General features: G+C 46.7%; 2 protein-coding genes across 2 annotated transcripts; one reads left to right on the plus strand and one right to left on the minus strand.

The window, feature by feature from the left end:
- Positions 1 to 12,161: 12,161 nt before the first annotated feature.
- LOC141101506 (uncharacterized) lies at positions 12,162 to 13,257 on the minus strand. Its single transcript, XM_073590636.1, has 2 exons — positions 13,176 to 13,257; positions 12,162 to 13,060 (listed from the first exon to the last, which is right to left on the minus strand). The coding sequence occupies exon 2, from the start codon at positions 12,948 to 12,950 to the stop codon at positions 12,288 to 12,290; it is 663 nt and encodes a 220-aa protein (XP_073446737.1). The 5' UTR covers positions 12,951 to 13,060; positions 13,176 to 13,257; the 3' UTR covers positions 12,162 to 12,287.
- Positions 13,258 to 25,633: 12,376 nt separating this feature from the next.
- On the plus strand, positions 25,634 to 43,192 carry LOC141101539 (uncharacterized). The gene is made up of 3 exons (XM_073590664.1): positions 25,634 to 25,663; positions 35,755 to 35,845; positions 42,029 to 43,192. The coding sequence occupies exons 1-3, from the start codon at positions 25,634 to 25,636 to the stop codon at positions 43,132 to 43,134; spliced, it is 1,227 nt and encodes a 408-aa protein (XP_073446765.1). The 3' UTR covers positions 43,135 to 43,192.
- The last annotated feature ends 28,897 nt before the right edge of the window (positions 43,193 to 72,089 follow it).

Here is a 72,089-nt window from a genome sequence, read left to right on the forward strand (position 1 = left end):
ATGATTGAGTGACCGTAGGAGGCAGACACAAAAATAGAAGCTACGTCCAGAAAACCAGAGGAGCTGGCAACTATCCGATTGCAGACCCCTGAACCTAACAACACAACTAGCAGTAGCCGTGGGGGGTACCTACGGTGCCCTAGACCCCTCGAACACAGCCGGAAGACTATATAGCCTAAAGATAGAAAGGGAAATCTAAACTGCCCCAGAGCAGACCCCAAAGTAAAAGGCAGCCCCCAACATATAATGACGGTGAAGCAAGATGAAAAAACACTGACACAGATAGAAAGAGAGGCTGAGCAAACGTTGGGGCCCTATCTAATCTAAACAGGAAAGGAAAGGAAAGCTGCTGTCTGCAATCGGCAAAAAACCCTATCAAAAACATAGGCCAGCAAGCTGAAATGGAAAAAGACCCTGAAGCAACTAAGCTTCAAAACTAAAACAGCACTCTGGTATTTTCAGGAGACAGCGCTAAGGAGTTCAGCTCACCCCAGCAGGGGATGGCTGAAATCCAGAAAAAACAAAGCAAAGCAAAAAGCAAGGAAGAAAACTTAGCTTTAGCAGAGCAGGAATTCAGACTGGACTCCAAGGATACCACAGAGAAATCACCCGCAGGGAGAATGGGCGTATGCAGCCTTATATCCAGTCTGTGACTCCACTCAGCCAGTCATCATCATTAATCTCAGGTGTCTGATAATCAGACTCACTACCTCTCCTTACCAGAAGAGGGAGTTCCTCGGGCCTCAGTGATGAAGAGGAAAATGAACTCACAACAGTACATCCCCCTTGAGGAGGGGTCACCGAACCCTCAACCACGCCACCAGGGCGATCAGGGTGTGCCTGATGTAAGGCACGCACCAGTCTTTTAGCATGAACATCAGAGGCAGAGACCCAGGAATTATCCTCCTGACCATAACCCTTCCACTTAACCAAATACTGGAGTCTCCGTCTAGCCAGACGAAAATCCAGTACTTTCTCTACCTCATATTCAATGTTACCTTCAACCAATACAGGGTCTGGAGGTGCCACTCCCGGAACAACAGGTTCAACAAATCTCTTCAACAAGGACTTATGAAACACATTATGGATTTTAAATGTGACAGGAAGAGCCAAATGAAAAGAGACCGGATTAATAATCTCCAAAATCTTGTAAGGTCCAATAAATCTAGGCTTAAACTTAGGAGAAGCCACCTTCATAGCAATATTTTTTGATGATAACCACACCAAATCACCAACCTTAAACTGGGGACCAATGGTCCTATGTCGGTTGGAAAACCGCTGGGCCTTTTCCTGGGAGAGAGATAACTTATCCACCACTTGGTCCCAGATCTGGTGCATTCTCTCCACCACAGTGTCAACCCCTGGGCAGGCAGATGGCTCCACCTGCCCTGAAGAAAATCGAGGATGAAACCCAAAGTTACAAAAAAAAGTGACATCAAAGTGGCAGAACTAGCTCTGTTATTTAAAGCAAATTCGGCCAAGGGTAAAAATGAAACCCAATCATCCTGATCAGCGGAAATAAAACATCTCAAATATGACTCCAAGGTCTGGTTTGTTCTCTCTGTCTGCCCATTGGTCTGAGGGTGAAAGGCAGAGGAGAAGGACAACTGAATTCCCAGCTTGGAACAGAAAGAAAATCTAGACACAAACTGAACTCCTCTGTCAGACACAATGTTCTCAGGAATCCCGTGCAAGCGAAACACCTGTTGCAAAAACAGGGGCACCAACTCAGAGGAAGACGGCAACTTAGGGAGTGGTACAAGATGAACCATCTTAGAGAACCTATCACAAATCACCCAAATAACAGTCATCCTTTGAGAGACAGACATATCGGAGATGAAATCCATTGAAATATGGGTCCATGGCCTCTTGGGGACAGGCAAAGGCATCAACAACCCACTAGAGCGGGAGCATGATTTAGACCGGGAGCAAGTCCCACAGGACTGCACAAAATTCCTGACATCACGAGACAAGGAGGGCCACCAATAAGACCGACTCACAAGATCTCTAGTACCAAAAATACCTGGATGACCAGCCAAAGCAGAGCAAGGAACTTCAGACATCACTCTCTTCCTCCACTGGTCAGGAACATACAACTTTCCACTGGGACAACTCTCAGGCTTGTCTCTCTGGAATTCTTCCAGAGCACGTCTCAAATCGGGCGAGATGGCAGAAAGAACTACCCCTTCGCCTAAGATGGTAGCAGGCTTGGTCACCACAGGAGAATCAGCAAAGAAACTCCTAGAGAGTGCGTCTGCCTTGACATTCTTAGTTCCAGGAAGAAAAAAAACCACAAAATCAAAACGTGTAAAAAACAAGGCCCACCTAGCCTGTCTAGGGTTCAAGCGCTTAGCAGACTCTAGGTAAATCAAATTCTTGTGGTCGGTGAGGACCATGACTTGATGCTTGGCTCCCTCCAACCAATGTCTCCACTCCTCAAATGCCCATTTCATGGCCAACAGTTCCCGATTCCCCACGTCATAGTTATGTTCAGATGGAGAGAACTTTCGGGAAAAGAAAGAGCAGGGATTCATTTTAGATGTTACAGGATCCTTTTGGGACAAAACAGCTCCTGCACCAATCTCAGAAGCATCCACCTCTACCTGGAACGGAAGTGAGACATCAGGTTGCCGCAAAACCGGGGCGGAGGTGAATCTTCGCTTCAACTCCTGAAAGGAAGAAACAGCCTCCGGAGACCAATTTAACACATCAGCACCCTTCTTAGTCAAATCAGTCAATGGCTTGGCAATACTAGAAAATTTTGCTATAAATTTCCGATAAAAATTAGCAAAACCCAAAAACTTCTGGAGGGCCTTCAAAGAAGTGGGCTGAACCCAATCATAAATGGCCTGTACCTTGGCTGGATCCATTTCAATAGTTGACGGAGACAAATCCCAAAAATGAAATCCTCTGTACCCCAAAAAGGCATTTAGATCCCTTGACATACATGGAATTCTCCCTCAAGATCCGGAACACAGTCCGAACATGTTCCACATGAGAATCCCAATCCTTGGAGAAGATCAAAATATCATCCAGATAGATAATCAAAAATGTATCCACAAAATCTCGGAAAATATCGTTCATGAAGCACTGGAAGACAGAAGGGGCATTAGTGAGCCCAAAAGGCATCACCAGGTACTCAAAATGTCCCTCCGGAGTATTATACGCCGTCTTCCATTCATCCCCATGCTTAATGCGAATAAGATTATACGCCCCCCTGAGGTCAAGCTTGGTAAACCAGCAAGCACCTTTAACTCTGGAGAATAGATCCGAAATCAGGGGTAACGGATACTGATATTTAACAGTAATCTTGTTGAGGGCACGATAATCAATACAAGGTTTTAATGATCCATCCTTTTTGGCTACAAAAAAAAGCCCAGCACCTAAGGGTGAAGAGGATGGTCTAATATGACCCTTCTCCAACGCCTCCTTAATATAGGATCGCATAACCTCGTGCTCGGGTACAGATAAATTGAAAAGCCGACCCTTGGGGAATTTACACCCCGGGTTCAGCTCAATAGCACAGTCATAACTCCTATGAGGAGGCAAAGACGCAGACTCATTCTCACTAAATACATCATAAAAGTCAGCCAAATAGTCAGGAACATCATATGACTGGGGAGAGGTGGAGAAAACAGGAGCATCACTAAGGGCACACCGACAACCCCAACTCACCACAGACAAAGATTTCCAATCCAGAACTGGATTATGGATTTGTAACCAGGGAAACCCCAGAACAATGGTATCATGCAGATTATGCAACACCAAAAATCTGCAATTTTCCTGATGGTCTGGGGCGACCCGCATTACCACCTGGGTCCAAAACTGAGGTTTATCTTTTGCCAAAGGTGTAGCATCAATCCCCCTCAAAGGGATAGGCGTCCGCAGAGGTGTCATAGGAAATCCACAACGTTTAGCAAAATCCAAGTCCATTAGGTTTAGAGCGGCTCCCGAATCCACAAATGCCTTGGCGGAAAATGTGGACAGGGAGCAGATCAGAGTAATAGCCAGAAGAAACTTAGGTTGAACACCACCAACAGAAAACGTGTGTGCAAAGCGTTTCTCTCGTTTAGGACAGATAGAAATAATATGCGAGGTATCTCCACAGAAAAAGCACAACTTATTACGCCTTCTGAACTCCTGACGCTGCTCTCTGGAGAAAACTCTATCACATTGCATAGGTTCAGTCATTTATTCAACAGGTGGCAACACTTCTCGTGCAGTCTTGCGTTCACGCAAACGCCGATCAACCTGAATGGCTAATGACATAGAATCGTCAAGACCAGAGGGAACAGGAAATCCCACCATAGTATCTTTTACGGCTTCTGACAAACCCTTCCGAAAGAGAGCAGCCAAGGCATTATCATTCCAAGTAGTATGTACCGCCCACTTTCGGAATTTTTGACAGTACAATTCTGCAGCATCTCGACCCTGATTAAATGCCAGCAGGGTCTTTTCAGCCTGATCAATGGCATTAGGTTCATCATACAACAAGCCCAAGGCTTGAAAGAATGCGTTCACATTAGTCAGAATAGGATCATCTGGTTTCAAAGAAAACGCCCAATCCTGGGGATCGCCACGCAGCAAAGAGATGACAATTTTAACCTGCTGCGCGGAGCTCCCTGACGAGTTAGGCTTCAAGGCAAAAAATAATTTACAATTATTTTTGAAATTCAAAAATTTAGACCGATCACCACAAAATACATCAGGTGTAGGAATCTTTGGTTCAGCAGCATGTGAATGAGCAAGGTAGGCGGAAATTCCCCACACTTCCGCAGCGAGCTGCTCCACACGATCAGACAATTGCTTTATCTCCATTGAGAGAAAAAAAAAATTCCCCCTACGGCCTCAGAGATATAGAGTAAAAAATATACACACTTTTTTTTTTTTTTTTTTTGCAATTCTTTCCTGCTATTGAGTACCCTAGGATCTGCGGTCAGGCGGGTGATTCTGTTATGAATGAGTGACTGTAGGAGGCAGACACAAAAATAGAAGCTACGTCCAGAAAACCAGAGGATCTGGCAACTATCCGATTGCAGACCCCTGAACCTATCAACACAACTAGCAGTAGCCGTGGGGGGTTCCTACGGTGCCCTAGACCTCTCGAACACAGCCGGAAGACTATATAGCCTAAAGATAGAAAGGGAAATCTAAACTGCCCCAGAGCAGACCCCAAAGTAAAAGGCTGCCCCCCACATATAATGACGGTGAAGCAAGATGAAAAAACACTGACACAGATAGAAAGATAGGCTGAGCAAACGTTGGGGCCCAATCTAATCTAAACAGGAAAGGAAAGGAAAGCTGCTGTCTGCAATCGGCAAAAAACCCTATCAAAAACATAGGCCAGCAAGCTGAAATGGAAAAAGACCCTGAAGCAACTAAGCTTCAAAACTAAAACAGCACTCTGGTATTTTCAGGAGACAGCGCTAAGGAGTTCAGCTCACCCCAGCAGGGAATGGCTGAAATCCAGAAAAAAAAAAGCAAAGCACAAATGCAAAAAGCAAGGAAGAAAACTTAGCTTTAGCAGAGCAGGAATTCAGACTGGACTCCAAGGATACCACAGAGAAATCACCCGCAGGGAGAATGGGCGTATGCAGCCTTATATCCAGTCTGTGACTCCACTCAGCCAGTCATCATCATTAATCTCAGGTGTCTGATAATCAGATTCACTACCTCTCCTTACCAGAAGAGGGAGTTCCTCGGGCCTCAGTGATGAAGGGGAAAATGAACTCACAACAGCAGGTGGTCTTCTCTTCCATCCTCCCAGTGGATGGCCATGGAACAAGGAGGTGGAATAAGATTCTGCAGGTGAACAACTGGCTACGTCGATGGTGCCGTCAGCAACGATTTGGATTTCTGGATCACGGAGTGAATTACTTATACGATGGACTACTTGCTAGAGATGGGGTGCACCTTACGAAGACTGGAAAACATGTATTTGGAAGTCGCCTTGCTACACTTGTAAGGAGAGCTTTAAACTAGAACAAAATGGGAAGGGAAGCAAAAGACCAGAAAAAGCCATACACCTGACAAATATATATGTAAAAACTCAGGAGGGCACTACTGAGTAAGATATGCGGATCAACCAGCAGTCAGTATAAACACAAACTGAGAAAATGGAGAAAAAGCTACTGACCAAAATGCAGGGATCACTGCAAAATTACAAATTTTATTGGTAACAAAAAGACAACATCCATGTAAAAACATTTAAAAAGTCATACAATGACATGAAACTATCACAAAGGCTTATAATAAAGCCCAAAGAGCTCCCTCCAGTAAATGGACATATATAAAAAAGGCTCTAGAATATATCACATACAATAGCATACCTGCAATGAAGAAATGTTCAGAGATGTAATACTAAACATAATGATCCATTGAATAATCCATCCAAATAGACTATAGTACAATAATGAATGCAAGTGATAACAAATGTAAGCAACTGAGCCATGAAAATAAACACCATAGGGTACTAAGCATAGATGAAAAGTATAGCAATCATGGTGTAGCCAAGAGGCTAAAATGACCAAGATTAAATCCTGCCTGCATAGTCCCTATATAATGCCACTTACAAGGGGGAGCTTGTGGAGTGCCCTACGCGTGTCGCACAACAAAAGGTGGCTTCATCAGGGGCTAAACTAGAACAACATGGGAAGGGAAGCAAAAGACCAGAAAAAGCCATACACCTGACAAATGCTATTGAGAACTCTGCTATTAGAAGTGGAAAGGAAGAACAAAGACAAAAGAATCTAATTAATAAAAATATTGGAGAAAGAGAAACCAATCACAAACTAAAATGTTTCTATACTAATGCACAAAGCATGGGCAACAAACAAGGAGAATTGGAACTACTAACACAGGAAAAGAAATATGATGTCATTGGAATCACTGAAACTTGGTGGGACAATACACATGATTGGAATACAAGACTAGAAGGATACAACTTATTTGCAAGAAACAGACTTGATAAACGAGGAGGAGGTGTCGCATTGTATGTTAGAAATGCGTATATGCACAGAGATTGAAGCTTCAGAGACTGGGAGTTCTGTGGAAACTGTTTGGGTAAGAATACAAGGACAAAACAATGGAAAGGACACCATTGTAGGCATTTACTACAGGCCGCCTGTGCAAGCTGAAGATATGGATGAACTCTCTATGCATCAAATGGCCAAGTTCTCCAAAAAATATGACATAGTTGTCATGGGAGATTTCAACTATCCAGACATTTGTTGGGATTCTCTCTCAGGCAAAACTAACAGGTCAAGGAAATTCTTATCCTCTCTTGCTGACAACTTTATCTTCCAAAAGGTAGGGGAGAAAACAAGGGGAACTGCTACCTTGGATCTAATCCTTATAAACAGGAAGGAAATGGTTGAGGAGGTAAAAGTGGCTGGGACCCTAGGAGGTAGCGACCATGCTATTTTAGAATTTTGGATAACTAGAGGAGGAAGACCTGTGAAGACTCAGACGTCAAGGTTAGTTTTCAGAAAGGCAGATTTTAACGGATTCAGAAAGAGAATTGGAGGGATCCAATGGCTGGATAATCCTTAAAGACAAAAATGTCCAGGAAGGATGGGAAATCTTGAAAAATGAAATTCTCAAAGCACAATCGTTAACAATTCCGAAAAGAGGGAAGAATAGGAAGCATTTAAGGAAACCAGGATGGATGAACACAGAACTTAAGCACATGCTAAAAAGGAAGAAAGAAATGTTTATAAAATGGAAAGAGGGAGGCATATCTAAAGAAGAATATAATGCTGTCTGCAGGGCACAAATCAGATTAACTAAAGCTGACAATGAATTGAGGCTTGCAAGAGATGTCAAAAGCAATAATAAAGGATTTTGGGGATATGTCAAAAGTAAAAGAAAAGTCAAAGATGCTATAGGATTTTTACAGGATGAAAATGATGAAATGGTAAGACAGGATGTTGAGAAGGCCGAACTTTTAAATTCCTATTTTGCATCTGTTTTCTCTCAGAAAGGAAATGTAACCTCAGCTGTTCTTCACTGTACTATTAAGGGAATAGAAGAATCCAGGATATCTATAAACAGAAAGATAGTGAGGAAACACTTAGCTAATCTAAATGAATTCAAGTCTCCATGTCCAGATGAATTACACCCGAGTACTGAAGGAGATAGCAGAAGAAATTTTTGAACCCCTCTCCATAATCTTTGAAAATTCTTGGAGAACAGGAGAAGTCCCAGAAGACTGGAGAAGAGCAAATGTTGTTCCTATCTTCAAAAAGGGGAAGAAGGTGGACCCAGGCAACTATAGGCCGGTGAGTCTGACTTCTATACCAGGAAAGATCTTTGAACAAATTATTAAACAACATGTATGTCAGTACCTGGATAAGAATGAAGTGATTAAACAGAGTCAGCATGGGTTTGTAACTAATAAGTCATGTCAGACTAACTTAATTTCCGTCTATGACGGAATCACTGATTGGGTGCATCAAGGAAATGCTGTAGATATAGTATATCTTGACTTCAGCAAAGCATTTGACAAAGTATCTCATACAATCCTTATTGCAAAAATGACTAAGTATGGAATGGACAAGGCAACTGTTAGGTGGATTCATAACTGGCTTAGTGATCGGACCCAAAGAGTGGTCGTAAATGGCTGCACATCCAGTTGGAAGAATGTCTCAAGTGGGGTACCACAGGGCTCTGTCCTGGGCCCTGTATTGTTCAACATCTTTATCAACGATTTAGATTAAGGAATTGAGGGTAAACTGATTAAATTTGCTGATGACACAAAGCTAGGAGGGATAGCTAATACTAGAGAAGAGAGAGAGGATTCAAAAAGATATAAATAAGCTGAAGCAGTGGGCAGCAACTAACAGAATGGTTTTTAACAGGGAAAAATGCAAAGTACTACATCTGGGCAATAAAAATGAAAAAAGCATATACAGAATGGGAGGAATAGGGCTAAGCAACAGCACATGTAAAAAAGACTTGGGTATACTAATAGATCACAGACTGAATATGAGTCAACAGTGTGATGCAGCAGCAAAAAAGGCAAATGCAATTCTAGGATGTATTAACAGAAGCATACAGTCTAGATCACGTGAAGTCATTATTTCCCTCTACTCCTCTTTGGTCAGACCTCATCTGGAATATTGTGTCCAGTTTTGGGCACCACATTTTAAAAAAGACATCAACAAACTGGTGCACGTTCAGAAAAGAGCGACCAGAATGGTGACCGGTCTGCAAACCCTGTCTTATGAGGAAAGGTTGCAGGATTTGAGAATGTTTAGCTTGCAGAAGAGAAGACTGAGAGGAGACTTAATAGCTGTCTACAAATATCTCAAGGGCTGTCACATTGTAGAAGGATCATCTTTATTCTCATTTGCACAAGGAAAGACTAGAAGCAATGGGATGAAACTGAATGGGAAGAGACACAGATTAGATATTAGAAAAAACTTTTTGACAGTTAGAGTGATCAATGAGCGGAACAGGCTGCCACGAGAAGTGGCGAGTTCTCCTTCAATGGAAGTCTTCAAACAGAGGCTGGACAGACATCTCACTGGGATGATTTAGCGAATCTTTGAGCAGGGGGTTGGACCAGATGGCCCAGGAGGTCCCTTCCAACTCTACGATTCTATGATTCTATGATTTTATGGGTTTTATAGAGAAAAATATCAATTACGCCATTTTGTTTCTCCCGTAACTTACCGATTCCTGTAAATAGTCTGATCGCTGTGTTCTGCAGGTCATTACAGTTATGTGCATTCTACAACTATGTGTAGAGAAAAGAACATATTCTCACTTTCTTAAGTAAGAGCACGGTGAGGATAGAAAGGAAAACAGTATTGAATTGTGTGGCTAAAATAAATCTTGTTTAACCCCTTAGTGACAGAGCCATTTTGCAGCTTAATGACCGGGCCAATTTTTACAATTCTGACCACTGTCCCTTTATGAGGTAATAACTCTGGAGCTTCCATGGATCCCGGTGATTCTGACATTGTTTTCTCGTGACATATTGTACTTCATGTTAGTGGTAAAATTTCTTCGATATGTCTTGTTTTTATTTATGAAAAAAACTTTAAATTGTTTATGCCCTTAAATCAGAGAGATGTATCACACAAATTTCTTAATAAATAACATTTCCCACATGTTTTCTTTACATCAGCACAATTTTGGAAACAAAATTTTATTTTGTTAGGACGTTATAAGGGTTAAAAGTTGACCAGCGATTTCTCATTTTTACAACAAAATTTACAAAACCATTTTTTTTAGGGACCACCTCACATTTGAAGTCACTTTGAGGGGTCTATATGGCATAAAACATCCCAAAGTGACACCATTCTAAAAACTGCACCCCTCAACCTACTCGAAACCACATTCAAGAAGTTTATTAACCCTTTACGTGCTTCACAGGACCTAAAGCAACGTGGAAGGAAAAAATTAACATTTAACTTTTTTGCAAAAAATTTACTTCAGAACCAATTTTTTTTTATTTTCACAAGTGTTAAAAAAGAAAATGAACCACAAAATTTGTTGTGCAATTTCTCCTGAATACGCCGATACCCCATATGTGGGGGTAAACCACTTTTTCAGTGCACGGCAGAGCTCGCAAGGGAAGGAGCGTCGTTTGACTTTTTCAACGCAGAATTGGCTAGAATTGAGACCGGATGCCATGTTGCGTTCGGAGAGTCCCTGATGTTCCTAAACAGTGGAAACCCCCAACAAGTGACCCTATTTTGGAAACTAGACCCCTTAAGGAGCTTATCTAGATATGTGGTGAGGACTTTGAACCTTCAAGTGCTTCACAGAAGTTTATAACGTAGAGCCGTGAAAATAAAAAATCATTTTTTTCCACAAAAATGATATTTTCGCCCCCAAATTTTTATTTTTACAAGGGTAACAGCAGAAATCATACCCCCACAGTTGTTGTGCGATTTGTCCTGAGTACGCTGATACCCCATATGTGGGGGTAAACCACTGTTTGGGCGCACGGCAGAGCTCAGAAGGGAAGGAGTACCGTTTGACTATTTCAATGCAGAATTGGCTGGAATTCAGATAGGATGCCATGTTGCTTTTGCAGAGCCCCTGATGTGCCCAAACAGTGAAAAAACCCCACAAGTGACACCAACAGCAGTGAAAATAAAAATCACTTTTTTTTCCTCAAAAATGATTTTTTTCAGCCCGCTATTTTTTATTTTCCTAAGCGTAACAAGAGAAATTGGACCACAAAAGTTGTTGTGCAATTTGTCCTGAGCAGGTTGATACCTAATATGTGGGGGGAACCACTGTTTGGGCGCATGGGAGAGCTTGGAATGGAAGGAGCGCCATATTGGAGAAAGTAAGTGGATAATGGGAAAATAATGTAAATAAAGCAAATGAAATGGGAATAAATGAATGTGAAAATAACGGAACAAAATCATTTTTGGGATGAAATTTATACAAAAGAATGGATGAATGAAAAAAATGGATGAATAAACTAAATGAAAAAATGTTGAAAAAAAGGGAAAAAAATTAAAATAAAAAGGGGGAAATTTTTTTTTAAGAAAAATGAAAAAAAAAAATGAAAAAAAAAATGAAAACAAATATATTATTATTTATCTTACCGCCAGGGAAGGTGTCAATATAGACTCATAGGGGCACCTGTTCAGTGGGTCTGAAGGGAAGAAAAAACCCTGACTGTTGTATCACCATCGCACCAAAACCACCTAGACTCCCTTTTGTTCATGGCCACCATCCTGCAGAGGGTCCATAATCTCATCCATAAACATTGGTTTCTACTTACCAAAGCCTGCCCCAAAATTGACATTTTCAAGAACCCACCATTGATGTGTTTAAGAAGACCTCAAAACATCAAAGACAAGTTGGTCAGGGCCGACCTAGGACATTGCAATCAGACTTCCACACGAACACTGTCAGGTCAAAAAAGGACGGGTACTTTCCCTTGCCTCAGTTGCATGAGTTGTTCCAACATCATTAAAGTTAATGAAGTCATTCACTCACGTACAGGCAAATCTTACCCCATTAGGGACTACTTCACATGCAACACCAATTTCGTAGTATACCGTATATGTTTTTTCTATTAGTCATCTATTGACTAACCTTCAGGGGCAAATTATGGGTATAGTTTTAGATTTGGAATTAATAAAGTTTAGTTTTATCCTTTTGCCAGCAAACATGAGGAATGACAAGAGACAACCCAATTAAGAAAATTCAATTTTGATTAAAACTATTCCAAGACTATGAACATAAAAAGGCTTCTCCCCTATGTGACATCTCTGATGTTTATTAACACTTGATTTCCAAGTATAATATTTCCCACATTAAGAAAATGAAAAAGGCTTCTCCTCTGTGTGACTGCTCTGATGGCGATCAAGAAGCACTTTCTGGTTAAAATATTTCCCACAATCTGAACAGGAAAAAGGCTTCTTCCCCGTGTGAGTTCTATGGTGATTAGCCAAATTTGATTTCCGGTTAAAACATTTCCTACATTCTGAACATGAAAAAGGTTTCTCCCCTGTGTGAATTCTCTGGTGATTAACCAATTGTGATTTCCGGATAAAACATTTCTTACATTCTGAACATGAAAAAGGTTTCTCCGCTCTGTGAGTTCTTTGGTGCCAAACCAATTCTGATTTGTTGACAAAACATTTCCCACATTCTGAACAGGAAAAAGACTTCTCCCCTGTGTGAATTCTCTGGTGCTTAACACAATCTGATTTACTGTTAAAACATTTCCCACATTCTGAACAGGAAAAAGGCTTCTCCCCTGTGTGAGTTCTTTGGTGCCTAACAAAATGTGATTTCCATGTAAAACATTTCCCACATTCTGAACATGAAAATGACTTCTTTGCTTTAGGAGCAGTTTGTTTTTTACTGCCTCTTTTGTGACTTTGATTTTCCTTAGTAGTCAGTAATGAATCAGAAGATGGGACCTGTTTCATAGGATCAGATGACAGATCTTTGCTGTGAATGGATGATGGCATATCTGGAGTAATGGCATTCACTTCAGTTGTATCTTGTAGGATCTCAAGATCATCAGATTTAAAAATTGAAGATGTCAGCTGTCCTTCTGATCTCCTGGTACAGTCATCTGCTAAGATAAAAAACAATTTTTTTAATAACATATCCTTGAGTTTTATATTTTTAAACATTTCTACTTAAACTGTCCATAAAAATGGCAAGCTATGTAAAAAACTTTAATTATTTACCAAGACAATAACTGTTCACAGTCTAATAGGAAACCTTGTTGGATGAGCCAGTAGTGTGCGGTGTCCAACTGTTTGTTCATTCTGCCTCCCAAATATCGAATAAAAAGGAACCAATCAATGTTATGTAGGCAAAAATAATACCAATTCTCATCTCACAAAAAACAAGTCCCCACTCAGGTCCATCATCTGTCAATAGAAAAACAGATAAGGCAGGTTACAGTTAGCGCTATAGTTAGGGTTAGTGTTGGGGTAAAGTTAGGGTTACTTTTAGGTTATAGTTAGGGTTAGTGTTATGCTAAAGTTAGTTACTGTTAGGCTAAAGAATTAGGCTTTTCTCAATTGTCTCCCCAATAATTTGGTCACGTCAGTCATGTCAGAGATTTCTATTTCCGGAAAAAGAAATAAAAACAAATAAAATGGCCCGTCAGTATTATAGTGCAGAGGAGGCTTATGCACTTTTTACGTTCTGACAGTGAAAAAAGCGCAGTGTCAGATGGTGATGTGGATTTCGAGGGTTTTAGTAGCAGTGAGAGTGATAGCTCAGAAATGAGCAGTGATTCTGGTCCATCCTCACACACAAGGACCAGTACAACAAGAAGGACAAATAGCGCTTCTGGAGAAATGTCTCCAACTCAGGGAACAATGCCCAGTACTAGTGCTGTCCCTAGTGCTCGTGAATTGGTGCACACCAATGTCCAAGGGGCTTTGCCTCTTGATGTAGCATTTCCCAGATGGGAGGCTTCGGATTCGGCTACTCCATTCATCCCTAATTTTAATGCCATTCCTGGTATATATGTGGAGGTGGAAAATTTTGGACCAATTATTTTTTTATGACAGATAGCTTGCTAGAGCATATTGTCCTACAAATTTATATGTGCCCCAATTCATCAGCCAGAATCCACGATCCGGTTATGCTAGGTCAAATTTATGGACACCAACTAATGTCCTAGAAATGAAAACATTTTTAGGACTTACATTCGCTATGGGGCTTGTTAAAGAAACGAGCATGACGTTGGTAGTGTCGAGTTGCCACCAGACAGGCGTGGGAACAAATCTCACCCTGTCACCAAACCTCCCCCCGCATCACCTCCAATAATCCCCACCACAGAACACGGAGACTCGGAATTTCTTTTGGAATGTTATGGCCACAGCAGCCTTTATTATAAACACCAAAAACACAAACAGTGAATCATAAATCACTTTAACAAAAACATGAACCTGAGAAGGAGTCCTTGAAGCCCCAAGATCTTGGTGAATAACCCCAAAAATTGCTGTGGACAAAAACCCCTCATGATTGCTCCCAGCCGATACCCCACTGGCTCGGGAGCACCAACACCGATATATCTTGTCCACTAAGCTACTCGGGGATCCGCCACTTCGGCCGGAAACTCCCCCCCACCTTTCACCAGATCATCCCCAAGATACCTGTTTAACCAAGGAGACCCTAGACACTGAGTTTCCACACCCAATTTTTACCGACTTCAAGGACTCCCCCCCCTTGAAACTGCCACAACAAGGGCCCATTGAACACCTCAATGGCCCGAGACCCCCCCGAACCCGCCATGCCATGGGCCGCTCAATACCCTCCTGGAATCCGAGAGCCCAAATGTCAGAACCAACCGAATTCAAATGAACCTCATCGGCCAGCCAGAAATCACCCTCACCTTTTTCCAAATCAAAGTGTCGCACCGCCACCCCTCCATTCCTGATAACAAAAGAAGACACAGCCCTGTTCACTTTTATCCGGGCCTTATTAACCTTAGCGAGAGACCTCATGGAACGCCATCACCTCTGAGGAACAATGTCGGACCAAACGATAGTGACCCCTCGGTACAATAACCACAAGCGCAGACAGTCCTGTTTGATGTCCCGTATCAACTCCTGAAAAGGTCGAACCGCCAAGTCACTACCCCCCAACATGCAACACCAGGATGTCCGGAGCGCGGTCCAACCGAACGCACTCGTGTATCTCCGGCAAGACATGTCTCCACTCCATCCCCCTAAAACCACACCAACGCACCAAGGCCGTGTTCCTGGAAAAACCGAGCTGTCTGCCTTCGTTCCGGACATCCACCCGCAACGCTCCCCAGTAAACGAAGGAATGACCAAAAATCCACACCAGCAACGGCTCGACACCTGGAATAAAAAAGGCGATGCCAATATCAAACACAAACACCATTAGCGTGAATGCCGCCCTCCGCCTCACCCATCACCACCCACCGACCTAACATAACTTCGGTAACGATTGGACGCCCAACCACCAATGCGCCGAATCGAAGCCACATCCAAACCCCGAACTGCTGCTTCTGATGCCACCCCAATCCTGAACGAATGAGAAGCGAAACGGGATTCATCCAAACCCAACGATCGGATGGACCTCTTGAGAACAGCACCAAATTGGTATCTCGACAAAGTAGAGCCATCCACGTGACACAAAAGGGGGCCGCTCAAACTAGGACCCAGCTCCCAAAACCCCCGCAAACACTGAACGGGACACATCAAAGACCCGGGCACATGGCCCAACACCACTCGGCGACCTTTACCCGCCTGATCCGTCTAAGACCGTCGCAACCAAAACTCAATGCCCCGCGCAGTAAGCACAACATCCCTGGCCAATATACCCCCGGCTGACTGCTTGTTCCCCGACACTAGTTCCCCTACCCTTAATGCGCCAAAAAATGCCAACGAAAAGGCTAGGCGAAATAACAAAACCTCATAGCGTGAACAACACACCTTCTCCAAAATGCCGCTCAACCGTTCAAGCACCTCAAAAGATATCGGACGCCTCAAGTCACCCCTGCTTTTTAACCGGCGAAACCCTTTCGCCGCTTGTTTCACCAAAAATGTTTTCGTCCAATCGCGGCAGCCGCGCAAGCGAAATCCAAAGGACAAACCCGCTAAAACACGCATGGCTTTTGCACCCGACCAACTCTCGGAGGCCCCCCACCCCAACCAAGACAACAAAACTCCCTCCTGATCCAAGCCGGGCCCGACTGCTACGTCGGCCGCTAACTGTTCCTCCCACTTGCACCATACAGCCCAGTAAGCCTCCCAGGTCTTTGGAGCCAAAGACGACTCAATCAGCGATGCCGCGGCCCATAGGCCACTATCCACAGCTCCTCCGGACAAGCTAAACCCATGACCTCCACCTCTGGCGCCAAAGAGCGAAACCGATCCCACTGTAAACGAGAGAGAGAGTCAGTGATATCGTTCTTAACACCTGGCACATGCGTCGCGGTCACTTGTGCATTCAGGTCCAAACAGAGGAGAACCAACCGCTGTAACACCCGAACGACTGGGGGAGACGATGCAGTAAGGCCATTAATCGTGCACACAGCGCCCATGTTATCGCAATTAAAACGCACCCGCCGATCCCGAAACTCACGTCCCCACAAATGGACGGCTACCAGAATCGGAAAGATCTCCAGCAAAGCGATATTGCGCACCAAGCCATCCGCAATCCATCCCTTAGACCACCGGGACGCACACCACTGCCCCCGAAAGTAAGCCCCAAAACCAACACCGCCAGCCGCATCTGTGAACAACTCCAACGCGTCACTGCTGACCACCTCTTCCATCACCAACGAACGGCCGTTGTACCCCTCCAAGAATGACTCCCAAATCGCCAAATCGGCCCTGAGTTCCGCTGACAACCTGATGAAATGATGAGGGGCTCGAACACCCGCGGTCGCACTGGCCAGACGACGTGAAAAAACATGCCCCATTGGCATGACTCGACATGCAAAATTGAGCTTTCCCAGCAACGACTGGAGATCACGCAGCGAGAACTTCTCGACCCTGCGCGCTCAGACCACCTCCGCCCGCAAATCAGCCAACTTATCCTCAGGCAGCCTGAACTCCCAATTCACCGTATCAATGACAATTCCCAAAAAACGCAAACACGTACAGGGGCCTTCGGTTTTTTCAGGCGCGAGAGGAACACCAAAACGCTCCGCCACCCACTCGATGGCCTGTAACAGTCTCTCGCAACAATCGGAATCCCCGGAGCCCACGCACAAAAAATCATCCAAGTCATGAATGACCGAATCAAAACCGGAAACATCGCGCATGACCCACTCCAAAAAAGAACTGAAGGCTTCAAAATACGCACAAGACAACGAACATCCCATGGGTAGACACCTGTCCACAAAAAACATGCCTTCCCAATAGCAACCTAACAACTTCATGCTGTCCGGATGAACCGGGAGCAAACGAAAAGCGGATTCCATGTCCGTTTTAGCCATAAGGGCACCCCGACCACATTTTCGCACCCACCCCGCTGCTTCATCAAAGGAGGAGTAAACCACCGAACAGCTTTCCGGATCGATACCATCGTTAACAGAACCCCCGCGAGGGTACAACAAATGTTGGATAAGCCGAAACTTATTCGGCTCTTTCTTCGGAACCACTCCTAGAGGAGAAACAACCAAATCCGAAAAAGGGGGGAAACAAAGGGGCCAGCCATACGGCCCAACGAAACCTCCTTTTCCAGCTTTTCTGAAACCACTGAACCATGTAACAACGCAAATTTTTTAAAACCCGCGGAATAGCAAAAGGGGGGTGAGGGATAACAAAACCGTCCTTGAAACCCGCGTACAGCAAAGCCGACTTCTCCCTGTCCCCATATCTATTTAGATAAGGGACCATCCTTTCCAGCCTCACTGGAGTCTCCCCCTTGGGAATTACCACCGCCGGTTCGGGGCTTCCCTTTCTTGAAACACTTGGCGGCTCCATGGGACGCGCTATTGCAGTTGGAGCAAAGATGTTTAAATTTGCAGTTCGCCCCGAATTTACATGGGCCGTCGTTGAACTGCCAGCACACCCCCAACTTATGATTTCCCGTTTGAACCTGCCCGCCCCCTCCTGAGATGCCAGAACTGCCGCTACTCTGGCTGGTACTCCCAGCCCCCCCATGAAAGGAGCTACCAAATTTATTTTGAGCTATGACCCGCATCCACAGCCCAATGTCCTTCTGGTCCCAACGGATAGCCGGACGGACGGCCTTCCTCTGCCGAAATTGCTCATCATAGCGCAAACAAGCCTGACCCCCATACACCCTATAGGCCTCCCCTATGGCGTCAAAATAACGCCGAGCAATTATCAGGGGACTTTTCTCCAATGACGCTCGCCAAAATAGCGAACGCCTGTTGCCAATTAACGAACGTTTGCGGGATCAGACGCCATCTACGCTTCTCTTCATCCTCCTTTTTGCTATCCTCCTTCAGGCCCTTATCCAAATTAAATTTCTCTAATGGCAAGAGGGAAAATATTTCCACATACTCGTCCTTCCAAATGCACTCCTTTACTTCTTTCTTTAAATGAGCCCCCAACTGACCCTCAAAACAAACATACCTCCCCATGCGCTCTATCGTCCAAGTGTATGCGACATTCTTTCTCTTTCTCAGTCTGCACCGACACCGACACCGGTTCACTTGCGCGCCCGGCCAAATCCGACCCACTCCGCCCCGCAGGACTCCCAGCTTGTGGCCAAGCTGCTACTGGTGACGGTGAAGCGAGACCCCGCTCCAGACGTGACACCAAATTCCGCATATCCGCAAGCACATCGCTAACCCCCCCGGCCGCGGCTACGCCACCAGATCCCAACCCCCCGCTGACCCCGAGGGATTCCGCCAACGGCCCCCCACCCAACCAGGATGATGTTGCAACTGGATGACAAACAGGGGACAGAGAGCCATATTCACCGGGCTGCGAGGGGGCTGTGTGCCCTCCAGCCGGAAAACCTGGGTCCTCGGATGTACCTTCGCCAGCTTGCTGTCGACCTCTGGGACTCCCCGCAGGAGGTGTCAAATGATGATGACTGGGCCCCCCGAGGGACCCCGATGACGGGACCCCAGCAATGGACGCTGACCGGGACACCGTGAGTTCTGCTCCTGCATCCATAGCAGGAATTTCCCACACAGCAATGGCATAAAGTGAGACTAGGGACTTTTTTTTTTTTTAAGTGGCGGAGGAATACAGTGCGGAAGGATACCTACCTTCCGTCATTGGATTCCTGCAGCCCGTAGAGAACGGCAGCAACAGCTGATGCTGCAGTTCTCTACCCAAGATCGTCGTGGGACACACTCGTGGACTGCTTCGGATCGTGGGTGAGTATTTTTGTGGTTTGTTATGTTAATATTTATTCCGGAAAAGACAATGGCTTCGGGAAACAATGTGACAAGTATTGGTAAGTATGTTACTCTATGTTATATGTACTGTATGTCTATGTATGTATTGTATGAATGTATTGTATGTAGTATGTATGTAGTATATATGTGGTATGTATGTAGCATGTAGTATGTATGTAGTATGTATGTAGCATGCATGTAGCATGCAGTATGTATGTAGCATGCATGTAGTATATATGTAGTATGTATGTAGCATGTAGTATGTATGTAGCATGCATGTAGTATATATGTAGTATGTATGTAGCATGTAGTATGTATGTAGTATGTATGTAGTATGTATGTGGTATGTATGTAGTATATATGTAGTATGTATGTAGCATGTAGTATGTATGTAGCATGCATGTAGTATATATGTAGTATGTATGTAGCATATATGTAGTATGTATGTAGCATGTAGTATATATGTAGTATGTATGTTGCATGTAGTATATATGTAGTATGCATGTTGCATGCATGTAGTATATATGTAGTATGTATGTTGCATGTAGTATGTATGTAGTATGTATGTTGCATGTAGTATATATGTAGTATGAATGTAGCATGTATGTAGTATGTAGTATGAATGTAGCATGTAATTAGTATGCATGTTGTATGTATGTAGCATGTAATTTTTTTTTTTTTTTTTTTTTTTACATTCAACACATTAGCCGGATGATGGGACTACTACTGTCCCATCATTGGCTAATGTGTCAATCACTGTCATGGTAGCAGGCATCGCCCGATGGGACTTGTAGTCCCATCGGACGATGCCTGCACAGACCCCCGAAGCCTGCACAGCCCCCGGGCAGGCCGGCACAGCCCCCCGGAGCCTGCACAGCCCCCCGGCAGGCCGGCACAGCCCCCGGCAGGCCGGCACAGCCCACCGGAGCCTGCACAGCCCCCCTGGCAGGCCGGCACAGCCCCCCGGCAGGCCGGCACAGCCCACCGGAGCCTGCACAGACCACCGGCAGGCCGGCACAGCCCCCCGAAAGGCCCATACAGACCCCAGAGAGGCTGTACAAGGGAAAAACAGGATTTTTCTTATTCCGATACCGGAAGTCCCATAGACTTGAATGGGACTTCCGGTATCGGAATCGGCGATACCGATACTTTTTTTTAAGATCGGCCGATCCATTCCGATCCGATACTTTGGATACTTAGTTGTGGACCTTGCAGATCAGGTTCTACAGCCATACCAGGCATCAAGAAAATCATATATCTGGTATAAAAAGTTAGTCATGTATTTGTTTCAGGTGGCCACATATAATTCTTTTGTGTTATACAAAAAAGTCAGAAATGCAGATACTTTCCTTGATTATCAGGAAAAGGTCACTGAAAATCTTGTTTTTGAAAATTTTGTCCCCACCAATCCTTTAGAATGTGAAGATGTCAGAAGACTCACTGAGCGACATTTTATTGCACTCATCCCAGTAACTGAAACAAGAAAGAACCCCCAGAGAAGATGTCGTGTATGTTCCTAGAGAGGAATGAGGCATGATCCCCGCTATTATTACCCACAATGCCCATCATTGCCAGCCTTATGCCTCCATGACGGCTTTACAATCTTCCACACAGAACCACGTTTTTGAACTGTTTTCACATTCAAGCATTTGGTTTATTTAGTGACAGACACATTTGAGTAGAGCGGACTTAACAATTTCCGGGGGTAGGTGGGGGAGGTCTCCAGAGACACAAGCTGGGCACAATATGTTATTGTGAGGCTTAGAAAAAAAATGACATTCAGCAAATTGCACCGGTCATGGCGGCTCCTGCGCCTTAGCATCTATAAGTAAGAGATAGATGATACTGCGCAGGCGCCGCTGGTGTCATTTTGCTGGATGTAATTTTTTTCTAAGCCTCACAATAGCCACAATATTATAGGAATTATCACCAATAATATCAATGCTATTATATGCATTAATGGGGGCAGGTCAGTGAGGGATCAGCGACCTGTCATAAGCCAATACAGATGAACATGTAATCAGAGCACCACATAAAGCCCCGCCCACAGCCCCACCCACAGCCCCGCCCCAGAGCACGAGAATCTCATTAACTGAAAACTACAAATACAGATTACACAACAGTAAACCAGAGTTGCCCTCATTTATGGTGGACCATTGGAGCTACTATGGATCCTGAGCAGAAGATTAGAGGAAATAATATTGCTCCCCATTTCAGGAGAGATTGTGCAGTAATCTGAATTCCTTAGGATCAGAAACAATGTAATTTATGACGTGGAGTGACTCCATGACACCAGGGCTGGAGCCAACACATCTCCTGCAGGCGTGAATAAATGTATATTACAGCCCTCAGCCGCGCACAGCTTAGAGATCTATCATGGCACAGGTGGAATGTTTGTCCTGTAGATTATCACAATCCTCCCTGAAGTTAGTTGGTTTTAATACAAATTGAAAAGTCAGGATAAAGGGAAACTCTGCTGTTATTGGACAGAAATTCACACTTGGCCTCACTGCACATTTACTGTTGTGGATCATAAAAGGGAAGTTTGGCCAGAAAGACTGGACCTGGTCTTGTAGGGACCATGAGACATTGAGCAGCACAGAAGGGAGAGAAGATTCATCCGATAAGATCTCAGGGATCTAGGAAACCAACAGCATCATTACCCTCCGCTTTCTCTTACAGGCCCAGCATAAGATTTTTCTCCAAGTGATTTTCTATCTTGTCAGCACATTATACGTACGCTGTCATTTAGCTTTATAGTTACAGATCTGGGCAGGTAACGGTCAGTGTCTTCTAATGTGAAGCAGAGAATGGCTGATGAAATCAATTATTAACCCTTATACAAGTCAGTTCACATATGGTGTACCAAGATGGCGTCTGTGCCTTCAGACAACACCCTGTAAGGAATCCTTGGAATGCAGAAGCTGAGATACTGGATACCATATATGGAAGTGAAGCTGAAATGGACCTATCATAGACTGACACTGGCTACTCAGGAGATTGTGTGACACCCATTTCCTGTCTCTTTGTCTTGAGAATAAACTTCAGTTCTGTGCAAGCCTTTGCTGAGAAAGGAGTAGACATCTAACTCTGTGTTCCGTGTGACTCCTTAAGCACGCACTCGGCCTATATTAGGTCAGGTACAAGCAATTATATAGATCTCGCTTTAAAGGTTCACCTTCACACTAATACCAGGGGGTAGGTGGATACTCCAGGTTGTAAGTTCTATAGAAAAGGGCTTTCAATGCCCAAAGTCGTTGAACAGTTTTGGGTGGAGGAGAATGTTGTGGTCTAGAGGCAAAATGGTGATCATGGTAATATGGCAGGACTACACCACCGATAAAGCAGCCACAGCCGGTGACTGAGAGGAATCTGTGACTTCTCTGCATTCAGTGGTTACTACTCACCTGGGTAGTCATATGTGGGAATCTCCTCTTTACACCGCTCATCACCCCTCACATGTCTCTGTAGTATTAATATGGGTCAGATCTTCACCCTGAAACAAATATTGTAAAAGTCACAGACAGATGGAGAAGTCCCATCTATGATCAGCTCTAATCCTGCCATCTCCACCGTTCTCATTACACAAGTATAAAACATATAATACTGGTGGATAAAACAAGACTGAGCACAAGACCTTCACAGCCGTCTACACATCATAGGGGAGATCTCCTGACACCTTCTCTCCATCTACCTGATGATCCTGAGGAGCACTGGGATCTACTTGGTTACAGTCCTGTGGAAGAAGAGGATGGGGACATCTCTCTGGTGTTGTCCTCTTACTGGATAGATCTGGAGGAAACACATACAGGGACTGAATTCATTCTCTACATACAGATAATTATAGGCCGTGTGTATTTAGTCCTGTCTATTACCTGGAGATGTGAGGGGCTGGGGAACCTCCATTATGACGTTCTTGTACAGATCTCTGTGTCCTTCTAAATACTCCCACTCCTCCATGGAGAAATAGACAGCGACATCCTGACACTTTATAGGAACCTGACACATACAATGATACCGTCATCCCCTGATCCCTTCATAGTGTTACTGTATAATGTCCCAGCATTCCCAGCAGTGTCACCTCTCTAGTCAGCAGCTCAATCATCTTGTAGATGAGTTCTAGGATCTTCTGGTCATTGATGTCCTCATGGATCAGGGGGTGAGGTGGAGGCTCCGTGATTGGGCTCAGGGGTCTTCCCCATCCCTCAGACACAGGGTCCTGACAGCGATCACTAGAGGTCTTCTTCACCACTGTGTAATCCTGGTTATGGAGAGACACATTAATAAATCTCACTCCAGACATTTCCAGAGTCCTCACCTCTCCAGTTCTGTCCATCTGTTATTCCCATAGATAAGAATGATGTAATGTGACGTCATCAGAATCTCTCACCTCTCCAGTGAGAAGGAAGAGGATCTCTAGGGTGAGGTGTAACATCCTCTCTGCCATCTTGTCTCTGTCAATATCCATCCTTGATGGGTAAATCAGGAAAACTCTCTTATGTAGATCTTCACTGAGAGGATCCGATATTGTAGAGACCTGAATGAGAAGAAGATGATCCGATGTAACACCATAAGAATCCTGTGTAATAATACAATTACTGGAGATAATAAGGGAAACATATGAGGAGATTTATTATCTTACAGGGTTTAGTTTTCTTCCCTGACATCTACTAATAAAACCTATATATTTAGGCCACAGACAACAAGCAGTTTCCTCCTCGGAGTCGGCAGCTGAACACGTTCCTCATAGACTCATCTTCCATAACGCTAATTCTCGTCTCATTACCGACACTGGAATCGGCATTAGCAATACTGCAGGAGATATTCATTACACGCGACATGAGAAATAACTCCTTCATGATGAGGACGACATCTTCATCTTCTACTGCGGCTCTAGAGACAGATGTGGCCAGAGTCGGTCACTGCCTCCATCCCCACCGGCCGTCTATATGAAGGTTTCCCGTCTTCCCCGCACTGGAATCTTCTATCACGTTAGATCTCAGCTCTGAGTCACACACAAAAGTTTGAGGCTTTTAGAAAAGATTTTTTGTTTCCACAAACACAACGGACAGAAATGATCTGATCCCAAAGTCTCCATGTACAGTGATTTATGGGGTTTATTTCTGGCCTTAGGCTTTCCTATATTACAAGAAAACTCCAGAAAAAGCCGATATTAAAATGTTTCTAAAGAAAATTGGCTCCAACAATTCTTGTAAGAAGAAAAAAATATGTAAAAAGCAGAAGACACATTTTATAATTTTTAACATGTTAAACATTTATTAAGAAGAAATTAATCTTTTTGGGCCCCAGAACATAGATGTACACCGCAGGGACGGCACAGATGAGGCTTCAACAAAAACCCTGAAAAGCAAACATGACATCTAAGAAGGTGTGACAGAGTTTGGCTGAATGCCCCCTGCCTCCAAGTACTCGATATTATGGGGCGGCCTAGATACTCTGATACTTAGGCCTGTTTCACACTTCAGTTTTTGTCCATCAGTCAAGATCCGCCGTTTTGCAAAAAAAACGGATCCGCTATTTTGTTTGGCGGATCTGTTTTTTTTCCCATTGAGTTGCATTACCAGTGGATCTTGACGGACGGCCAACCGTTGAATCCGTTTTTTTGCGGATCCGCCAAAATTTTGCCGTCTGCCGACATGCCCGAACGGAGCATGTAACGTTTTTTCGGGCGGAAGGATCCGCACTTCACACTGCGCATGCCCGAAAAACTTCACTCACCCTGAAATGTAACCCTAAAGTCTGTTCTGATGCCTGGAAAAAAAAAATCTCTCTCTCTTTCTTTCTCTCCCCCCTCCTCCCCCCCCCAGGCTGCAGTTCCTTTAAAATTCTTCAATCATCGGATCCATCAAAAAAACGGTCCGGTGGCATCCGTTCACATCAGTTAGCAACGGATCCGCTTTCCGCCATTTTGGCAGATTTTAACTGACACAAAAAAACTGAAGTGTGAAACAGGCCTTACATGCCTAATAATGGGGTCTGGGCTGCAATGTATGAAGGTCTATTAGGCCGGGCCAGAGGCAGCGTCCAATAAGTTACCTTATAACCCCCCATACACATTAGACTAAAGTTCCATGAAAGCACTGATTTCGGGGGGTTTGGCCGACCATATAATGTATTTGGGGGCCTCCCGACAGATGATGTCAGGGTAGAGAAGGATCTGGCATCCTGAATTTCAGAGGATAATCCGTTTGCTCTTCCTGTAGATAATCCTCCTCTAGAGGAGTCTGGAGGCGACTCTCTCATACAGACCACAGGAAAGCTGGAATATTTGTGTGTATGGGGGAGTCGGGAGAGATCGCCGTCTGCCAAATGACCGATCAGACAACTCTGATGTCATGTGTATGGGGCCGTTAGTATTACACTGACAGGCAGTGATGATACACGGCACTACAGTAGTACAGGGCATCACCGGAGCCATCAGAGGCTTGTATGTTGTGTGATCGCACTGATCAGAGGGGTTTAAAAAAGGTTTAAAGTGGAAAAAAAATCACAGTTTCAGCAACAAGAAATATCCATCACTATATGGAAAGCAGAGTCACTGCACAATGTTAGTTACGTCACGTCCATAACTACTTTATTATACTCTATTATCCTGTACACAGTGGATTAGATAGAAATCACAGATCACACAGCAATAGCTGGAATTGGACCCTCCAACGTAAAGAAAAAAAAATCTCTCTATCTATATACACTGTTCAAAAAAAATAAGGGGAACACTTAAACAACAGAATATAACTCCAAGTAAATCAAACTTCTGTGAAATCAAACTGTCCACTTAGGAAGCAACACTGACTGACAATCAATTTCACATGCTGTTGTGCAAATGGAATAGACAACAGATGGAAATTATTGGCAATTATCAACACACCCTCAATAAAGGAGTGGTTCTGCAGGTGGGGACCACAGACCACATCTCAGTACCAATGCTTTCTGGCTGATGTTTTGGTCACTTTTGAATGCTGGTTGTGCTTTCACACTTGTGGTAGCATGAGACGGACTCTACAACCCACACAAGTGGCTCAGGTAGTGCAGCTCATCCAGGATGGCACATCAATGCGAGCTGTGGCAAGAAGGTTTGCTGTGTCTGTCAGTGTGGCACCCCCAAGAGTATGGTCGCCACACTGGCTTTGCCTTCCTCCAGGGGAGGGTAATGCCAGGCTTGGAAGCAGTGATGGGTCTCTCCAGCAGTTAACCTAATGCATGCAACGCAGTTCCACTCCGGGCCAGCAGGGGGAACTCTGAACCAGGATTCTGTAGAGGAGTGTCCTCTGAGGGCCAGGAGGAAGAAGGGGCAGATAGCCTGCGGAGGGTGAAGTGTGCAGACGGGAGGAACGAAGCTGAGCTGCAGAAGGCGAGCTCCCTCAGCTTGAGAGCGCACAGAACTGGAGCCTGGTCTCCACGGTGGTACGGATACTAACAGTCCTGCCACAGATACCAGAGGAGTAGGAGGCTGTAAATGCCCTGCTCTCACCAAAGACTAGGGACACAACAGCAACTGAATAGAGCCAGGACTCAGGAGAGTAGTCCCCGAGAGAGGCTACAGCTGTCTGTCATACAAGTAAAGTTCTAGGAACATCTGCAGAGAGGCATTTCAGAGTAACTAAGTACTGGAGTGCTTCACACTACAAAGCGCTAGGAAGGAGACTGCACAGCCCTTCTGCAGAGAGAGAATCATGATCTGCTTCCAGGCTAACCTGCTAAATACCATCTGTAATCAGGACTCTGGACTGCATATACTCAGTAAAGGTACAGAAACTGCAACCGCTGTGTCTTGTCTGTTCCCTATGCTTTTGGCACTGCTACATCCCGTGCCAGCTACATCTACACTGCCCTGGTACTACAGCTCCACCTGTGGGGAGCTTTACCATCTAAGCTGCACATACCATCAGTCCCAGCGGATCTGTATGCAGCGTTGGCCTAACACCATATTTACCAAACACCACGGGTGGCGTCACGAACTATTCCACCATTAACTACATCTCCCCATTGCTTGGGCGCCCAGGGCCACGGACCGGGTCACCTCTGCTGTGACACATCCCCATGACAACGGCCCGATACCGAGTACCCCACAGCCCTGGGAGGGCAACCCATCAGCGTAGTGTCCAGAGGCTGGAGGCATGACCAGGAGACAGGACACTACACCAGGAGATGTGGAGGGAGCCGTATGAGGGCAACAACCCAGCAGCAGGACCGCTACCTACACCTTTGTGCAAGAAGGAACAGGAGGAGCACTGCCAGAGACCTGCAAAATAATCTTCAGCAGGCCACAAATGTTCATGTGTCTGCACAAACGGTTAGAAACCGACTCCATGAGGATGGTCTGAGGGCCCGAGGTCCACAGATGGGGGTTGTGCTCACAGCCCAACACTATACAGGACGCTTGGCATTTGCCACAGAACACCAGGATTGGCAAATTCACCCCTGGCGCCCTGTGCTCTTCACAGATGGAAGCAGGTTCACACTGAGCACATGTGACAGATGTGACAGAGTCTGGAGACGCCGTGGAGAGCGATCTGCTGCCTGCAACATCCTTCAGCATGACCGGTTTGGCAGTGGTCAGTAATGGTGCGGGGTGGCATTTCTTTGGAGGCCACACGATGTTGGGCTGTGAGCACAACCCCCATGGAGACACAATTGTGCCTTTACCTGGAGATAAATTCCCAGTGGGGGCAATTTCCAAAATGCAATAACTTAAGTGGGGAATTCAGCTCTTTTCTCACTTAAGGGATCTGTATATGGAGTCTACAAACTACAGTGGGGAAAATAAGGATTTGTTACGCTGCCAATTTTGGGGCTAAAGTCACATTTTTGTGAGGAAAAAAGAAAAATTGTCATTTTTTCCTTCCACATTGCTTAAATTCCTGTCACACTATCCGAATTCAGATATTGTCCTGTCAGAAAGGAGAATACAGGGAGCGAAAGGGTTAATAGGACTCACAGGAGGAACCGGCCCAGAAAGCAGAAGATCCAGGAGTGTCTGCCACATATATGACCGCTCTGTGTGCACAGGACCTGTGATGAGGTCACAGGAGGGGAGGAGTCAGGGGTCACATGATCAGGGCCTCAGTGTGTCCAGGACTCAGTGTGCTGGAGCGCTCCCGAGAATCAGCTGCATGTGTCGCGCTGTGTGATAGTCACAGCACCTGCATGGAGGGTGACACATGCAGCTGATTATCGGGAGCGCTCCAGGGATCCGGGGTCCCGATGCAGCTATTCGGTAAGCGATATTAGCCAATAACAACTTCTCTGACGATATTCGCTCATCTCTAGTAATAACAGCTCAAAGAAATTCACCGAACTTTTCATTAAGTTTAATAGTAAGACCCTATTAAATATTGAGCACCAGCGGGACGAAGCATTGACAGCGGCATGTAAAAGTGTGGGCGCCCCGGGTCAAAATGACCGTTATTGTGAGCAGTAGTAAGATGAAGATGAAATGATCTCTAAAAGGCCGAACCTCTAAGATGACACATGGCCTTTGTATTTTAGGCAAAAAGAATAATAAAACATATATATATATATCTAATATATAAAGCTCAAAGTGTGTATGTATGTACAGTCATATGTTAAAGTTTGGGCACCCCTATTAATGTTAACCTTTTTTCTTTATAACAATTTTGGTTTTTGCAACAGCTATTTCAGTTTCATATATCTAATAACTGATGGACTCAGTTATATTTCTGGATTCAAATGAGGTTTATTGTACTAACAGAAAATGTGCAATCTGCATTTAAACAAAATTTGACAGGTGCAAAAGTATGGGCACCTCAACATAAAAGTGACATTAATATTTCGTAGATCCTCCTTTTGCAAAAATAACAGCCTCTAGTCGCTTCCTGTAGCTATTAATTAGTTCCTGGATCCTGGATGAAGGTATTTGTGATCATTCCTGTTTACAAAACAATTCCCGTTCAGTTCAGTTTGATGGTCGCCGAGCATGGACAGCCCGCTTCAAATCATCCCACAGATGTTCAATGATATTCAGGTCTGGGACCTGGATAGATGGGTTTCCTCAAAGTTATCCTGGCTCGGCAGAATACATGCATTAAAAATGGTGTCACTGCCTCGCTTCTTATATCTATTTAGGTCCCTCCCAATTATGGTACCAGCCAGAACGATCACTCAGTTACACTCTATGATGTCTAAGTTTCTTTGGCTCGGAAAACAACCCAGAATTGTGCAAAAACTTATGTTCCATCACAGAAAAGAAGGGGATTTATCCCTCCCTAATTTTACACTTTATTACAAGTCGGCACAGATTGCTCCATTAATAAGTGCGTGTTCATATCCCAATAGTCCGAGATGGGTTATTCTGGAATCATTTCTCTCCAAACCATTCTCTTTATCAGGCCTAATGTGCACCACAGACCGACTTCCACAGGGGTTAATGAATGTGGCTCCTTTTACAGTCCACTCGTTGCTTCTTTGGAGGAAAGTCCGGTTTAAATATAACTTACAATCAAGCCCTTCTCCCCTGACAGCTATATTACAAAACCCCATGTTCCCGCCAGGCCTTGAGCCTCAAATTTTTTCTTGGTGGAAGCTGAAAGGTATTCATATACTTAAACATTTGTGTTCCCCATTTAATATCTTACTTGACAGACAGGAATTTGTTCAAAAATTTGACCCTCCAGTTAGGGAGGTAATGCGCTTGAACCAGATCTCCCACTTTGCAAAGCAGATCCTCCCGAGCGGTACTACTCTCAGGGCAACCAGTTTTGAAAATAAATGTCTAAATGACCCTTTGGGCAGGGGAACGATCTCATTGATCTACTATGCTATAAATTCTCCACAAGATGATAAAAAATTGAAGTATACAGTATGTTACAGTGGGAGGAGGATCTGGGGTTTGAACAGTCAATTGATGAATGGTATCGTAGCTGTGACACCATATCAAGAGGTAGTCACCAGACTTCCCTTGTGGAGACCTCCTTAAAACTATTACACAGAGTCTATTATGTACAGGAAAAAATTCACAGCATTTTTCCTAAAATCTCGGGAGACTGTTTTAGGGGCTGTGGAATATCTGGTGACATGAAACATATTTGGTGGTCTTGTACGGTAGTTTCTGGGCTTTGGGAGAAGGTGAAGTGTCTGATAGCACAGATGTATGGTGGACCGGTTGATCTGGAACCTTCTACTCTTTTACTGGGAACCAGGCCTTCCCGGCTTCCAGAAAGCTTTCAGAAGCTACTAAACTACTTATGTATGGCCACTAAAATCCACATTGCGGCAAAGTGAAAGTCATCCTCACTGTCAATATCTATGGTGAAAGAGAAGATGAGCGACATTATGTTATTCTCATTTGTGGCCCCAGCGTTTCTTGTAGAATAAATCCCTTTCTCACACAGTCCTGTAGTAATGACTTTGTTCTCACATTTTGTAGGAGGGTTCGTCTGACTCCATCTTATGTTATCAGTATAAGTGCGAGAGATGAGAGACCGACGACCGCAGTTTTACCGTGTGTGTCCGGCGACAGTTCTACAGTGTGAGAGATGCGGGGTCTGTGACCGAAGCTGGGGGTATACGGATGTATACAGCATACACAGAGGGGTCTGTGACCGAAGCTGGGGGTATACGTGTGTATACAGTACACACAGGGGTCTGCGACCAAAGCTGGGGGTATACAGGTGTATACAGTGTACACAGGGGTCTGCGACCGAAGCTGGGGGTATACGGGTGTATACAGTGTACACAGGGGGCTGTGACCGAAGCTGGGGGTATACGGGTGTATACAGCATACACACAGGGTTCTGAGACTGAAGCTGGAGGTATACAGGTGTATACAGTGTGAGAGACGCAGGGTCTGTGACTGAAGCTGGGGGTATACAGGTGAATAAAGTATACACAGGGGTCTACAACTGAAGCTGGGGGTATATGGGTGTATACAGTGTACACAGGCGTCTGTGACCGAAGCTGGGGGTATACGGGTGTATACAACATACACAGGGGTCTGCGACTGAAGCTGGGGGTATACAGGTGTATATAGTGTGAGAGACGCAGGGTCTGTGAGTGAAGCTTGGGGTATACAGGTGTATACATTATACACAGGGGTCTGCAACTGAAGCTGAGGGAATACAGGTGTATACAGCGTACAAAGAGGCATCTGCAACCGAAGCTGGGGGTATATGGGTGTATACAGCGTACACAGGGGTCTGTGCCCGAAGATGGGGGTATACGGGTGTATACAGCGTACACTGTGGGGTCTGAGACCGAAGCTGGGGGTATACAGCGTACACAGAGGGTCCACACAAACACGGCTCCGCTCCGTACACCTCTTACACACACAGCTCCGCTCCGTACACCTCTTACACACACGGCTCCACTCCGTACACCTCTTACACACACGGCTCCGCTCCGTACACCTCGTACACACGCGGCTCCGCTCCGTACACCTCGTACACACGCGGCTCCGCTCCGTACACCTCGTACACACGCGGCTCCGCTCCGTACACCTCGTACACACGCGGCTTCTCTCCGTACACCTCGTACACACACGGCTCCGCTCCGTACACCTCGTACACACACGGCTCCGCTCCGTACACCTCGTACACACACGGCTCCGCTACGTACACCTCGTACACACACGGCTCCGCTCCGTACACCTCATACACACACGGCTCCGCTCCGTACACCTCGTACACACACGGCTCCGCTCCGTACACCTCGTACACACGGCTCCGCTCCGTACACCTCGTACACACGCGGCTTCGCTCCGTACACTTCGTACACACGCGGCTCCCCTCCGTACACCTCGTACACACGCGGCTCCGCTCCGTACACCTCGTACACACGCGGCTCCGCTCCGTACACCTCGTACACACGCGGCTCCGCTCCGTACACCTCGTACACACGGCTCCGCTCCGTACACCTCGTACACACACGGCTCCGCTCCGTACACCTCATACACACGGCTCCGCTCCGTACACCTCGTACACACGCGGCTTCGCTCCGTACACTTCGTACACACGCGGCTCCCCTCCGTACACCTCGTACACACGCGGCTCCGCTCCGTACACCTCGTACACACGCGGCTCCGCTCCGTACACCTCGTACACACGCGGCTCCGCTCCGTACACCTCGTACACACGGCTCCGCTCCGTACACCTCGTACACACACGGCTCCGCTCCGTACACCTCGTACACACACGGCTCCGCTCCGTACACCTCGTACACATGCGGCTCCGCTCCGTACACCTCGTACACACACGGCTCCGCTCCGTACACCTCGTACACACACGGCTCCGCTCCGTACACCTCCTACACACGCGGCTCCGCTCCGTACACCTCGTACACATGCGGCTCCGCTCCGTACACCTCGTACACACACGGCTCCGCTACGTACACCTCGTACACACACGGCTCTGCTCCGTACACCTCATACACACACGGCTCCGCTCCGTACACCTCGTACACACACGGCTCCGCTCCGTACACCTCGTACACACACGGCTCCGCTCCGTACACCTCCTACACACGCGGCTCCGCTCCGTACACCTCGTACACATGCGGCTCCTCTCCGTACACCTCGTACACACACGGCTCCGCTACGTACACCTCGTACACACACGGCTCCGCTCCGTACACCTCATACACACACGGCTCCGCTCCGTACACCTCGTACACACACGGCTCCGCTCCGTACACCTCGTACACACGGCTCCGCTCCGTACACCTCGTACACACGCGGCTTCGCTCCGTACACTTCGTACACACGCGGCTCCCCTCCGTACACCTCATACACACGCGGCTCCGCTCCGTACACCTCGTACACACGCGGCTCCGCTCCGTACACCTCGTACACACGCGGCTCCGCTCCGTACACCTCGTACACACGGCTCCGCTCCGTACACCTCGTACACACACGGCTCCGCTCCGTACACCTCGTACACACGGCTCCGCTCCGTACACCTCGTACACACGCGGCTTCGCTCCGTACACTTCGTACACACGCGGCTCCCCTCCGTACACCTCGTACACACGCGGCTCCGCTCCGTACACCTCGTACACACGCGGCTCCGCTCCGTACACCTCGTACACACGCGGCTCCGCTCCGTACACCTCGTACACACGGCTCCGCTCCGTACACCTCGTACACACACGGCTCCGCTCCGTACACCTCGTACACACACGGCTCCGCTCCGTACACCTCGTACACATGCGGCTCCGCTCCGTACACCTCGTACACACACGGCTCCGCTCCGTACACCTCGTACACACACGGCTCCGCTCCGTACACCTCCTACACACGCGGCTCCGCTCCGTACACCTCGTACACATGCGGCTCCGCTCTGTACACCTCGTACACACACGGCTCCGCTCCGTACACCTCGTACACACACAGCTCCGCTCCGTACACCTCGTACACACACGGCTCCGCTCCGTACACCTTGTACACACACGGCTCTGCTACATCCACCCTGTAAACCCCTCCTGACCCCACACAGAAACTTCCCCTCATCCAGCACCATGACAACCAGCACAGCAGAGTCCTGCACACACTGAGGCCCCTGATCACGTGACCCCTGACTCCTCCCCTCCTGTGACCTCATCACAGGTCCTGTGCACAGAGCAGCTGTAGAAATCTCCGGCCTCGGGGGTCTCACCAGACTTCGCTCTTTTCTTGCAGGGGCCGCAGTGGATTTCATCCTGGATCCATAGAGCTGAATAGAGGAGCGATGTTCCTTCACTCTGATGGGAATTGATGGTGACGTTTGTCCAACGTCCACGTTACCGAGTAAATCCCCCCAGGACTGCAGCCGGTAAAGACCCCGATATCCACAGGTGTCCCCTCTAATTGGGGGAAAGGGATAGAAAAGCCTCTTATCCCGAGGGGAAACCCTGTACATGGAGACATCGGCCTCAGATCTCTCCTGTCCTGTTCTTGCAGAAAAGCCTCAAACTTCTGTGTGTGACTCAGAGCTGAGATCTAACGTGAGAGAAGATTCCAGTGCGGGGAAGACGGGAAACCTTCATATAGACGGCCGGTGGGGATGGAGGCAGTGACCGACTCTGGCCACATCTGTCTCTAGAGCCGCAGTAGAAGATGAAGATGTCGTCCTCATCATGAAGGAGTTATTTCTCATGTCGCGTGTAATGAATCTCTCCTGCAGTATTGCTAATGCCGATTCCAGTGTCGGTAATGAGACGAGAATTAGCGTTATGGAAGATGAGTCTATGAGGAACGTGTTCAGCTGCCGACTCCGAGGAGGAAACTGCTTGTTGTCTGTGGCCTAAATATATAGGTTTTATTAGTAGATGTCAGGGAAGAAAACTAAACCCTGTAAGATAATAAATCTCCTCATATGTTTCCCTTATTATCTCCAGTAATTGTATTATTACACAGGATTCTTATGATGTTACATCGGATCATCTTCTCATTCAGGTCTCTACAATATCGGATCCTCTCAGTGAAGATCTTCTACAGAAGAGAATTTTCCTGATTTACCCATCAAGGATGGATATGGACAGAGACAAGATGGCGGAGAGGATGTTACACCTCACCCTAGAGATCCTCTTCCGTCTCACTGGAGAGGTGAGAGATTCTGATGACGTCACATTACATCATTCTTATCTATGGGAATAACAGATGGACAGAACTGGAGAGGTGAGGACTCTGGAAATGTCTGTAGTGAGATTTATTAATGTGTCTCTCCATTACCAGGATTACACAGTGGTGAAGAAGACCTCTAGTGATCACTGTCAGGACCCTGTGTCTGAGGGATGGGGAAGACCCCTGAGCCCAATCACGGGGCCTCCACCTCATCACCTGCTCCATGAGGACATCAATGACCAGAAGATCCTAGAACTCATCTACAAGATGATTGAGCTGCTGACTGGAGAGGTGACACTGCTGGGAATGCTGGGACATTATACAGTAACACTATGAAGGGATCGGGGGGATGACGGTATCATTGTATGTGTCAGGTTCCTATAAGGTGTCAGGATGTCGCCGTCAATTTCTCCATGGAGGAGTGGGAGTATTTAGAAGGACACAGAGATCTGTACAAGGACGTCATAATGGAGGTTCCCCAGCCCCTCACATCTCCAGGTAATAGACTGGACTAAATACACACGGCCTATAATTATCTGTATGTAGAGAATGAATTCAGTCCCTGTATGTGTTTCCTCCAGATCTATCCAGTAAGAGGACAACACCAGAGAGATGTCCCCGTCCTCTTCTTCCACAGGACTGTAACCAAGAAGATCCCAGTGCTCCTCAGGATCATCAGGTAGATGGAGAGAAGGTGTCAGGAGATCTCCCCTATGATGTGTAGACGGCTGTGAAGGTTTTGTGCTCAGTCTTGTTTTATCCACCAGTATTATATGTTTTATACTTGTGTAATGAGAACGGTGGAGATGGCAGGATTAGAGCTGATCATAGATGAGACTTCTCCATCTGTCTGTGACTTTTACAATATTTGTTTCAGGGTGAAGATCTGACCCATATTAATACTACAGAGACATATGTGAGAGATGATGAGTGGTGTAAAGAGGAGATTCCCACATATGACTACCCAGGTGAGTAGTAACCACTGAATGCAGAGAAGTCACAGATTCCTCTCAGTCACCGGCTGTGGCTGCTTTATCGGTGGTGTAGTCCGGCCGTATTACCATGGTCACCATTTTGCCTCTAGACCACAACATTCTCCTCCACCCAAAACTGTTCAAATTTATTTGGGCTTTGAAAGCCCTTTTCTATAGAACTTAGAACCTGGAGAATCCATCCACCTCAAAATACTGACCGTTACCTGCCCAGATCTGTAACTATAAAGCCAAATGACAGCGTACGTAGAATGTGCTGAGAGGTTAGAAACTCGCTTGAAGAAAAATCTTATGCTGGGCCTGTAAGAGAAAGCGGAGGGTAATGATGCTGTTGGCTTCCTAGATCCCTGAGATATTATCGGATGAATCTCCCTTTTCTCCCTTCTGTGCTGCTGAATGTCTCTTGGTTCCTAGGGATGAGCGAGTATACTCGTTAGGGTTTGGTACTCGGCGAGTAATGCGGTACTCAAATCCTGGCGAGTATTTCACAACTCACCTCTCTAAGCTGTGCGTGGCTGAGGGCTGTAATATACATTTATTCCCGCCTGCAGGAGATGTGTTGGCTCCAGCCCTGGTGTCATGGATTCACTCCACGTCATAAATTACATTGTTTCTGATCCTAAGGAATTCAGATTACTGCACAATCTCTCCTGAAATGGGGAGCAATATTATTTTCTCTAATCTTCTGCTCAGGATCCATAGTAGCTCCAATGGTCCACCATAAATGAGGGCAACTCTGGTTTACTGTTGTGTAATCTGTATTTGTAGTTTTCAGTTAATGAGATTCTCGTGCTCTGGGGCGGGGGTGTGGGCAGGGCTGTGGGCGGGGCTTTATGTGGTGCTCTGATTACATATTCATCTGTATGGGCTTATGACAGGTCGCTGACCCCTCACTGACCTGCCCCCATTATTACATAATGCATATAATAGCATTGATATTACTGTTGATAATGCCTATAATATTGTGGCTATTGTGAGGCTTAGAAAAAAATTACACCCAGCGAAATGTCACCGGTGATGGCGGCGCCTGCGCAGTATCATCTATATCAAGTATATCAATTTTTTTTTGTTAGGAAGTTATAAGGGTTAAAAGTTGACCAGCGATTTCTCATTTTTCCAACAAAATTTACAAAACAATTTTTTCAGGGAGCACCTCACATTTGAAGTGAGTTTGAGGGTCAATATGACCGAAAATACCCAAAAGTGACACCATTCTAAAAACTGCACCCCTCCAGGTGCTCAAAACCACATTCAAGAAGTTTATTAACCCTTCAGGTGCTTCACAGGAATGAATGGAATGTGGAAGGAGAAAATAAACATTTACTTTCACACAAATTTTCCTTTAGACCTAATTTTTTACTTTTGCAAGGGTAACAGGAGAAAATGGACGATACATTTTGTTTTGCAATTTCTCCTGAGCATGCCGATACCCCATATGTGTGGGAGATCTACTGTTTGGACACACGGCAGGGCTCAGAAGGGAAGGCACGCCATTTGACTTTATGAATGTAAAATATGCTGGAATAATTAGCGGTTGCCATGTCGCATTTGGAGAGCCCCTGATATCCCTAAACAGTTGAAACCCCCAACAAGGGACCCCATTTTGGAAACTAGACCCCTTAGGGAACTTATCCAGATGTGTATTGAGCACCTTGAACCCACAGCTGCTTTATAGAAGTTTATAACATGGCGCCGTGGAAGTAAAAAAAAATAACATTTTTCACAAATCTTTTTAACTCCATATTTTGCATTTTCATAAGGGTAACAGGAGAAATTGTTCCATACAATTTGTTGTGCACTTTCTCCTGAGCACGCCGATACCCCATATGTGGGAGAATGCTACTGTTTGGGCGCATGGCAGAGCTTGGAAGGGAAGGAGCGCCCTATTGGAGAGCAGATTTTGCTGGAATTGTTTGTGGGTGACATGTCACATTGTCAGAGCCCCTGAGGTACCAGAACAGCATAAGCCCCAAAAGTGACTGCATTTTACCAAATACTTCCCTGAATGAATTCCTCTAGTGGTGCAGTGAGCATACTGACACCACAGCTGTTCCATAGAAAATTATACCACTGGGCAGTGAAGAAAAAATAATTACTGTATTTTTCAGACTATAAGATGCACCCCAAATTTTCGAAAGGAAAATAGGGGAAAAAATGTGCCAAATGAGGGTCCGTCTTACAGTCCGAATCCAGCTTACCGGGGGGGGATCAGCACAGGTGCCAAAGTGGTCATAGAGGTTGTTCGGTGGTCCAGGCTGGTGTGGTGGCCGCCGGATAATCCCTTTCCTGGCTGGTGCGGCAGCGGTGCTCTGTGCTGGGGTGGCAGCAGCTCTCTACCCGGGGTGGCAGCAGTGCTCTGTGCTGGGGCGGTAGCAGCGATCTGTGCTGGGGCGGTGGCGTTGCTCTGTGCTGGGGCAGCGGCGCTCTGTGCTGCGTGGGGGGCTCCACCGCCTTTTTGTCAAAGCCATAGGCCCCTTCAGCTCCATTGCTGCAATGCGGTGGCCTCCGGGAAAATGGCAGCTGGGGGTGGAGCATGCTCAGATTCAGATCTCGGCAACGAGATCACAGGACGAGATCTGAATCTCAGCATGTGCTGCACACAGCGGCCATTTTTCCGGAGACCACCGCATCACAGCAATGGATCTACAGGGGTCTCCGGGCTTTGACAAAATGCCGGCGGAGCCCTCCACGCAGCACAGAGCGCCGATACCGCAGCATTTGTAAGTATATTCCAACTGTAAGACGCACCCCCAATTCCCCCAAAAAATTTTGGGGAAAAAGTGCGTCTTGTAGTCCGAAAAATATGGTACATTTTTACCATTAAAATTTTGTTTTAGCCCCAAAATTTACATTGGAAAATAGGTAGATAGTTAAATGGTCATCATAGGTAAATCTATGGGTATACATAGGTGAATTCGCAGAGGGGTGTCATTTCCAAAATGGGATCACTTCAGGGCGGATTCTGCTGCTGTGGAACTTTGGAGAGCCACTAAGTGCCAGAACAACAGAATCCCCCCTGAAGTGACCCCTTTTCGGAAATGACACCCCTCTGGGATTTCATCTATGGATATAGTGACCATTTTCACTACATGGATGATTTCCAGAAACACATAGTGGAAGTTTCTGAGGAAAAATTGCAAAAATGTCATTGTAGTGTCCAATATATTGTGCCCAGCTTGTGTCTCTGGAGACCTCCCCCACCTACCCCCGGAAATTGTTAAGTCAGCTCTACTCAAATGTGTCTGTCACTAAATAATCCAAATGCTTGAATGTCAAAACAGTTCAAAAACGTGGTTCTGTGTGGAAGATTGTAAAGCCGTCATGGAGGCATAAGGCTGGCAATGATGGGCATTGTGGGTAATAATAGCAGGTATCATGCCTCATTCCTCTCTAGGAGCATACATGACATCTTCTCTGGGGTTCTTTCTTGCTTCAGTTACTGGGATGAGGGCAATAAAATGTCGCTCAGTGAGTCTTCTGACATCTTCAGATCTAAAGGATTGGCGGGGACAAAATTTTCAAAAACAAGATTTTCAGTGACCTTTTCCTGATAATCAAGGAAAGTATCTGCATTTCCGGCTTTTTTGTATAACACAAAAGAATTATATGTGGCCACCTGAAACAAATACATGACTAACCAGACTTTTAAATAGGGTTATTCTGGTGTAGTAGTTGTCAACATACAGATTGTAGCCTTTTTGAAAAAAAAGACTCAAAACCATTTTTCCAGATGTCCCCAGATAAGTAGGGCCTCCTGGTGGGTTTAGTTGGCTGTCTTTCCCCTCATAAATGTGAAAAGCTGATGCGTATCCGGTTGAACTCTCGCACATTTTGTAGAGCTTTATTCCGAACCTTGCCCTCTTAGTAATAAATGGCTTGAGGTGCAGTCTTCCTTTGAATTTTACAAGGGACTCATCAATGGAAGTGTTTTCTGTTGGGGTGTAGAGCTTTAAGAACTTTTCTGTCAAGTCTTCGATGATGGGTCTGATTTTGAATAGTCTGTCATGTTCTGGGGCATTTCTGGGCAGGCATTGACTATTGTAGTTAAAATGCCAAAATCTCATGAACATTTCATAACGCGTCCTAGGAAGAACGGCAGAAAACATAGGGGTGGCTTGAACAGGTCGGTTGGACCAATAGGACCAAATGCTTGCTTCTTTAACAAGACCCATAGTGAATGTAAGTCCTGAAAATGTTTTCATTTCTAGGACATTAGTTGGTGTCCATAAATTTGACCTAGCATAATAGGATCGTGGATTCTGGCTGATGAATTGGGACGCATATAAATTTGTAGGACAATATGCTCTAGCAAGCTATCTGTCAGAAACAAATTAAAAAAACTAATTGGTCCAAAAATTTCCTCCTCCACATTTATACCAGGAATGGCATTAAAATTAGGGATGAATGGAGTAGCCGAATCCGAAGCCTCCCATCTGGGAAATGCTACATCCAGAGGCAAAGCCCCTTGGACATTGGTATGCGCCAATTCACGAGCACTAGGGACAGCGCTAGTACTGGGCATTGTTCCCGGAGTTGGAGACATTTCTCCAGAAGCGCTATTTGTCCTTCTTGTTGTACTGGTCCTTGTGTGTGAGGATGGACCAGAATCACTGCTCATTTCTGAGCTATCACTGTCGCTGCTACTAAAGCCCTCGAAATCCACATCGCCATCTGACACTGCACTTTCTTCACTGTCAGAACATAAAAGTGCATAAGCCTCCTCTGCACTATAATACTGACGGGCCATTTTATGCGTTTTTATTTTTTTTCTGGAAATAGAAAACTCTGATGTGACCAAATTATTGAGGAGACAATTGAGAAAAGCCTAATTCTTTAGCCTAATCCTAACTTTAGAATAAACCTTAACTTTAGCCTAACAGTAACCCTAGCTTTAGCCCCAACACTAACCCTAACTATAGCACTAACCCTAACCTGCCTTATCTGTTTTTTACTTTATAGCACAATCGCTGACTGACACAGCTGTTGGCAGCAGCTCTTGTAACACTGTTTCTCCTCTATTCTCTCACTGACAGGAGATCTGAGGAGAAACAGCGTTTTTATGAGGCAGATCACCCGGGAAAGTTGCTACAACAAACTCTCCTAGTGATTTGTATCATTGGCTGGTGTGATGCTGACATCATCAGGACCTGAACCTATCAGGTCTCGATGAGGTCGGGGGTCACAGGAAGCATTCTGCGCCAGAATTCCCTCGTTATAAGTTATGTGGGGTCCTGATGAGCACAAAACTGCCGACCGTAGACAAACATCGGCATTGCACAAAGCCCTGCTAGCGCGACGTTTATCTACCGTTGGCGGTCATGAAGTGGTTAAGTTAAGGGTACCATAATTTCTGTCCTGGCCTGTTTCATGAGTTTTATTTTTTTTAAAAATTCTGTGGAAGCATGGCTGAAAAGCAATATCAGACTTTCATTTTCATAGATTTTTGATTTATTATTACTTTTGTCAGATTCAAGTTATTTCTGTGACCATTGTGGGTTTTTCTGTCATTAAACGAGGGGTACCAACAGCTTTGACCACGTGTGTAGGAGGAGTGAATATTTTAACTCCACAGTCACTTTCTGGAAATTAACACGCAGTGGATGTTGGAGAGTGAAAATTACACATTTGCCATTTTATTACCCAGCACATAGTGCCCAGATTGTGCTCCAGGAGACACCGCAAATTAAGTGGATTCTTCTCACTATAATATTGCTAAATACAGGGATCCTAAATGTTGTTTGCGCACACTGCAAGACTCCGAAGTGAGAGCGGATTTTGGTGGATTGGTTTATAGAAACCTTGTTGCTTTTCAGCAGCCTTTGAGCCACTAATAGTGCGGGAACCTCTGTTTTTCCATTGGCAGATGATGGACCTGAGTGGGGACTTGTTTTTTGAGATGAGAACTGGTATTATTTTTGCCTACATAACATTGATTGGTTTCTTTTTATTCGATATTTGGGAGGCAGAATGAACAAACAGTTGAACACCGCACACTACTGGCTCATCCAACAAGGTTTTCTATTACACTGTGAACGGTCATTGTCTTGGTAAATAATCAAAGTTCTTTACATAGCTTGCCATTTTTATGGACAGTTTAAGTAGAAATGTTCGAAAATATAAATATAAAACTTTTTTAAAAAATTGTTTTGATCTTGGCAGATGACTGTACCAGGAGATCAGTGGGACAGTTGACATCTTCAATGTTTAAATCTGATGATCTTGAGATCCTGCAAGATACAACTGAATTGAATGCCATTACTCCAGATATACCATCATCCATTCACAGCAAAGATCTGTCATCTGATCCTATGAAACAGGTCACATCTTCTGATTCATTACCGACTACTAAGGAAAATCAAAGTCACAAAAGAGGCAATAAAAAACAAACTGCTACTAAAGCAAATAAGCCATTTTCCTGTTCAGAATGTGGGAAATGTTTTAACAACAAATCACATTTTGTTACACACCAACGAACTCACACAGGGGAGAAGCCTTTTACCTGTTTAGAATGTGGGAAATGTTTTAACAACAAATCACATTTTGTTACACATCAGAGAACTCACACAGGGGAGAAGCCTTATTCCTGCTCAGAATGTGGGAAATGTTTTGCACATAAATCACTACTTGTTACTCACCATAGAACTCACACAGGGGAGAATCCTTTTTCATGCTCAGAATGTGGGAAATGTTTTAACCAGAAATCAGATTTGATTAAGCACCATAGAACTCACACAGGGGAGAAGCCTTTTTCCTGTTCAGAATGTGGGAAATGTTTTAACCATAAAGGGAATCTTGTTACACACCAAATAACCCACGCAGGAGAGAAGCCTTTTTCATGTTCAGAATGTGGGAAATGTTTTGCATATAAATCACTGCTTGTTACTCATCACAGAACTCACACAAGAGAGAAGCCTTTTTCCTGTTCAGAATGTGGGAAATGTTTTGCACATAAATCACATTTTGTTAACCACAAGAGAACTCACACAGGGAAGAATCCTTTTTCCTGTTCAGAATGTGGGAAAAGTTTTCTGAAGAAATCATCTCTTCTTAGTCACCAAAGAACTCACACAGGGGAGAAACCTTTTTCTTGTTCAGAATGTGGAAAATGTTTTAACCAGAAATGTCATCTTGTTGGTCACCAGAGAACTCACACAGGGGAGAAGCCTTTTTCCTGTTCAGAATGTGGGAAATGTTTTAACCATAAAGGGAATCTTGTTACACACCAACTAACTCACACAAGGGAGAAGCCTTTTTCATTTTCTTAATGTGGGAAATACTTTACTTGGAAATCAACTGTTAATAAACATCAGAGATGTCACATAGGGGAGAAGCCTTTTTTATGTTCATAATGTTGGAAGAATTTTAACCAAAATTGAATCTTCTTAAATGGGTTGTCTGTTGTCATTCCTCATGTTTGCTGACAAAAGGATAAAACTAAACTTTATTAATTCCAAATGTAAAACTATACCCATAATTCAACCCTGAAGTTTAGTCAGTAGGTGACTAATAGAAAAAAACATTGTTACATAGTTAGCAAGACTGAAAAAAGACATTTCTCCTTTCAGTTCAGTCTATATTGTCAGAATGAATCCCCAGATCTAGGTCCTAAAGAACCTAATCACTGTAAGATACAATATTGTTGTGCTCCAGGAAGACATCCAGGCCTCTCTTGAACCCCTCAACTGAGTTTGCCATCACCACCTCCTCAGGCAAGGAATTCCAGATTCTCACTGCCCTAACAGTAAAGAATCCTCTTTATGTTGGTGGAAAAACCTTCTCTACTCCAGACGCAGAGAATGCCCCCTAGAGACCATCACCTTCCTTAGTATAAACAGATCCGTGGAGAGATATTTGTATTGTCCCCTTATATATTGATACCTGTTTATTAGATTGCCCCTCAGTTATCTTTTTCTGCACTAAATAATCCTAATTTTGCTAATCTCTCTGGGTATTGTAGTTCACCCATCCCCTTTATTAATTTTGTTGCCCTCCTTTGTACTCGCTCTAGTTCCATTTTGTCCTTCCAGAGCACCGTTGCCCAAAACTGTACACAGTACTCCATGTGCGGTCTAACCAGAGATTTGTACAGAGGCAGTATAATGCTCTCATCATGTGTATCCAGACCTCTTTTAATGCACCCCATGATCCTGTTTGCCTTAGCAGCAGCTGACTGGCACTGGCTGCTCCAGGTAAGTTTATCATTAACTAGGATCCCCAAGTCCTCCATGTCAGATTTACCCAGTGGTTTCCCGTTCAGTGTGTAATGGTGATATTGATTCCTTCCCTTCTTCCATCTGTAGCAAAATACTATCTTCTCTTGTATTGACTGCTTTACATAGTTTTGCATCATCTACAAATATCGATATTTTACTGTGTAAACCTTCTACCAGATCGTTAATATGTTGAAGAGAATAGGTCCCACACCGACCCCTGCGGTACCCCATTGGTCACAGCGACCCAGTTAGAGAATATACCATTTATAACCACCCTCTGCTTTCTATCACTAAGCCTGTTACTTACCCATTTACACACATTTTCCCCCAGACCCAGCATTCTCATTTTGTGTACCAACCTCTTGTGTGGCACGGTATCAAATGCTTTGGAAAAATCAAGATATACCACATCCAATGACTCACCTTGATCCAGCCTATAGCTTACCTCTTCATAAAAACTGATTAGATTGGTTTGACAGGAGCGATTCCTCATAACCCTATGCTGATATGGAGTTAAACATATACCCCACAGTTCAGTATAGAGGGTTATGTGACGTATACACACTCCCTCTCCAAGTCTCTCATTTCTACTTGCTTGATCGTCCTCACTAACGGCGACTCATCAGGAGATTATTTAGTATTGACCTATATTCAAGCGGGACTAGACGAAGAAAATCATCTATCATGTTATCTGAAACAGTCAGAAAACTAGCCACATAATGGCAGACCCCAGACCTCAAACTATATACTTCGTAAGTTTATAATCCACTCCAGTGTCAGGAATAAATAGTATGTGAAAATACAGTATATACCGCTAAGGGAATACTTTACTTTCAGTGATAATTTTGTTCTGGCCCCACATGAGGAGAATGGAGGTATAGTTGATTGGGGCTGGGAGAGATCCCTACCTTCCGTTTCCTCAATGGAGAGTAGACAGGACCATTGTTGCTGTTTTGCTGTTCATGCGTCCAGAGAGATGATACACACCAGATATTGTGAAGTCCAGACTTGTTTATTGGAAATCTGGACATACAGCATATAATTGGTAATGCAGTACTTCTCCAGAAATGGAGGTGTAACAACCCAAGTGATACAGCGATGTGTGTGCAGCAAGGTGTGTAGCAAGTTGATAGCAAGATGATTCAGCAAAATTGAGCAAATTGTGAGTTGTCAAAAAAACTGATGCCTTTCACAGCCTGGTAAGCCTGTCTCTCCCAGGAGAAAAATAAACTAGTAATGGCCACCGGCAGGAAGAGAAGGAGTCAAATGACCAAGAAGTTGAAGGCATGTACTAAAAATAATTAGCTGCAGTCTGCTATACAGAAAAAGGACAGCAGGTGGCAGCAGACCAAATGCAAAACTGAACACAAAGAATGGTAACAATACAATTATATAAGCATACAATCATAACCTTCGATGGAACAGCACACTCCCTGTCTGAAATTCCGTAAGGGATTTTACTATATTAATGTTTTTTGTTTAAGTAAAGTTCAATAGCCTAGAAAGGAGACACAAATATGCATGCAATAATGACAACTTCAAAACGAGGTAGATGACAGTCAGTTCCTGAGACAATCCAATGATACCCATCTTCGGATCGGAGAAGCCGCACTAGGCCAAAATGTCTCCGATCCAACGGTAATCCAATGGATGAAGTAGTAGGGCAGTGTTCTGTTCGTGGTTCATCCTACTGGAATGTCCTCAATTGGTAGTATCAATATAAGCTCGTGGATTGGCCTCTAAAATGTCTTAGGCTCGCCTTTCCTAAGGACCTTCAGCTCCACCTTCCGGACCTTACTGTCTTGACTAGGAAAGGTCCTTGAAACGATTCCCATAGGCCAGTTGATCCTTCGGGCTTGTTGTTCTTTCATTAGTACCACGTCTCCTTTCAAGTTCGGTTTATTCTGTCGCCATTTTCTTCCTTGGAGAGTAACGAGATATTCCTTTCTCCACCGGTTCCAGAAGTAATCAGCGAGGTACTGCACACGCTTCCACTGTTTCTGGTAGGTGTTTGCGTGAGTAAACTCTCCACTAACTGTTAGCGGGTTCCCAGTCTTTTGAGTGAGAAGAGTAGCTGGCGTAAGAATGGTCGGTTTTTCGGGATCCATGGACACTGGGACAAGTGGTCTTGAGTTGATTATGGCAGAAACTTCAGCCAGAAGAGTAACCAAGGTCTCATGCGTAAGCCTTGAACAATTTACGTCCATAAACATAGAGTTCAGGATGTTGCGTGAGATCTTGATCATCCTTTCCCAGGAACCTCCCATGTGAGAACTATGCGGAGGACTAATGATCTTTCTGCCAGCTGATCCTGAATTGGCTTGATGTCAATATCCAGCTCTCGACATGTACCGATGAAGTTGCTTCCGCGGTCAGACCTCAACTGTTTCACCGGTCCTCTGATCGCTAGAAACCGCCGGAGGGCGTTGATCTGACTGGATGTGTCCATAGACTCTTACCTCTATGTGGACGGCACGGACACTCATGCAAGTGAATAGTATAGCCCATCGTTTGCTGTTGGCATGGCCACCTCGAGTTCTGCATGCAGATACCATCCATGGCCCAAAGACATCTAGGCCAACGTAGGTTAAAGGCGGTTCGGCACTCAATCTGTCAAAGGGCAAGTCGGCCATTTGTTGATGTACCTGTTTTGCTCTGGTTTTCCGACATTGCACACAGCGATGTAGTGATCCTGCTACACGTGTTTTCATATCTATGATCCAAAGACCTGCAGACCGTAACTTGCCTTCTGTGATCTGCCTGCCTTGGTGCTTGGTTTTTTCATGAAAGTGCTGGATCAGTAGATCAGTGATATGATGTTTACTGGGAATGATGCAAGGATGTTGCTGTGAAGCCGCAATCTTGGCTTGATTTGAACGACCACCGACTCTCAGCAAACCGAAGCTGTCCATTACTGGATTCAAATGGGCAATGGGGTGTTATGATGAGTCACCGAAGGAGGAAAAAACAAAATACCAGCTAAGTCCAGAAAAACCAGAGAGGTTGGCAGCTATCGGATTGCAGACCCCTGAACCTATCCACAACAACTAGCAGTAGCCGTGGGGGGTTCCTACGGTGCCCTAGACCCCTCGATCACATCCGGGGAACTATATAGCCTAAAGACAGAAAGGGGAAAACTAAACTGCCCCAGAGCAGACCCCAAAGCAATAGGCAGCCCCCAACATATAATGACGGTGAAGCAATATGAAAACACTAACACAGATAGAAAGATAGGTTGAGCAAATGATGGGGCCCAAGCTAACTACATAGGACAGGATAGGAAAACTGCTGTCTGCCATCCGCAAAAACCCTATCAAAATGAGCCAACCGACTGATAGGAAAAACAGGCCCTGAAGTCGCTAGGCTTCAAAAGACTATATCAGCACTCAGGCATATTCTGAAGACAGAGCAAAAGATCAACAGATCAGAGACAAAAATGGAATTCAGCTCACCCCCGGCCGGGGATGGCAGAACTCCCAAAAAACAAGGCAAAACAAAAACAAAACTGAAGATTACAAAGAGCAGAAAAACTTAGCTTTGAGATGCAGGAATCAGACTGGTCTCCAAGAATCCAGCAGGAAAATCACCAGCCAGGAAGAAGGGCGTCGGCAGCCTTATAGCCAGTCCTCAATTCCAGCCACCCAGTCATCATCTAGCTGCCCAGGTGTTTGGTAATCAGCCTCACCACCTTCCTTCACCAGAGGAGGAGTTCATCAGACCTCAATGGTGAAGGGAAAAATGAACTCACAACAGTACCTCCCCCTTGAGGAGGGGTCACCGAACCCTCATCCATGCCACCAGGGTGATCCGGGTGAGCCCGATGAAAGGCACGCACCTATCTTTCGGCATGAATATCAGAGGCAGAGACCCAGGTATTATCCTCCTGACCATAACCCTTCCACTTAACCAAATAATGGAGTCTCCGTCTAGCCAGACGGGAATCCAGTATCTTCTCTACCTCATATTCCATGTTACCTTCAACCAATATAGGGTCAGGAGGTGCCACCACAGGAACTACTGGTTCAACAAACCTCTTCAACAAGGACTTATGAAACACATTATGAATTTTAAATGTGACAGGAAGAGCCAACCGAAAAGAGACCAGATTAATAATCTCCAAAATCTTGTAAGGTCCAATAAATCTAGGCTTAAACTTAGGAGAAGCCACCTTCATAGCGATATTTTTTGATGACAACCAAACCATATCACCCACCTTAAACTGGGGACCAACGGTCCTACGTCGGTTGGAAAACCGCTGGGCCTTTTCCTGGGAGAGAGACAATTTATCCACTACTTGGTCCCAGATCTGGTGCATTCTCTCCACCACAGTGTCAACACCTGGGCAGGCAGAAGGCTCCACCTGCCCTGAAGAAAATCGAGGGTGAAAACCAAAGATACAAAAAAAAGGTGACATCAAAGTGGCAGAACTAGCTCTATTATTTAAAGCAAATTCGGCCAAGGGCAAAAATGAAACCCAATCATCCTGATCGGCAGAAATAAAACATCTCAAATACGACTCCAAAGTCTGGTTTGTTCTCTCCGTCTGCCCATTGGTCTGAGGGTGAAACGCAGAGGAGAAGGACAACTGAATTCCCAGCTTGGAACAGAAAGTCCTCCAAAATCTAGACAAAAACTGAACTCCTCTGTCAGATACAATGTTCTCAGGAATCCCGTGCAAGCGAACCACCTGTTGCAAAAACAAGGGCACCAACTCAGAGGAAGATGGCAACTTAGGGAGTGGTACAAGATGGACCATCTTAGAGAATCTATCACAAATCACCCAAATAACAGTCATTCTCTGAGAGACAGGCATATCAGAGATAAAATCCATTGAAATATGGGTCCATGGCCTCTTGGGCACCGGCAAAGGCATCAACAAGCCACTAGAGCGAGAACAAGGTTTAGACCGGGAGCAAGTCCCACAGGACTGCACAAAATTCCTGACATCATGAGACAAGGCGGGCCACCAAAAAGACCGACTCACCAGATCTCTAGTACCAAAAATACCTGGATGACCAGCCAATGCAGAGCAATGAACTTCAGACATCACTCTCTTCCTCCACTGGTCAGGAACATACAACTTTCCACTGGGACAACGCTCAGGTTTGTCCTTCTGAAACTCTTCCAGAGCACGTCTCAAATCGGGCGAGATGGCAGAAAGAACTACCCCCTCGCCTAAGATGGTAGCAGGCTTAGTCACAACAGGGGAATCAGCAAGGAAACTCCTAGAAAGGGCGTCAGTCTTGACATTCTTAGTGCCCGGAAGAAAAGAGACCACAAAATCAAAACGTGTGAAAAACAAGGCCCACCTAGCCTGTCTAGGATTCAAGCGCTTGGCCGACTCCAGCTAAATCAAATTCTTGTGGTCAGTAAGGACCATGACTTGGTGTTTGGCTCCCTCCAACCAATGTCTCCACTCCTCAAATGCCCATTTCATGGCCAACAGTTCCAGATTCCCCACATCATAGTTACGTTCGGATGGGGAGAACTTTCGGGAAAAGAAAGCACAAGGATTCATTTTAGATGTCACAGGATCTTTTTGGGACAACACCGCTCCTGCACCAATCTCAGAAGCGTCCACCTCCACCTGAAACGGGAGTGAGACATCAGGTTGCCACAAAACCGGAGCAGAAGTGAATCTTCGCTTCAGCTCCTGAAAGGAAGAAACAGCCTCCGGAGACCAATTCAGCACATCAGCACCCTTCCTAGTCAAATCCATCAATGGCTTGGCAATATCAGAAAAATTAGCTATAAATTTCCGATAAAAATTAGCAAAACCCAAAAACTTCTGGAGGGCCTTCAAAGAAGTGGGCTGAACCCAATCATAAATGGCCTGTACCTTGGCCGGGTCCATTTCAATAGTTGACGGAGACAAAATAAATCCCAAAAATGAAATCCTCTGTACCCCAAAAAGACATTTCGATCCCTTGACATACAGGGAATTCTCCCTCAAAATCCGGAACACAGTCGAACATGTTCCACATGAGAGTCCCAATTCTTGGAGAAGATCAAAATATTATCCAGATAGATAATCAAAAATTTATCCACGAAGTGTCGAAATATATCGTTCATGAAGCACTGGAAGACAGAAGGGGCATTAGTGAGCCCAAAAGGCATCACCAGGTACTCAAAATGTCCCTCCGGAGTATTAAACGCCGTCTTCCATTCATCCCCATGCTTAATGCGAATAAGATTATACGCCCCCCTGAGGTCAAGCTTGGTAAACCAGCAAGTACCTTTAACTCTGGAGAATAGATCAGAAATCAGGGGTAACGGATACTGATATTTAACAGTAATTTTGTTGAGGGCACGATAGTCAATACAAGACCTTAATGAACCATCCTTTTTAGCCACGAAAAAAAACCCAGCACCTAAGGGTGAAGAGGATGGTCTAATATGACCCTTCTCCAATGCCTCCTTAATATAGGATCGCATAGCCTCGTGCTCGGGTACAGATAAATTGAAAAGCCGACCCTTGGGGAATTTACACCCCGGGTTCAGCTCAATTGCACAGGCATAACTCCTATGAGGAGGCAAAAACGCAGACTCATTCTCACTAAATACTTCATAAAAGTCAGCCAAATAGTCAGGAACATCATGCGACTGGGGAGAGGTGGAGAAAACAGGAGCATCACTAAGGGCACACTGACAACCCCAACTCACCATAGACAAAGATTTCCAATCCAGAACTGGATTATGGATTTGCAACCAGGGAAACCCAAGAACAATGGTATCATGCAAATTATGCAACACCAAAAATCTGCAATTTTCTTGATGGTCTGGGGCGACCCGCATTACCACCTGGGTCCAAAACTGAGGTTTATTCTTCGCCAAAGGAGTAGCATCAATACCCCTCAAAGGGATAGGCGTCCGCAGAGGTGTCATAGGAAATCCACAACGTTTAGCAAAATCCAAGTCCATCAGGTTCAGAGCTGCTCCTGAATCCACAAAAGCCTTGGCGGAAAATGTGGACAGGGAGCAGATCAGAGTAATTGCCAGAAGAAACTTAGGTTGAACACCACCCACAGAAAACGTGTGTGCACAACGTTTCTCTCATTTAGGACAGACAGAAATAATATGCGAGGCATCTCCACAAAAAAAAACACAGCTTATTACGCCTTCTGAACTCCTGACGTTGCGCCCTAGACAAAACTCTATCACATTGCATAGGTTCAGACATTTGTTCAACAGGTGGCAACATCTCTCGTATAGTTTTGCGTTCACATAAACGCCGATCCACCTGAATGGCTAATGACATAGAATCGTCAAGACCAGAGGGAACAGGAAATCCCACCATAGTATCTTTTACAGTTTCTGACAAACCCTTCCGAAGAGGGCTGCCAAGGCACCATCATTCCAGGTAGTAAGGACCGCCCACTTTCGGAATTTTTGACAGTACAACTCTGCCGAATCCCGACCCTGGCTTAATGCCAACAGGGTCTTTTCAGCCTGATCAATAGCATTAGGTTCATCATACAACAACCCCAAGGCTTGAAAAAATGCGTTCACATTATTCAGAATAGGACCATCAGGTTTCAAAGAAAACGCCCAATCCTGGGGATCGCCGCGCAGCAAAGAGAAGACAATTTTAACCTGCTGTGCGGAGTTCCCCGACGAGTTAGGCTTCAAGGCAAAAAATAATTTACAATTATTCTTGAAATTCAAGAATTTAGACCGATCCCCAAAAAACACATCAGGAGTGGGAATCTTTGGTTCAGCAGCATGTGAATGAGCAAGATAGGCGGAAATTCCCCATACTTCAGCAGCGAGCTGCTCCACCCGATCAGACAATTGCTTCATCTCCATTGAGAGAAAAATTCCCCCTACGGCCTCAGAGATATAGAGGAAAAAATATGCACACAAAAAAAAAAATTCTGACACTTTTTTTTCCTTATTTTTTTTTTCTTTTTACAATTCTCTCCTGCTATTGAGTACCCTAGGATCTGCGGTATGGCAGGTGATTCTGTTATGATGAGTCACCGAAGGAGGAAAAAACAAAATACCAGCTAAGTCCAGAAAAACCAGAGAGGTTGGCAGCTATCGGATTGCAGACCCCTGAACCTATCCACAACAACTACAGTAGCCGTGGGGGGTTCCTACGGTGCCCTAGACCCCTCGATCACAGCCGGAGAACTATATAGCCTAAAGACAGAAAGGGGAAAAACTAAACTGCCCCAGAGCAGACCCCAAAGCAATAGGCAGCCCCCAACATATAATGACGGTGAAGCAAGATGAAAACACACAGATAGAAAGATAGGTTGAGCAAATGATGGGGCCCAAGCTAATTACATAGGACAGGATAGGAAAGCTGCTGTCTGCCATCCGCAAAAACTCTATCAAAATGAGCCAACCGACTGATAGGAAAAACAGGCCCTGAAGTCGCTAGGCTTCAAAAGACTATATCAGCACTCAGGTATATTCTGAAGACAGAGCAAAAGATCAACAGATCAAAGACAAAAATGGAATTCAGCTCACCCCGACCGGGGATGGCAGAACTCCCAAAAAACAAGGCAAAACAAAAACAAAACTGAAGATTACAAAGCAGAGCAGAAAAACTTAGCTTTGAGATGCAGGAATCAGACTGGCCTCCAAGAATCCAGCAGGAAAATCACCAGCCAGGAAGAAGGGCGTCGGCAGCCTTATATCCAGTCCTCAATTCCAGCCACCCAGTCATCATCTAGCTGCCCAGGTGTTTGGTAATCAGCCTCACCACCTTCCTTCACCAGAGGAGGGAGTTCATCAGACCTCAATGGTGAAGGGAAAAATGAACTCACAACAATGGGGCTTTTCAGAGGGATCTGATGTTTGTGGTGTAGGCATTCCCATTCAGTGCTGAATACGCTCTGCTGGACGTATTATAAGGGACTCACAGTAAGAAATGTCCTCAGCAGAGAGTGGTTTATGGCAGACGTGCCAACCGCAACAGTCTTTGTCTCCACGTGCGCTGTGATAAGATCTTGCAATGTGGACTAACCTTGCGATAGTCTTGACGAGTCTTATGCAATTGGAGAAGCGTTCAAAGCGCTGGCAACCAAGGCTGGAGGTTGGTTTAGTGTTCGTCGCCAAAGCACTGAGCTCGGAGCGAACTTCTGGATCACCATCCGGATCCTGGATGCTGAAGACTTCCTGGACACGTTCGCTTCCCTTCTGTTCCAACAGAAACTTAGGACCTGAAAGCCAAGAAGAGTTAGCAAAGGACCTTATAGACATAGGTCTAGTGGCATGGTCAGCTGGATTAAGTTCAGATGGGATATAGTGCCAATGTTCAGGCTTGGAAGACCTCCTTATTCTTTCGATGCGGTTACTGACATACACATAGAAGCGCCTTGTTTGATGGAGATGTAACCTAAGACAACCTTACTGTCACTGTAGTATTGTACGTCGTCTATGTTGGTGTCAAGCTCGTGCTGTGCTGTATAAAGTCTGCGAGTTCTACTGCAAGCACGGTTGCACAGAGTTCAAATCTGGGAATAGTGTGGTCAGGGTTGGGAGCCAACTTAGCCTTGCTGAAGACGAACCCAACGTGATCTTGATTGTCGGGTCCCATCACCTTCAGATAGGCAACTGCTGCAATGGCCTCCGTGGATGCATCCGAGAACACATGGAGTTCCTTCCTAGTGCTAGCAGCAAGTGAGGTTCTGGCGTAGCATCTCGGTATGTGGATCTCATCAAGGCACACAAAGACTGCTTCCAGGCTTCTCATTTTGGTTCCTTCTCAGGAGGGAGTGGGGCATCCCAGTCCTTGACGGTTTCAGAAAGCTGTCTCAGAAGGGATTTACCTTGTATGATAATTGGTGCTATGAACCCCATTTGGTCGTATAAGCTATTCACCACTGACAGGACACCACGTTTAGTGAACGGTTTGTCTGCACAGTTTATTTGAAAACTGAAGGTGTCGACTGACAGGTTCCACCTCAAGCCTAAGCTTCTCTGCACAGATGGACAGTCTGGTCCCAGGTCTATGTCCTTGAATCCTGGTGCGTGATCACTTGAATCAAAGGCTCTCATGACAGCCTGGCAGTTTGAAGCAATTTTGTGCAATCTAAGCTTAGCTTGGTACAGCATACCTTGGGTCCTCTTGAGTAGATCGATAGCCACTTCTTCTGGGGGTAGGGATTTTAGTCCATCATCTACATAGAAGTCTTTCTCTACAAAGTCTCTGGCATCTGTTCCATATTCGGTCTCTCCTTCTTGAGCGGTTCTCCGCAGGCCATAGGTTGCCACTGCGGGGAAGGGCTGTTCCCGAATACGTGCACTCATGCGATACTCCACCATCTCTTTCCTGGGGTCATTGTCCTTGTACCACAGGAACCTGAGGAAATTCCTATGGTCCTCTCTAACTATGAAACAGTGGAACATCTGTTCAATGTCGGCGGTGATGACAATGGGCTCTTTCTGGAACCTCATCAACACTCCGACTAGGTTGTTTGTAAGATTAGGACCCGTGAGTAGGACATCATTGAGAGATACGCCTTGATGTTTGGCGCTTGAATCAAAGACAACTCTAATTTGCTTAGGTTTCCGTGGGTGATATACTCCAAATGAGGGTAGGTACCAGCACTCCTCGTTTGCCTTTAAGGGAGGCGCTGGCCCCGCATGGTTATTCCGGAATATCTTGCTCATAAAGGTGACAATGTGTTCTTTCATCTCCGGTTTGTTGCTAAGTGTGCGCTGGAGAGAGCTGAATCTGGACAAGGCTTGTTCACGATTGTTCGGGAGTCTTACCCTGGTAGCTCGGAAGGGTAGGGGAAAAACCCAGTGATTGGTCTCGTCCTTAAGGAACTCATTGTCCATTATCCTGACAAATTCCTTGTCTTCCATTGATGGGGCTACTTTGTTGTCATCCTTAGTTGTATGAAACACTGATCTTCCCAAGTCGTCTGCATAGGGAGAAGGAATGACATCAGGCAGCTGTACAGGATCTGGAGGCTTTTTTTTCACATCATAGTGATGAGGGCATGGCTTGCAGAAAGTAGTTCGTCCGTCTCGGCGTATGTAGGTCTTAAAGGCATTGACTCTTGTTCGGTCCAAGCACACATTTCCTATGATTACCCACCCCAAGTCGAGTCTCTGTGCGTAGGGGGCATAGTCGGGACCATTGCACTGTTGTCGGACCTTAAGTATCCTTAAATTGCCTCTGCCGAGCAGAAGTAGGATTTCAGCATCTTTGTCCATAGGTGGGATAACGCTGACTAGGTGCCTTAGGTGTGGTTGGTGGAACGCAGCTTCTGGGGTAGGAATCTCATCCCTTTAACTGGGTATTTGGTCGCATTCGATTAGCGTAGGTACGGGTATTTCTACACCTTCGTTGACAGGAGAAGCAATGAAACCTTGTGCCCTCTTGCTGCTAGTTTCTATGCGGCCTGAACAATTCTTCAGAGTATAGGGCGTTGCTGGTTCCTTGATTCCAAAGGCTTCAAAGAACTTAGGTCCAGCTAGAGATCGATTGCTCTGATCGTCAATGATGGCATACATTTTTACTGCCTTCTCTGATTGCCCTTCTGGATAAGCTCTGATTAGGCATATCCTGGCACAGAATTCATCACTTTGGCTCTCCCCACATACCTCTGAGCATGAGCAGGAGACAGCCGTGGTAGAATTGGCTTTATTCTGTGGCTCCCCGCCATGGCTTGTAGCCGGACTAGAGGTAACTGCGACTGCTGGATCGCTGGTGGCTGAGGTTGGATGCAAAGCTGAAGGGTGTTTGTCACTGTGACACTCTTCACACTTAATAGCAGATTTACAGTCCTTGGCCATGTGTTCTAATGAGGCGCAACACTTGAAACATACCCAAAGTTCACTGAGGATTTTCTTGCGCTCTTGCATGGTTTTGGACCTGAAGCCTCTACATTTGTTCAATGAGTGTGGTTTTTTGTGAATGGGACACTCACGATTGAAAGATTTATCTCTCAATGGAATGGTGTACTGTTTACCGGCAGTTACTGCAGGTGGTGGCAAGTTAGTCTTTCTGATACATACTGCTCCTCAAGTCCTTGCGTCTATGTGAGACGCTTTCATACCTTGACAGTGTTGCTGGAGCTGTAGTGTTAGACTCCAGGAAGTCTAGGCTAGGGTCATTCCTCATTTGGGCCTGTTTGTCAACAAACTTGCAGAATTGATTAAACAGAGGAAAGGTGACATCATGTGACCTTTTGTACCTGGAAACGCATACTGCCCACTTCTCTTGCAGACTATGCGGCAGCTTTAAGATGATTGGGTTCATCCCATGGGCAGTGTCCAGGTAGCATAATCCAGACAGACGAGGGTCTCTCTTTGCGAGTTCCAGTTCCATAAGCAGGTCGCTTAAGTCCAGAAGCTTGTGGGCTTCCTTAAGGTTGATCCTTGGAACATTCTGCAGTCTCTTGAACAGGGACTTTTCTATGGCTTCAGCACTGCCATAGGTTCTTTCGAGTCTCAGCCAGGCAGCAGCGAGACCTGCTTCAGCTTGCCCCACGTAGACTGTCCGAAGACTCTTGATATGGTTTGTGGAGTCAGGACCCAACCATTTTACCATGAGGTCGAGCTCCCGTTCTGCTGATAGATTGAGGTCAGCAATGGTGGCCTTGAAGGTTGCTTTCCAGGCTCTGTAGTTCTCTGCACAGTTGTCAAACTTTGAGAGGCTGGTGCTGATTAGATCTTTGCTCACCATAAACCTGGCTAACTCGGGCATATCCGATCCTTCACTCCTTGTTACCATGTTAGCTTGTGTTGTCTCTCGGGCGTATAAGCTGTGTGGCGTGGAAGGGTGAATTGTTCCCGAGTAGAATGATGTTGCTGCAGGGTTGAGCTGTGGTTTAACCTCTGGAAATTTCGATGACTGCGGCTTGAACTGTGGAGATGGACTGGAGTGCATCTTGTGGTCGTCTTGTGATGATTGCTGCACCTGAGGGGACACATTATGGCGTTGGTCTTGGGTCTCTGCAGGTGCTGTGGGTAACACTGGCACCGTAAGTTGGGCTGACTGACATTTCCACATTGGTGGGTTGAACGCCGATGGAGAAGGTGTGTTCTGCAGATATCTGTTTCTGCACGTAATCACTGGTACGGACAGCTGGGTCCTCTTCTTCCAGTGGTGGTAGGCAAATCGGGTAGAGGTTTTGATTCAATGCTTGCTCAAGTATTTTTACTTTGGCTAGCGCGATTTCTTCCTCCATTTCTGTTTGAAGGGTCTTTGCTTGGGCCTCTGCTTCTGTTTGAAGGATCTTTGCTTGGGCCTCTGCTTTTGCTTTCTTGGCTTCTGCCTTCTTACTTTCTGCCTCTGCTTTCTTGGCTTCTGCCTCTGCTTCCGCTTTCTTTTCTGTGTAGGAGCGTCTTAGTTTGGATCGCTCTGCGTTTAAACGGGCCTCTAGGATTCTGTCGCTGAGGGCTGAAGTTCTTGATCAGTATGATTTATATGACCCAGCAGAGTGTCTGGATGAGCCTGATCTGTGAGATCCAGCTTCTTGCAGATAAGCGATACAGAGCTCCGCTTTATCTTTGGCGTCTTGCACAGCGGCGCCCTTCTCTCTTTCTGTGGAATCCACTTTGCTTAATTCTGATGAGGCTTCATCAATATTTTAGTCTTTTAGGAAGGCAATGTACCTTGCGGACAGTCTCTTGTATCTTCCATGGGCCGTGTCTAGCCATTTTATAGTGTCCAGTAGACTCGCTGCATCATTTTTGTGGCGTTGGATGCTTGACATGAGGGAGGTGACTCGCTCCCATAGGTAATCCAGGTTGTCATTGAACTCGTCCTTAGTACTGTGATAGTTTTTGACAGCCTTTATGGTTGGTTTGAAGGAGCGTCTTGGCCGTGAGTCTTGGTATATTTCTGAAGCTGGCTCTGTTTCCCCCTCTCCATAATGGACAGTATCGGGTAGTATTTGCTCTGTTTCAGCAGTGGGAGAATGTGCCGGGTCTTTTTTGGCTATTTTGATTTAAGGTGCACTGTCAAAAAACTGAACTTTTGAATTGGGGGCTGGAAATCGCAGTGCAGCTTAGTTAAGACGTCCTGACGAGATCCCCAATGTGTTTTTAGAGAATTGTGGGGTTTTGCAGTCCGACAATCTGCAGCGATGTTGTATAATATACAGACAGTAACTATGCACAATGCGGTCTGGGGTGATGCTGCAGAGTTTCTTAGCAGAGCAGGGCTGCAGTATGTGAACGGGCAGATGGGTTAGAATATAAGGGTGATTTTTTGCCGGGCTTCAAGGCAGTTTTTTGACTGTTTTGTCCCCACATGAGGCGAATGGAGTTGTAGTTGATTGGGGCTGGGAGAGATTCCTACCTTCCGTTTCCTCAATGCAGAGCAGACAGGCTGATGAGTCCTTAACCATGTGAGACCGAGTAGAATGGCGTGGGAGAGCTTAGGTAAAACGTAAAAGGCTATCTTCTCTTGATGTAAGGCTCCGACTTGCAACTCCACTTCTTCAGTGACCAAGGTGACGGTCACCTGTAGCGGTTTGCCATCCACAGTGGCAATCTGAATAGGGTTAGACAGAGTGACTACAGGAATATGGTATCTGTCCACCTCTTCAGGCCGAATGAAGTTACCTGCCGAGCCCGAATCCAGACCATCTCGGATCCACGTCTCTCCCCGGAAACCAAAAGCACAGAAATCGTTAAGGGGTTGAGAGGGATCATCATCACCTAGGGAGGCCTCTCTTACCTGACCCAGGTGGAGTCGTTTCCCTGTCTCTTAGAGCAGGTGCGGATATAGTGTGACAAATCACCGCAATAGAGGCACAGACCCTGTGCCCGTCTCTCTCTCTGACGCAACTCGGCCATTCTAAGGCGATCTATTTGCATGGATTCTACCGAAGAGGGAGGAGAGGACCCGGCCGAACGGGAGCTGGCAGATCGGATGAAAAGGGGAACTGACCTGGTGGACCTCCTGTCTCTCGCTGACTCCCGAGCGTGCTCCAAGAAGCGTACGTCAATGCGGATAGCCAGCGAGATAAGGTCCTCTAAGGTGGACGGGGTATCTCGACCTGCGAGTTCATCTTTTATTCTGCCTGAAAGACCGCGCCAGAATGCCCCTACCAAGGCCGCGTTATTCCAGCCGAGCTCGGAGGAGACTGTGAGAGAGCCATGATGTAAGTTAAAGAGTGACTCAGTGAGAGAGCCTAACCGACCCGGCTCATCGAAGACCCTACGAAACATCTCAAGGAAAACCGGGAGACTCAGAGCGGATTCAACCAAGACAGGGCCTGTGATGTACAATATCTGCAAGATATGTTTTCTGTTGCAATGTGCTAACAAATCCTCCATCCTAGGACATTGTAAACTGTCAGTAGTAGGAATTCCTTCCCCCCGTCATGTTCCCAGAGCGGATTCAACCAAGACAGGGCCTGTGATGTACAATATCTGCAAGATATGTTTTCTGTTGCAATGTGCTAACAAATCCTCCATCCTAGGACATTGTAAACTGTCAGTAGTAGGAATTCCTTCCCCCCAGGTTTTACCAACCCTGCCACTTCCTCTGGAAGAGCAGGAATGTTAATTAGCTAGACCATCTTCCTCACACCATTTGGCTTCTCTCAGCTGAAAGAAAAATGCGGGGAAAAAGGTCTTTGTTTGAAATAAAACTTTAAGAGCCTGCCCTGCGAAAACCGTACCAAGTAGAGATATGAAAATCATATTTTTGTAACCTGAGCGGTCCCAGCTTCGAGACTGCGTATGTTTCGAAGTTCTACCCTGTCCAGAACATGAGATAGGATTTGCGCCCAAATGGATGGTCATATCGCATAGATGTTTGATGTTTTCTTGATAGGCTCATTACGCTGGGAAACATGATACCACTGATGAGTCCATACCAGCTTCTCCCATAAAGTTATAGCTAATCTAAGTTTTGTAGCCAAAACATAACTCGGATGAGAGAGGAGGGATCAACCCAGAATGCATCTCTCCGTGATGTCACAAAGCAAAGCCTATAAGGCCTTCCCTGGGCAAACCAGCTCAGAACAGCTGCAGAGTCCGTGCTGACAAGAATTCAGATGAGCGGAGAAGTGCAGCTCCGCCTCCACCCACCTTAGCCGCATGGTCTGCCTAAGGAACAATATGGAACTGTGAGTGTAATCTCTTTGTTTTCTCCACTTTTATTTTATACCTGTACTGTACATATTTTATGTCTCAATTTTATAGCAACTTTTATCTGTAATCACTGTCCTCTTTCGGAAAATAAATGAAATAATTATTTAGATCTGTCTCTATGCTCTAAGACTCGAACTATACGCCTTTGATAGATAATCGCTACTAATTCAAGGGGTTTGCCACGGACCCTCTTAATTTAACACTGTGAATTAAGTAACCGTGACTGGTGGCAGCGCGTTGTGTACGGCTATTACGGCTTGCTGGCAGTACAGAAGGGTCTTATATTGCTGAATAAGGGTCTGCGGCCACAGCATTGATAATTCCCTTACTGCAGAAGCCTAATTGCCGGTTCACAACAGGCAGCCCGTCCGGCGACCAATTATCCTAGGTGCAGTTCCCTGACTGACCTGAGGGTAAGGGGGGCGCCGGAGAGCTGCGAGTTCCAAGGTGGAACTGAGAAAGTGGGATATACACAAATCCCCGCAGTACTTGGAAGATTGATAGCAGTGGTGGGGCATCCAAATTAAACTCCCCCTGCGGCAAATTGTAGAGCGAGATTAGCTTGCTGGATATTTTTGTCACATGGTGCCAGTGGTGGGATAACTAAGATAAGCCCCCCTGCGCCTGTGATAGCCGTGTGCCGGCATTGTGTCACGTCCCTCCGTCCGCTGATACACCGGTGTCAGTGGTGGGATTGTGACATAGTGGTGACACAGGGTCCGCTGTCCGTCGCGATTTGGTGGCAGAGGGACCCCCGTTGGTGTCGCCCGTAAGTGGACGAACGGCGGTGGGCTGTTCGTCACATATTGGTGGCAGAGAGGTGGGATAATCCTAGAGCATTAGTGATTTGGTTTGAGCAATCATTCCTCTCACTAAAAACCTGCACGGTTCCTGCGGGAATCCTGCATCATAGGTTTTGGAGAACAGACTCAGTGGTTACTAGTCCTGAGACATTAGTGTGTACTTGCAAGTATCCCCCTCCCGTTTCTTCGTTTTTCTTTTTCTATCTTTTATTTGGCAACCATGGCGGCAAAAGGAGAACCTTGGTACAACCGGCAGACAAAGGAAGTTCTTGCTGCGTTATGCACGTACCAAGGCCTTGACGCCACAAACAAAAACAGAGCTCAAATGATCGCGGCTCTAGTGCAGCTGGACAACGACCAGAATCCAGCGAGCGCAGAAGTTGGCCCAAGTTGCAATGGGGCTGCAGCAGAGGCTCCACTCCTGAGCGCTGGCCCCACATTCAACCAGAACAGGGTGGACCCCTATCTGCAAATGGCCTTGGACGAACTCCCCGCCGAAGACAGGGATGGGCGGGTGAGGCTGATCCAGCAATATCGGCAGGAGGCCCAAGCCGAACGTGAGCGCCAAGCTGAGGCTGAGAGAGCAGAGCAGCGAGCCGAGAGGGAGGCGCAGAGGGCCCATGAACTGGAGGTACTCCAGCGGGGTGGGAATGCCCCCACAGCCCGAAGCAGTGAGCCCAGCAGCGTCCAGACTCCTAAACCCCGGCCAGAGCATTTTCCCGTGATGGAAAAGGATGGGGACTTGGACACATTTCTGCGAGCCTTTGAGAAAGCCTGCAGACAGTACCAGCTGCCTAGAGACCAATGGGCAAGGTACTTGACCCCAGGGCTAAAAGGCAAAGCCCTGGAGGCATTTGCTTCTCTTCCGCCAGAAGCCGATGACGACTATGACGCCATAAAGCAGGCGCTGATCGCCAAATACCGGCTGACACCTGAGGTATACCGAAAGAAGTTCCGACACCTCCAACGTGGCCCACACGATAGCTACAGTGATGTGGTGCAAGGACTCAGGACCCACTTTGACCAGTGGATCCATGGACTGTCCGTTGAAACCTTTGAGCAGCTACGGGACCTGATGATCAAAGACCAGTTCCTGCATCTCTGCCCAGCTGAGGTCCGACAGTTCATCCTGGACCGCGAACCAACGAACGCGAACAAAGCGGCGCAGATCGCCGACAACCACGAGGCCAACCGGAAGCCCGAGACGCGGAGGCCAGTCGCCACCAGCTGGAAAGGGGGTAAGCCAGCAACCAACCCCAATGCCCCAGCTAGCCGTCCCTCCGGAGGCCCTGTCCCTGTTGCCAACAACAGGCCGGCTACTGACAGTCGCCTGTGTCACCACTGCCAGCGGCCTGGTCACTTCTTTTACACCTGTCCGAATAGGCCGAAGAACCCCCCAGCCAAGGCCCCCGGGCCCAACGCCTCTGTTCTTTTGGTGGGAGGTGTGGTTGGGAGGGCTGACGACAATGTTCAACCTGTTCAGGTGGGGGCCCGTCTTGCTACAGGCCTCAAGGACACCGGGGCTGAACGAACCCTCATCCGTCCTGGACTGGCGGCCCCTGAAGAGTTTGTTGAGGGGAAAACCCTGACTGTCACCGGGATTGGAGGCACCCGTTGTCCCTTGCCGGCACGAGTTTTTCTTGACTGGGGTGCCGGGAGCGGGTTGAGGGAGGTGGGAGTGTCTGAAAATTTGCCCACTGATGTTTTATTGGGGACTGACTTGGGGAGGATGGTTGCATACTATGTCCCTGACACCCTTCCCCAAACTGATAATAAGGGTAACGTTAACCCTGATGATGATGATGATGACGGGAAACTGAATGTGTTACCTGCTAATGCCTTGATGAGTAATGATGCAACTAACAACCATTCTTTCCCCAGGTACGATGCTGATGCTGATGTGAATGTACCAAAGCAAACTGATAACCATTCTTCTCCTAGGAAGGATGATGATGATGTTGATGTATCTGTGCCGACTGAACCCGTTAACCCTTTCTTTGAAGCGGTAGATGTGTCCACAGGTACCGAAGTGCTCAGCCCCGTCACTCTGCGGAGTGAGACGGCTGAGGAACCCCTGGCAGGAGTAAGCAACGGTGCTCAAGGAAATGGGGAGGTGCATGGGGACCATGAGGAAGGTAATGCCATGCAGCTGACCAGTGCCACCGAGGAAGGTAACTGGCCCATAAGTAGCACTGCTCCTGAAGTGTTGGGGGTGGATGGGGAGGTAGAGCCCAGGGCAGCACCAGCTGGTGGGTCTGAAGAAATCCCCAGGGAGACAGCATACATAGCAGCTGTCACACGCAGTCAGAGTGCCCAGATCGCAGGTAACGCACTGTCTTCTGGACCCTCTGCTGCTACAAGAGAGACTGAACCAGAGGTGAACCCAGAGCCGGTTCCAGAGGGTCCCAGTAAAGAGGGGACCCTGACGTCACTTCTGGCAGCCTCCAGCATGGAGTTCCAGGCTGCTCTGCACTCAGATGCCAGCCTGGAGAAATTGAGAGGTCTCGCCGAGACGCCCACCTCCAAGTCTGATAAGGAGAGGGTGTTCTGGGAACGAGGAAGGTTGTACCGGGAGACAGTACCCGGAGATCCTAAAAAGGAGTGGTTGAGGGAAAGACAGCTGGTCGTCCCCTATCAGTTCAGAACTGAGTTGTTGCGGATTGCCCATGAGATTCCACTCGCTGGACACTTGGGGATCAGCAAAACAAAGGCACGGCTGTCTCAACACTTCTATTGGCCCAAGATGGGGACAGATGTAACACACTACTGCCGCTCCTGTGCCACCTGTCAAAAAGTGGGTAAGGCGGGGCCTGCTCTTAAGGCTCCCCTTATTCCTTTGCCGGTGATAGAGGAGCCTTTCCAGAGAATCGCGGTGGACATTGTCGGACCGCTGTCCGTCCCCAGCAGCTCCGGAAAGCGATACATTCTCACCGTGGTAGACTACGCTACCCGGTACCCAGAGGCAGTAGCTCTGTCTTCAACCAGGGCAGATAAGGTGGCTGACGCACTGGTGACCATCTTTTCAAGAGTAGGATTTCCCAGGGAGATGCTTACCGATCAAGGGCCCCAATTCATGTCTCGCCTAATGGAGGCTCTCTGTGAGAAAATGCAGGTGACGCACCTGGTATCGAGTCCGTATCACCCACAGACTAATGGTTTGTGTGAACGCTTCAACGGTACCCTCAAACAGATGCTCCGCATACTGGTTGAGACCCAAGGGCGCGACTGGGAGCGGTACCTCCCACACCTGCTGTTCGCTTACAGAGAAGTTCCGCAGGCCTCGACCGGGTTCTCCCCCTTCGAGCTCCTGTATGGCAGGCGAGTCCGGGGACCCCTTGGGTTGATAAGAGAATCCTGGGAAGATGAGCCAAACCCCACAGAAGTGTCCATCGTGGATTATGTCATGCGCTTCCGTGACAAGATGCAGACCTTGACGCAGTTGGTGCATGACAACATGACGCAGGCTCAGGCTGACCAGAAGCGCTGGTACGACCAGAACGCCCGGGAGCGGACCTACCAGGTGGGTCAAAAGGTGTGGGCGCTGGTCCCTGTACCAACGGATAAGCTTCAGGCAGCCTGGGAAGGCCCGTACGTCGTCCACCAACAGCTCAACCCGGTCACCTACGTGGTCACGCTTGACCATGCTCGGGGTAGGCGCAAGGCCTTTCACGTCAACATGCTGAAGGCGCACTACGAACGTGAAGCTTGCGTCCTACCGGTCTGCAATCTGCCAGAGGATGGGGAGGAAGATTCCCTCCTGGACATGCTGGCCCAGGCCAAGGCCAATGGGTCCATTGAGGACATGGAGATAAGTGGTTCGCTCACCGTGTCCCAGCGGTTGCAGTTGATGGCCACCCTGGAACTCTTCCGGCCCGTGTTCACCAACCGTCCTGGGAGGACGGAGTTAGCGGTTCATGAGGTGGACACCGGGAATCATGCCCCATTACGGCGAACACCTTATCGGATCTCTGAAACGGTGCAACAAGTCATGCGCCAAGAGGTCGATGAGATGTTAAGGCTGGGAGTGATTCGACGGTCAAAAGGTGCGTGGGCTTCACCTGTAGTCCTCGTGCCTAAAAAGGATCGAACCACCCGGTTCTGCGTGGACTACAGGGGGCTCAACGCCATCACAACCTCTGATGCCCACCCGATGCCGCGCATCGAGGATCTGCTCGAGCGGTTGACAAACGCCAACTACATATCCATCATGGATTTGAGTCGGGGATACTGGCAGATTCCCCTGAGCCCTGAGGCGCAGGAGAAATCCGCCTTTATCACCCCCTTTGGACTGTACGAGTCCACGGTCATGCCCTTCGGCATGAAGAATGCCCCTGCCACTTTCCAGCGGATGGTCAACCACCTGCTTCGGGGACTGGAGGAGTACGCGGTGGCGTACTTAGACGATATTGCCGTCTTCAGTTCCACCTGGGAGGAACACCTTCAGCACCTCCAGGAGGTGCTCAAGCGTCTTCACCAGGCAGGCCTGACCATCAAGCCGGGGAAGTGCCAGATAGGCATGCGCAAGGTCCACTACCTGGGGCACCGGGTAGGCAGGGGTTCCATGAGTCCGGAGCCAGGAAAAGTGGACGCAATCGTGTCCTGGCCCACCCCCAGGACCAAGAAACAGGTGAAGTCCTTCTTGGGCACTGCAGGGTACTATAGGCGGTTCGTACAGGACTATAGCGCCCTTGCCAAACCCTTGACTGACCTCACCAAGCAGAGGCTACCCCAAACAGTCAACTGGACAGATGACTGTGAGGCGGCTTTCCAAGCTTTGAAAGCAGCCCTGTGCAACTCTCCAGTGTTGAGAGCAGTCGACAGCAGTCGCCCGTTTCTGGTACAGACCGACGCCAGCGAGTTTGGCCTCGGTGCTGTGCTTAGCCAGGTCGACTCGGGGGACCAAGAGCACCCCATGTTGTACCTGAGCCGGAAACTTTTGCCGAGGGAAGTGGCATACTCGACCATAGAGAAGGAGTGTCTGGCCATGGTGTGGGCACTGCAGCGTTTGCAGCCCTACCTGTATGGGCGCGCCTTCACGGTGGTAACCGACCACAACCCTCTGAGCTGGTTGCACACAGTGTCCGGAACCAATGGAAGATTGCTCCGCTGGAGCCTTGCTCTTCAACAGTACGATTTTACTGTAAAACACAGGAAGGGCAGTGAAAACGGCAATGCCGATGGGTTGTCCCGCCGGGGCGAACCCGCTGAGGTGCGCATGGCCGATTACCGAGAGGTAATGCCTCCTTAGCGCCCTCTTAAGGGGGGAGGTGTGATGTACAATATCTGCAAGATATGTTTTCTGTTGCAATGTGCTAACAAATCCTCCATCCTAGGACATTGTAAACTGTCAGTAGTAGGAATTCCTTCCCCCCAGGTTTTACCAACCCTGCCACTTCCTCTGGAAGAGCAGGAATGTTAATTAGCTAGACCATCTTCCTCACACCATTTGGCTTCTCTCAGCTGAAAGAAAAATGCGGGAAAAAGGTCTTTGTTTGAAATAAAACTTTAAGAGCCTGCCCTGCGAAAACCGTACCAAGTAGAGATATGAAAATCATATTTTTGTAACCTGAGCGGTCCCAGCTTCGAGACCGCGTATGTTTCGAAGTTCTACCCTGTCCAGAACATGAGATAGGATTTGCGCCCAAATGGATGGTCATATCGCATAGATGTTTGATGTTTTCTTGATAGGCTCATTACGCTGGGAAACATGATACCACTGATGAGTCCATACCAGCTTCTCCCATAAAGTTATAGCTAATCTAAGTTTTGTAGCCAAAACATAACTCGGATGAGAGAGGAGGGATCAACCCAGAATGCATCTCTCCGTGATGTCACAAAGCAAAGCCTATAAGGCCTTCCCTGGGCAAACCAGCTCAGAACAGCTGCAGAGTCCGTGCTGACAAGAACTCAGATGAGCGGAGAAGTGCAGCTCCGCCTCCACCCACCTTAGCCGCATGGTCTGCCTAAGGAACAATATGGAACTGTGAGTGTAATCTCTTTGTTTTCTCCACTTTTATTTTATACCTGTACTGTACATATTTTATGTCTCAATTTTATAGCAACTTTTATCTGTAATCACTGTCCTCTTTCGGAAAATAAATGAAATAATTATTTAGATCTGTCTCTATGCTCTAAGACTCGAACTATACGCCTTTGATAGATAATCGCTACTAATTCAAGGGGTTTGCCACGGACCCTCTTAATTTAACACTGTGAATTAAGTAACCGTGACTGGTGGCAGCGCGTTGTGTACGGCTATTACGGCTTGCTGGCAGTACAGAAGGGTCTTATATTGCTGAATAAGGGTCTGCGGCCACAGCATTGATAATTCCCTTACTGCAGAAGCCTAATTGCCGGTTCACAACAGGCAGCCCGTCCGGCGACCAATTATCCTAGGTGCAGTTCCCTGACTGACCTGAGGGTAAGGGGGGCGCCGGAGAGCTGCGAGTTCCAAGGTGGAACTGAGAAAGTGGGATATACACAAATCCCCGCAGTACTTGGAAGATTGATAGCAGTGGTGGGGCATCCAAATTAAACTCCCCCTGCGGCAAATTGTAGAGCGAGATTAGCTTGCTGGATATTTTTGTCACATGGTGCCAGTGGTGGGATAACTAAGATAAGCCCCCCTGCGCCTGTGATAGCCGTGTGCCGGCATTGTGTCACGTCCCTCCGTCCGCTGATACACCGGTGTCAGTGGTGGGATTGTGACATAGTGGTGACACAGGGTCCGCTGTCCGTCGCGATTTGGTGGCAGCGGGACCCCCGTTGGTGTCGCCCGTAAGTGGACGAACGGCGGTGGGCTGTTCGTCACAGGGCCTCTCCCTCCAGATGGGACATGATGAAGGCCACCTTGGCCCGGTCCGAGGGATATTGCTGCGGCAACCATTCAAAGTGGAGGCTACACTGATTTAAGAACCCCCTACAGAGCTTGGGATCCCCGGTGAAGCAAGGCGGTTTGGTGAGGCGGGGCGTCGGGAGAGCTGTAGACGCGGGAGGAGGAGTCGGGGCTGCAGTGACAGCCTGGAGGGCCAACAAGCGGCTGTCAAAGGAGGCCATTTAAGACAAAATGTGGGCTTGCGTATCTTGTTGCTGACCCAGCTCCTGTTGGAGACTGGCCAACTGGGAGGCATTTCCAGGATCGGCTACCTGCAAGGCAGACAAATGGGTGTCCATAGACTTCATGACCAACATAATGCATCCCTGATTCTCCTGCAGGAAGCGCAACTCTTTCTGGGAAGCAGCCGTAGTACCGGCAGAGTCCATGGCCTGATTGTACTGTTAGCATGGGGGGTCTGGAACCGGAACTCCAGGAGTGGACCCTCTGAACCGTGGCACCGAGGGGCCTCAGGCAAGCTGCCAGGTGGGACCGACCCCTATACAGCGACCGTTAGGAGCAGGCCCAGGGGTTTGAGTACGACGGTAGCCGGTACCGAGAGGAGCGTCTCAGGGTGGACCGGAGTAGGACTGTGTGCCTGAAGTATAGAATGACAGAGCTGGAACCAGGAGGCAGGATTGGAGTGAGACAGTAGACTGGAACGAGGAGGGATGACAGGAGTAGGAACACAGGAGAAAGGATGGGAGGAGGACAGAAGGACAGAAGCTGGAAGGAACTGGAACACCAGAGGCAGGACTGGAGTAGGATGGCAAGACTGGAGCAGGATGGAACAGGAACACTGGAGGCAGGACTGGAGGAGGATGCAACAGGAACACCGGGGGCAGGGGGCAGGACTGGAGTAGGACGGCAGGACTGGAGCAGGATGGAACAGGAACACCGGAGGCAGGACTGGAGTAGGATGGCAGGACTGGAGCAGGATGGAACAGGAACACTGGAGGCAGGACTGGAGTAGGATGGAACTGGAACACCGGAGGCAGGACTGGAGTAGGATAGCAGGACTGGAGCAGGATGGAACAGGAACACCGGAGGCAGGACTGGAGTAGGACGGCAGGACTGGAGCAGGATGAAACAGGAACACCGGAGGCAGGACTGGAGTAGGATGGCAGGAACACCGGAGACAGGACTGTGGAAGAGAGCAAGGAACCCGGGTAGCAGGACTGAGAGGCTGCTGCGGAGAGCAGGCGAGAACGGAACTGCAGGAGCCGAGAGCACACGATACAGCGAGGCCAGTGTGCTAGGAAACACAACAATCAGGCACCTCCCTAAGGGGGAAGTGGCCTGATATGCTCCTGTCTGGTCTGCCATTGGTTAGGGAGGTGCTTCCGGGTCACGGCATAGCCGGAGCACAGGAAGCCAGAGGGAGGCACGGCTGCGGCCTATGGCGCATGCGCATAGCATGCAGGGATGGCATCGGCCGCGAGCCCGTCACAGGTGAGCGCTGCGACCGTCGGAAGGAGAGAGGCTGCGGCGAGGGAGCGGAGGCCGGCAGCGGCATGGGAGCAGAGGCCAGGTGAGTATGACGGAGCAGTGTAACAGTATGATTGGTAATGCACTTCTCCAGAAATGCAGGTGTAACGACCAAGGTGGTACAGCAGGATGCAGCAAGGTGAGCAACGGATTTGTATGTGTGGTCAAAAAAATGATGCCTTTCACAGCCTGGTAAGCGTGTCTCTCCCGGGTGAAAAATGAAACTAATAATGGCCACCAGCAGGAAGAGAAGGAGTCACTGATCAGGAAGTAGAAGGCATGTACTAGAAATAATTAGCTGCAGGCTGCAGAAAAATGACAGCAGGTGGCAGCAGACCAAATGCAAAACTGAATACAAAGAATGGTAACATAACACAATCTAGATAAACATATAATCAAAACTTTAGATGGGACAGCAAAAAAACAGCTTACAGTCTGTAAACAGACACATCCCTTGGTCCCTGGGTGGGCTAATCTAATGTCTTCCGCTCTGCATTCTGGGAGAGATTGTGTCACGGGATAAAGACTAAACTAGGACATATATAAAACTTACCAGAAGGAGCTCGGTATTGACACAAGACAAGCAGATCTGAGCTAAGGAGAAGAGAGTGTATATAAGATATGCACATGATAAAATAACGCCCTTATGCTACTTTCACACTTGCGTTTTTTCGCGCTGCGTGCGCACGACCATGCGCACGTCAGAGCACCCATAGACTATAATGTGTTTTTGGGTGAATTTTGTGCGCATTGCGAGTGCATGCATTTTTTTGAGACAGGTCGGACGCACAAAAAATGCCACAGGATGCATTTTGTGCGCCCGGGCGCACACTACAAAAAAACGCATGCGCATACAAATGCGTACGAACGCATGACTATGCGCACCCATGTTAAGTATAGGGGAAAAACCGCATGCGCAAAAACGCAGCGCAAAAAAACGCAAGTGTGAAACCAGCCTTACAAAGTGACTTACAAGAGGGAATTTATCATGAGATAAACTTTCCCCAGTCCCGCATGCTCAATGCCTCGGGGTGATCCTCGACTCTGCCCTCTCTTTCAAGCCACATATCCAAGCCCTTGCCTCCTCCTGCTGACACAAACGCAAAAATATTTCCCGGATCCGTACATTCCTTGACTACGAAGACACAAAAGCACTAGCGCATGCCCTTACCATCTCCCACCTTGACTACTGCTACCTCCTACTCTCTGACCTCCCCTCTAGCACTCTTGCACCACTCTAATCCATCCTACACTCTGTTGCCAAACTAATCCATCTATCTCCCTGTTATTCTTTAGCCTCTCCTCTATGCCAAGCCCTTCACTGGTTTCCTATTGTCCAGAGGCTCCAGTTCAAAACCCTAACTATGACATACAAAGCCATCCACAACCTGTCTCCTCCATACATCTGTGACTTGGTCTCCCGGTACTTACCCACACGCAACCTTCGATCCTCTCAAGATCTCCTTCTCTACTCTCCTCTTATCTCTTCTACACACAACCGCATACAAGACTTCTCCCGTGCTTCCCCCATACTCTGGAATTCTCTACCTCAACACATCAGACTTTCCCCTACCACAGAAACCTTCAAAAAGAACCTGAAGACCAACCTCTTCCGACAAGCCTACAACCTGCGGTGATCCTTAGTCTAGTGAACCGCCACACGACTAGCTCTACCCTCTCCTAGTGTACCCTCACCCGTGTCCTGTAGACGGGGAGCCCTTGCCGGCAGGGTCCTCTTGCCTTCTGTACTTGTGTGTACCTTGTTTTGCTCATGTTGATTGTACTTGTCCATATTTGTAAAGTGACATGGAATAAATCGTGCTATAAAAATGTATAATAATAATAATAATATTAATGAGATGAATTGAAGCTTGAAGTCAGGTTTTTTTTGGGCTGCATTATTGTTCTTTGCACCAAATTTTAAGTGCTGCACGAAACGGTACAATCTTGGTGATTTTTTTATGTGCGAAAAATGGAACAAAAGCCTCAATAAATCTCCAATGTTTCCTGTAAATTCTAGCTATGTGTAACTATAAAACTGCTCTTCAATGTGAACCTGCATTGGAGTTCAGGCTGTGTTATCATCACGTTTGATGTATACGCATTGGTATACTTTCTTTTAACCTGTACAGAAAAGCAATGGAGACGCATAACACCTAGACTTTTATTTTTCCCCAATAGAAGTCTAGTATGCTGTAAAGTTTCTATTGGTTGACAATGGTCATTTCTACCTTCACTACTTCTAACAACTGGATGACCCACTAGAGACAATGCAGAAGATCCACCTGACCTCGCAGCAATCTACCGTCCATCTATAAACAGTCTTTAGCTTCACATTTTCCACAGGATTGGTCATTGTGATTGGTGGGAGTCAGACAGATTGGATCCCCATAGATCCAGAGAACAGGACTCTGAAATATCACGATGAACAGTTGTGGCCTCCATCACTCAGTTCTTTGCCTGGATCACAAAGTTATCATTCATGAACAAAAGTGTCTAAATGATAGCAGTATGCCACCTGCTTCAAGCTAACAGCGGCAAACCATGCAGCCATGATGGGACCCGTGAGTGTGTGTGGGGGGGGGGGGGTGTCAAGCAACATTGCCCTCCCTGTGCTGGTGGCTAAATTTCACCAGTATCTGCATCCGAGGCCAATACAGTGGAATTCAATGGTAGAACTGTATTCAGTCTGTAGATCTGAGTGTCAGCACAGAAGGCACAATGATGAGACTAGATCGCGCCTGCACAGACGGGTGAAGGGCATTGGA

This window comes from Dendrobates tinctorius, unplaced genomic scaffold (assembly GCF_039654945.1).
Source record: "Dendrobates tinctorius isolate UK_male_01 unplaced genomic scaffold, ASM3965494v1 ptg000119l, whole genome shotgun sequence".
Classification (NCBI taxonomy): Eukaryota; Metazoa; Chordata; class Amphibia; order Anura; family Dendrobatidae; genus Dendrobates; species Dendrobates tinctorius.

Bases quoted from the DNA above. Each gene is read 5' to 3' on its own strand.
- LOC141101506 (XM_073590636.1), bottom strand. From the start codon at position 12,950: ATGCCATCATCCATTCACAGCAAAGATCTGTCATCTGATCCTATGAAA.
- LOC141101539 (XM_073590664.1), top strand. From the start codon at position 25,634: ATGACCGATCAGACAACTCTGATGTCATGT. The intron at 25,664-35,754 runs GTATGGGGCCGT...TATTTGTTTCAG, and splicing joins AGACAACTCTGATGTCATGT to GGTGAAGATCTGACCCATAT. The intron at 35,846-42,028 runs GTGAGTAGTAAC...TGATCTTGGCAG, and splicing joins TCCCACATATGACTACCCAG to ATGACTGTACCAGGAGATCA.